Raw genomic sequence first — 57,269 nt, forward strand, 5'->3', positions numbered from 1 at the left:
AACGATGAATAGTGTCAAAAATCCTTATATAGCGAGTATTTGAGGAAGTTAAACTTCTGGCATCGTAGTCAAGACCTAATTAATATACTTCATATGTCAATTGAAATCAAACAAAATTTATGCATATCATGTTCTAGGAAATGAGATCTATTTATACATGTCATACATCCATTAATGTGAACTATGATTGATGCTTTAGGAATAGAGGTGTGTTACACTTGCAGCTGGGAAAAATTGATTTGACCTGAAAATAAATTTGGGATCCAATCGAAAAAATTAGATTAAAATCTGAAAATTTTGACTCGAACTTGAAAAATGATCAAACCCGAGAAACCGTTAAAAATTGTTATTGTTATTATTATTTGATTATCTTTGTATTACTATATTTTATCGTGATTTGGCTAGAGGTATAGTAAATAATTTTTTCGAAAAGAAATTATTTATTTTTAAAGTTGATGATAAAATAAGAAATTCCACCATTTTTTTGTTAACCCAGGAAAAAATAAAATGACAACCTGTTGGGTCAGTTCAAACCCGCCAGAATCCGAGAGTCATTTGACGTGAAACTGATCCAATTCAAAACTAATACGATTCGAAAATGACCCATTTAAAACTAATTCGACTTGATACCCGCCCATTTGACCGTATTCCCAGATCTAGTTACACTCATACTAGGCGTTTACACTCATACTAGGCGTTTAGAAGTAAAATAGTGACATATTCCTTTGTTCTGTTGAAATTGCCACATAACGCAAATTTATGTCGGATATAATTTTAAGAAAAAATGTTGAAATCTAGATGGGACGGAGGGAGTACACAACTGTTATACACTAGTAGTCTCCCTTTTCATGATAATGATTCTACTTTTTTTTTTTGTTTATCCACTTTAAAATATTTTACTTTAAAAAAGGAAATTAAAGTAAGGTTTTTGTGGGATATATCAGACATATATACTACATGTGAGATATTTTTAGTATCATCTTAAATTCAAATTTTTTATTATGTATTTTTTGTCAAGGTACCAATTTAATTATTAGAAGCTTAAGTTGAAGGTTTAAACCACAAGATTATGTTTTAAACTTTAGAAGTGATTTTTATAATTTTTCTATGATGCATATCTATTTAGAGACGTTAAAGTTTAAAATTTACTTTTAAAAGCGTATAAAAAAATTAGTGTAATTATTGTTAGTTTGTCATAATGAATAGTTATAGCTATAGATCATTATTTAAGTTAGTATATTTGTCTCAATATGGGTGCATGGAAGTAGGAAATAGATCCATTTTGTATGCACAAGTCATAATAAATATTCTTTCACTCATACAATGGTCTTCTTCATTTTTGTTTTAAGTTTTAGAAAATATAAATTGGTGCCTAATGGTGAATAGAAATCAATTAAGTAAAAAAGTTTTGTGTGGCTCAAATAAACATAAAACTATAAATAACTTTTAAATAGAAAAATAAGATTAATAAACAGACCTAATTAATAAGAAAATTAGAAACATATGCTAGAACAAATAAATTATATAAATCACAGAATGAGGTAAGCTATGAGTTTTTTTTTTTTTTTTTTTTGTAATCGACTAATATTACTTATCCATCTTTCCTTTCAAAATATTATAACATAATGATAATTTTAGTCTCATAATATCTTATATACTCTATTATGAAATATTGGTGAATATTGATTGCTCTTTTGTATTTATATATTCTAATTAAAGGTGTTAATTATTCATTATTCTAATATTTGATATATTATTATTGTTTGTAATTTTTGGAATTAAAGCTCTTACATTCTTGTTTTCATATTATTTGTGATTTTTTTTTGGAGGTGGTTGACGTACTTTGATTTAGACAATTTTTATTGGAATTTTGAATGTGTTTTTGGTTAAGAGAACTTGGATCAAATTTTGAAAAATAATTTTCATTATATAACTATTAATTTATTTTTTAAAAATAAAGAACTATTAATTATTTATTTTTTAGGAAAGACTATTACATTATTATAAAAGACAATAGTTAGGTACATTGAATATAGATGAGAACATTTTATTTTGAGAAACTTCATAATACTCATATATATATATATATATATATATATATATATATATATATATATATATATATATATATATATATATATATATATATATATATATATATATATAAAGAGAGAGAGTATATAAAAAAGATCATATAATCAATTATATAGTTATATTGTACTATATATAGTACTGTACAGGTACCATTGATCCCATAACTTACAATAACAGATTGTTCTCATAGATCATAATAAGATAATACAATTATACAAATGACATTTAAAATAACATATTAATGATCTGTTTGGCATTTATATATAGCGTAAAAATAGTGGAAATAAACTAGTATTAAATGGAGTATTATGATAGGTCTTAGGGTATAGGGTAGGGTGCCAATAACTAAAGTACTTTTAAACTAACGTATCATTTTTAATGTCCTATTACTTTTTTACCATTATCTATTCAATATTTAATATCTTTAATTTAATATAATTAATTTTATGAAATATAGATACTAATTTATTTTAATTTAATATAACTAATTTATGAAATATAGATACTAATTTATTTTATGTTGAGATGAATTAAATAAAATTTTATTTGACTATATTTTAACTTATATATTAAATATAAATTAGAAATTAAGAATAATTGATGAATGATATTCAAATAGCAGATTAGACATTTGAAAAGAAATAGAGTAAATAGTAATATATTCTCTCTTATCCTTTTCAATTTGCATCACTTTTTAGTTTAGTTTATTTTACTGATTTGATCCTTTTGTGATAATAGTCTTATTTTCTTTCTTTTCATCGCTTTTTTTGTCTTATTCTCTAATATGATTCTCTTTCTACTAAATTCCACTGCAAATAGCAACCGTAGAAATTATTACTTTGATTAGTACATAACTCAATTATTTATTTAATTAGAACTCATTATATTATTATTTATCTTAGTACTATTATAAATTCAAAACTACTAAAATAAAATTATATATATTTTTTCTAAAGAAGAAAAAAAAAATAAAAGCAACATTAATTAATACTCCTAAGTAAAAGCAAAATATGGGAATATCCCATATTCCCATGGTCCTGGAAACTATTCCCTGCCCACTTTGTATGTCATTGATGGTGACATATTAGCGACATGCATCGTCTTCGTGGCTTATTTAAACCTTTATGATTATGTAATATAGCAATTATTTCATAATTCATACTTCTATATATGAAGTAGTAAAAGTATATAAATATATAATTTCAATGAATAGGCTAAAAAAATTTAAAAAAAAAAAAAAAAAAAAAAAAGAAAAAAACTAAGGTTGTTACTGGTTAAGTGTTGAATAAATTAAGAGATTAAATTTATTTTTCAAAATGTAGTATGTATAATCGATTCTTTAAATAGTGATGTACTTTTTATTTAATGTGTTACTTACATGATTATGTCAATGGAAAATTTATAAATAAATGTGTATACTAATTAAAAATAAGTTTTGTACATTAAATAAGGATGAAATTATATTAAATCTAAAAGACGTTATATTATTAGTATTTTGGCGGAGAACAATTCCTTACATGTAAGAAGAGAAAGGGAATTACTTTAGATCGGCGGTTATAATCAAACCATTATAAAAAAGTTATGTAAAAAAATAGAGCGGCTCTTGTTAGAAACTATTTTTCGGTAAGACGACTTCAAATAAAGAGTTCATATACTTATAATATATATAAATGGACTATTTAATTCATATATGAGACTCATTTCTTGACGAGCCGTAAAAAAACCTTCAACAGTTGTTTTTGCATTGGAATCCCTAATTTTTGTTATCAAAGTCTAAACATTAATTAATCAAGAGCAATTACTTACCATTGATCACCTTGTGTAGTTTAAGATTGTTTTTCACGACATTAAATCTTCACCACAAAACCTACACATAAGAACACTATTTACTAATATATTAAATGAGATATATAGGGCGTTTTTATTAGTTTGAAAACAGTATAAAGGTAAAATGGACAAATAAAAAGTAATAATGAGTATATTTTATACATGCATAATATCGTTAAGACATTATTCAATTATAATATTTTTTTTGGTTTTCTAATGTTCTTTCCGTTAAAAAAATATTCCACTTTAGAGAGTGAAAAATTTAATTAAGGTTTTTGAGAAAAATATATCCATGTGAGATTTCATTAAATTTATTATTTTTTATAATTTTTCAATATTCATATTTAGAAGTATTAAGGCTTAAAATTTACTTTGAAAACTGTGAAAAAATAAATGAGAAAAAAAAAATAACATAGGAGTATAAATATATGGTGTATTTGTTGACAAAAGTGGTTTACCAAAACAATAATCATGTAATATATATGGTGTATTTGTTGATAGAATTGGTTTGCTTGAAACAATAATAGCATAACCAAATTGAAAAATTTTTAAATATCCTGAATAATCGATGGGAGATCCTAATTTTTTTTTTCATCTTTCACTAATTTTGCACCTCTTTTAGTTTGAGAAAATTTCATTCTAGTGTATATCTTCTTATCATTGCCGCCCACCAACAACTGCCTCAAGTCGCCACACTCCATCGCGTTGAGTTTTATTTATTTATTTATTTATTTATTGAAATCATAAAGTTAAATAATCAATAAACCTTTTTTTTTTAAGTTCAAATTTTTAAATTTTTAAACTTTTATTATTAATTTATCAAGCTAGAGTTGACATGTAAATTCAATTAATTGATATAGTTTGAACAACAATATAATTTATTTTCAAAGTCATGACTATTTTAAGAGTTAGGGTTTGGAATTTTAGTGGATTCGATAAATAAAAATTTGTCGATTTTGAAGACTATATTTATTAATATGCATTTATTGAAATTATTGCATTTTTACCGTTTGAACATGTAATAATTCGAATACTTTTGTATTACTCGTTGTGTTCATTGTAATTCTTTTATAATTCCTCTGTTCCTTAATGAAATTCCTACAAGGAATGTTTATGAGAATTAAGAAAAATAAAAGCTTTTAGATAGTAGATAAAGTATTATTTTATTAAATAATAATTTTGATGGAGGAAAACGTGAGGGTGTTAGAATCCTCTCCATTACTATTCTCTATTACACATTCTAAGATTTTGACACATATTTTAGAATAAAAAATAATATCTCAAAATTCCTTATATTTTCCTTCATTAAGCAATTCTAACCATTAGATTAAGCAATGGACTCTCCATTATATTTAAGCAATGGAGATTGGAGAGGATCTTAACTCGTTTTTTTAAAGTTAGTAGGAAACATATGGGGGTTATAAAGAATATAAAAATGTTAAAATGAATTTAATAAAAGATATGTTGAGACCATAAGTATTATTAAAATATTAAAATGAGGCCGAACAAGTTTTTTTTTTCAAAATTTATAATATAAATAGAAATATTTTTTATGAGAATAACAAATAAAATATTCTAAAATGGCAAATTACAACTTTTTTAAGGAACCAATAGAGTATATTATAATTTCTCTTTAAAATATTATTGTACTACTATAAATTACTTGATATGATATATTATGGACCCGTAAAATAACCCACCCCATTTCACATTTTTGTACTCATCTCTATATAAGATTATAAGTCACATCCTTATATTGTTGGTATATGGAAGAAACACTTAATCCATCCGTGTACCCTATAATTCAAAGAAAACTTTATTGCTTTAATAAAACTTAATTATGTCGTTTATTCTAAAATTTAAAAGTTTACTTTTTTTTTTTCAAATGTGTATTTTTCTAATCCCAATATAATCATTGCTCGGACTGTGGTTGGTTCCAATTACGCTCGGACCATCTCAAATCCGGACTCATATTTTTAAGTTTTTGTCGATCTAGACCCTGAACCAAATCTTTGATGTCTTAAAATTTTAGACTCAGATTCGAACATATTAGGTTTCATGGCTCCAGGTTTCTAATTAGGTCTTGATTCAGAGTAGGCTAGAAAATCGCACAAATAAGAGGAATAAGGAGTTAATGCTTTCTTTAGGTGGTGACAATCAAACCCCTGTTTCAAGATGATATAGAAGTCCTAAATTACTATATTAACCCATAATTTTCTGAGTCTTAATCTAAATTTTCATGCATTACGTATTTTACAGTTTTAAAGTTTAATTAAGTCTATTGCATTACGTATTTTAAAGTTTTAAAGTTTAATTAAGTCTATAATGAATTTAAACCTCGCCCTAGGTGAATACCAATTATTGGCATTGGAGTAACTGAATGGACATGAGTTACCCACAATTTTTTTGACAATTATTTAATGTTTGTTTAATAATGTGAATAACATGTCTTTAGGTATCAACCATAAGTTGATGTTTCGGTAAAGTTGATTCCTTGATAAGAAAATAGAGTTACACAATTTTAAATCTGATTTATCTTTCATTTCAAGTGGAATATTTTAACTTTCATTTAATTTAGTGTTAGTCTGACATTTTTATTTATTAATTAATCACTATCATTTACGTGGATGTACATGCACGATACACCTATAAATAGGCATACTAAGAACAATAGAGTTAAACCAATCAATAACATTTTCTCAATTAGCATACGATTAGCTAAAAATTATATTCCACTCCTCTAATCAAGGAATTAAAAATCAAAAGGAACCTTGAAATATTCATAAAATATATCTCTAAGTGCTAAAAAATGTTCACATTGTCTTCTTTTTGCCCTACTTTAGGATGGGAATATCCCATAGATCAAATAGTAAAAGACCAAACTTTTCCTTATAATTTGAACTTAGATTCTACATTTCTTGTTGATTTTTCAACATCATCTCAAGCACAAAACTATGGAGATCATGATCATCATCATCAATTTGATCATGATCATCATATTAAAAGAGCACAAAGTGATGAATCACCAAATGGTACAAGTTCAAATGATCATTATCAAAGCTCTTTATTAGCAAAGAAACTTAGTCATAATGCAAGTGAAAGAGTTAGAAGAAAGAAGATTAGCAATTTATATTCTTCACTTAGAGCTTTGCTTCCTACTAATCATCTAAAGGTACTAATTCCATTTTTTTAAAATTTTTTTTATATTATTTAGTAAAATAATGGCTTTTTTTTAACCATATTCTTGATTGAGCAATAAGTTTAAATTTTTTTTTTTGTAGTTCTATAGTGGTTCTTATGATAAATATAATGATCCTATCAAAAAATTTAATAAAATAAAAATTTACTAAGTTTTTAAATTGATTTTTAGATTATTGGTAATTTGAAAATGTTTGATTTGGAAAAAATTACGACGAATAATTCATCTCATATTAGAATTACTTTTTGAGATAATTGGTAACTTTTAAATAAATCTATTAGTAACAAAATATTTTATAAAATTTTAAAGTATTTTTGATTTTATTGGTAATTTTATAATTTACAAAGTTGCTTTCTATTTTAAAATATTTAATTCTATTTTATTTATTTTTCATTAGTAAAAAACTAAATTGCTCCAATCTCACGCACACACATTCGAATAATTAATGATAATGATATAGTGGCTACCTTTTGATTTCAGATTAGGATGATTTACATAGTAAATTGATTGATAAATCATTTGTATTTCTCATCTATATAATATTGTAAATAATAAATAAAATTAAAGATCAATTAAAAACTCCATCTTTATTATTACTACAATAAAGCTTGTATAATACATCTCTCCATAATGATGACATAGTGTTGTATACCTCTTTGTTTTAAAATTCATTACTAGCTAGTTACTAGATTAATAAGTACATGTGAATTTCTCCATTTTTTATTGATGAGGTATTTAAGTTTCCTAGACCATAAAGAGAATATACTCGTATATTCTCTACCATAACAAATAATCCAAAATTTCTTGTTAATTGTTACTAGGTGTTCAATGGGCGGATCCTCATTTTGAGCCCTTATCCAGCCTGTTTTTAGAAGGATTTTGTAAGGGTCAGGCTGAAAGCATGCTATACTATAATTAAAATAAAGCAGACTATAAAAGGGCTCAATAAGGGCTGAAAACGAGTATTTATAAATAGTATAATTAATGTATAATTTAAACATTATAAATGACAATGTCAATGAAATTATTAATATTTTTTCAATCTAACTATTATAAATGATAATTTAATTGTTATAAATTGATAAAGAGGGATTAAAATAAATTTAGTAGTAGAAATGGGTCGGGTTAGGCCGGCCCGGTCTTTATCCAGCCTATTGAACACTCCTACTAGTAACATTTAAAATCAAAAATGTAAAAAAAACAAAAGGAATGCAAATGTTTACGATTTATTATTATTATTATTATTATTATTATTGGATTTCACTCGTAATATAATCGAACGCCCTTAAATTTCGAGTCAAAGGTTTCACTATGTTGTAACCTTATCTTCTATGACAAGAGTACCCTCTTCTGACTTTTATCACAACTTCTTTAAATGTGATATGGTATTGAATATGTCGGTCATGATATGAATACCATGGATTTTAGATATTTATTTTTATGTTTTCTAATTAATCATCGTACCAATAATAATTATACTTAAAGCATAATTTAATTTTTTTTATTACAGAAAAAATTAAGCATTCCAGGGACAGTTGTAAAAGTGGTAGAATATATTCCTGAGCTCCAACAAGAAGTGGAGGATTTGATTCGTAAAAAGGAAGAGTTCTTATCAAAACTTTCCAAATTACAAGGAAATGCACGTGATTTTATTCTTGAAGAAAAACCTAAAAATTGCATTATCAATGAAACGACATCGTTTTCGATTAGTGCAAATAAATTGGGTGATAAAGATATAATGATTCAAATTTCATCATTTGAGACAATTAAATTATATGAAGCTCTTTTGCTCCTTGAACAAAATGGTTATTTTGTTGTTGATGTTTCTTCTTTTCAATCTTTTGGAGGAATTACATTTTACAATATACATTTATCGGTGAGTATCTTTGATATTAATTTAATTTTTTTTTATTTCGGCATAAATTAAAGTATTTTATAGGCAAAAACAGAGAAATTTAGTGGAAGATAAAACTTCAAATCAAAGAGCCATTAAAATAACCTATAATCTTCGATTTTTTCTATGCCCTTTTTAATTAAAGACTTATAGAATATAGATGTTGGATTATTAATGGGAGGGCCCTATTAGTAATTTGGTAATTTGTGAAAGGAAGAAGAACCTTGAGTCTTTCTAAGCAAATACCTCTTAGATTATACTAACTTAAAACTTAGATCTATTAGACTAGAAACAACAAAGTAAGTTGGAATAGAACTGTCTTTTAAGTATTTAAATATTAAAGTCAATACTTTTAAGTATTTAAGTAATAAACATGTATAGATGATTGACAGTTTGTTTTGAGAGTTGTGTTTAATTTTTGTTGGTTAGAAACAACCTAAAAATATAGATAACATAATCTCATTAGAACTCCAAAAAATAATTTTATATTAGTGAGGTGAAATTAAAAAGAAAAGGTTCCATAGTGACTCTAGAAAGGAATCATAATCAGTATATATTAATCAATAATAAAAAAGTAGGTAGTAATAAAACAATCTTTTATTCATTTAAATATTAAAGTCAATATTTTTATTGCAAGTCGCAATATATATATATATATAAACATCTATTTAAAGTTTTTTTTTTGTTCAAAGCAACCTAAAACCATAGTTGTTAGAGCTAGCAAAACCCAATTAGACACCATATGTGACACAACATTAACAACTTTAAAAACTTGATCCTTGATTAAGCATCAGGTAATGGAATATCTTATACTAATAATTTTAAGACTTTATATATAGGAGTATACTCTTTGTTGTTCATATAAACAATACCTCTACTTATAATTTTTTTAATTTTAAAAAGCGCTCACATAAAAAAAAAGACATATATGTTTATTTAATGCATAATTGCTAAGAAAATATTTTGGGTAAAATGTGACAGATGGAAGGAAGTTTCACCCAAAATGTCCAACAATTGAATGAAGCATTGCAATCCCTGATACAACAGCAGAAACAAAAGCAATTACAACAGCCTAAAATCCATTTTGATCTTTTGAACTTCTAAAGTTTTGTAATATTAAAACTTAAATGTAATCTTGAAATATAGGCAGAGTTATTAGTGAATGAAGATTAGCCATCCCTTATCTTCCAAATCAGTATGTGGCATTATATGTGTATACGTATAATCTATTTTTGTTCTATGCTTATGTCACAATGCAATATTCGATGATTTTGCTGTTAATATAATGTAGACTGAACATTTTATTACTAGATTTGTTATTTGTTCAAATTTTATAAAATTTGGCCCAACTCTCTAGACTCTAGAGAAGTTTACTTATCTAATTCTCCATTGTAACATTTTCTCGTATTTATCTTAAAATATCAATATGATACTTTTACTTATTTTTTATTATGTTCTGTAAATTTAAAATATAGATCAAAATATTCTATAGGCAATAAAAGATGGGAGATTCGATCATCTTATAAGTTGTGAGGAATGAACATCATCAAAAAAATTTTCTACCATTAGAAAAGCTTATAATTCTTTAAGTTAAGAAACAAAATAATGGAGTAGACTTTTTAAACCAAGAGGAATGTTCTAATTAATCTAGCTTTATCTCCATCTCAACAAAATGTCACCTACATTTAATCTCTCTCTCATATATATATATATATATATATATATATATATATATATATATATATATATATATATATATATATATATATATAATCACCTTTAATTTTATACTTTTCGCATTTTTTTTAGTATGTCTCGTTTATTTATCCATATTTCTTTTTACAAAAATATTCGCATTACTTTCTTAAATTTCATTTATACATTTCTACTCATAACCGCTTCTTTATCTTTGTGTTTTATAGCAACGCAAATTCTTGTGAGAGACGGTCTCTTTGAGAGACCTTCTCTAATTTCGCCAGTCCATTATATTTATTTTTAAAATATTGTAAATAAGCATTAAAAATAATATAAATAGACATTTGAGATATTGTAAGCAGACATTAAGAATATAATAAGTAAACATAAAGGATAATGTAAGTAGGCATTAAAAATACGGTAAATAAGCATTAAGTTTTAATGGGCCTGAAAGACGGTCTCTCAAGAGACTAGTTGTTATAGCAATTTCAAATGTATGGTCATCATTTTTTTAAGAGCTACTCTTGTAAGGGATTGTGTGTTAATGAGATCAAACAACTTCAAACAAGAAGTTGATATTTTCATAAAATGTATGAAATAAAATATTTAAACCATTTATAAAACACGTCTAAATAAGGTTTCTCATATAACAATTTGTGTTTTTTTTAATACACTTACTAGTGTAGCATATTGGCATAATTCTTCAAGTTTGGCCCATTTCGTTAAATTTTGGCCTGTTTCCTTACTCTACTTGCTGCCACAACCCGGGCCATTACGCTTGCAGCAACTACTTCCTAGTTTACATATTTTAAGCTTAAAGTAATCAAAAAAATTTCTTTAATCTAAATTTTTTACTTTAGTTAACACTAAGTGTCAATTCTATGAAATTTACTTTAGGATTTTTAATTTTTAGAGTTTTCTAATTTAAAATTCAAAAGTAAGAAATAAAATAAAAATCAAAAATCAAAAATATAAAAGCAGGTATCTAAAAGCAAACATTTTGTATAAATTTTAATTTAAGATGATTTGATCATGAGTCTGTTAAAAATGAGGCTGAATACTCACTTTTAATTTACATTGAAATAGCGTAGATTACGATAAGGAATTTATTAGAAACTATCCCTATCAAAAATGATTAATCATTAAATTAATTATGACACGAGCATTCGTAAGACAAGCACGAGCCATTCACACACATTATATATTACAATAATCAAAACTAAGTATTTATATATTAAATATTCATTTTATTAAATTAATAACACAAGATGACACGAGCTGTCTAATAGGAATTATATTTTCTATTCATTTTGACTTATACTTGTCACGCTTCAAATTAGTTATTTTTATATATGCTTATACATATTTAACATAAATTTATTACAACTTAATTATTATAACATAGATGTATAAATAGTAAACATAAACACCAAAATCCTATGTTTTTTCTATATCAAGAAACCAAATAATTAAGAAAAATGTTGGCAATGTCTAGTCTAATTTGCCCTAATTTTGGATGGGAGTATCCCTTAGAATTAGGGACATACCAAAACTTTGATACATTTGATTTAGATTATGTATTTCTTCCTAATAGTTGTGATTCAACTCAAGATTACCATGAAAATCAAAATGAATCGCCACAAAGTACAAATTCACACGGCAATACGAGTTCAATTAATCATTATGATAATGTAAATCGTAGTGAATCACTACAAGGTAATACGAGTTCAATTGATCGTTATGATAATGTAAATCATGGCGAATCGCTACAAGGTAATACGAGTTCAACGGATCAATTTGATGATCCAAAATTAGTGAAGAAGTTTAATCATAATGCAAGTGAAAGAGAAAGAAGAAAAAAGATTAATAGCATGTATGCGTCTCTACGTGCCTTGCTTCCTACAACCAATCAAAAGGTAATAATTTCTTAGTTTAATCTTTTCCTAGAAATAATATATTCTTTATGATATAAATAATTTAATTTTTTGTCAACCAAATAAATTCTTAATAATAAAAAGTTACTATAAAGATTTTCATTTTCCAAAACAAAATTCCTAAAATTAATTTTGAAAGGAAAATTTAGCCACAATAGCACTAATAACAAATTACCTTAAAGATTATTTTTGAATAAAATTACTTAGAATCAATTATAATTTTAAAATGTAAAATATAAAACCCATTTATTATTTTTAAATTAAATTTGCATTTACATTATTTGGAAAAAGTAACAACAGTAATTAATAAAATGACTTATATTTAATAATACGAAGAACAACACTTTAAATTAAATATTTGTATTAATTAGCGTTAAAAGTCAACTAGCGTCACAATAGAACTGCCCCTGACTATATTATAATGCTTCATTAAATATTTGTATTTTTATCTGATTGAAGTTATATTAAATTTGAAAATAACTTTTTTGTTATCACTAGCAAAAGTAAAGTTGTATATATTGGATTCGACAAATCCCGTCTAGACGAGTCATTTAATAAAATTGAATTAATCAAATAGTGTTGTATAATTTTAAATTTGTATTAATTTGCAAATAATTTTGATTATGATACAGAGAAAACCAAGCATTCCAACAACAGTTGCAAGGGTGCTAGAATATATACCTCAGCTACAAAATGAAGTGAAGAATTTAACTCAAAAAAAGGAACTTCTTTTATCAAAAATGGGAGCATTTCATGAAGAAAAATGTGAAATAAATCCTATTATTAATAATAAGGAAACATCATCTAATTGTTTAATATCTACAAATAAATTGGGAAATCAAGAAATGGTGATCCAAATATCAGCATTTGAGAGAACACCAATTTATGAAGCACTTCTTTTTCTTGAAAAGAATCATCATTTTGTCATTGATGTTAATTCTTTTCAATCCTTTGGAGGAAGGACATTCTACAATATACATTTATGGGTAAGTATATATATTTTTTGTCATTTTACATCGTCTCTAATTTAGCCGATCTCAATTGATAGGATTAAGACTCTTACATTATTATACGTGATGTCTAATATGGGTTTTGGCCTACTCTACTATAGAAGTTCATCCACCACTATGATGAATAAAATGAAAAAAAGTTCTATTAAAATTTTAATTTATTCTTTTTTTCGGTTATTTTGCCCTTTTTCTTTTGGTCCGAAAACTAAAAAGTTGAATATAAATAAATAATAGGTTAAAATAGTGTGGTATTTAGAAAAGAAAATGAAGATAAAGAGTTAAAGCACTAAGGTCATATTTAAGAATAAAAATAGGATAAATTCACTGAAACAGACAAAAATTAAAAATTGGACAAATTAAATGAGACCAAAAAGCATTAATTTTAGGTGTCAAAATATAAATTTTTTAGAAATGATTTATTCAAAATTGTGAATATTAGTCTACATGTTACTAAGTATAATTAGCAAAAATTAATGTGGTTACATTTTAATTTATTCAAGTATATACGTGTGTTCGACAAAAATATATAGTTTTAAATATGTGAGTCAATTTTAAAAAAATTTTAACAATATAGCATGTTAATATTTTTCATTTATTTAACTAAATTTAATTTCAACTAATTATATACGGGTTGTAATGCTCACATAACTAATTTTATTGTGTGTTGTGCGTTTGTATACTAGGTGGAAGGAAACTATACCGTGAACTTAGAAAAGTTGAAAGAGGTCCTCACATTCCATGGCGAATCTTGACCCAACTTTTTTTTTAATAGTTAATAGTATTGGTGGAGTAAAAATTAATAAACTTTTAAAAAGTTTTGTGTAATTATAAAAATTATGATATCTTTCTAATAATTTTGTACTTTAAACACTTAATATATATATATATATATATATATATATATATATATATATATATATATATATATATATATATATATATATATATATATATATATATATGTATAATATAATTTAATGTTGATGCCTCCAATTTTTCGAGATTCTGTATAGTCAAATATGTTGAATATACTTAAAATCTCCCCACTATAATTATATACTATTTTGCTTTTATACAACGAGATACAAGCACAAGCGCAAACAGAAACGCAGATGCATATAATCAAAACCAAAAAATGTTGAAAATTATGAGCTCTTTGTAATTGATGATTTAATAGTCATTTGGAGCTATATATTAGCTTGAACTACTTTATTGAGATGTCTAAACTTCATCACAATTTATGATAATAGTAAGCTACTATAAAAATATAAATTTCTTTTTTAGCCTCAATTCAATATAGATAATTGTGACAGCGTTTTCACTTAATTAGAAATTGTTAATACGATATATAAAACAAGAACCATCTACAAAACAACTAACAATCACCAGAATGTCATAAAGTGATTTTCATAGTAGGGTTTGCAAGGGTGGAGTTAGGCAATCTTTTATCCTTGTTAGTAATAATAAAAATATTATTTTTAATTGACTCTTAGTAGAAAACATTATCTGAACTTCACATAAATAAAACGTATATATTTGATGAATCATTTTGATATGGTTTACTATAATTTAATGAAAGCAAAGAACCATTTGCTTTGAATCAATTTAAATAATAAAGGATTGTAATTTGTAAAATAAAATAGTCATATTTAAGTCATAAATAAATAAATAAAACAATTAAAACCAAAGTGGGTAGTCACAAGTCACAACTCTCAACTCTCTTGTACCCTTCATTTGGACTACACTGCTTGCAATGTCTAATTTACGTTTGCCGTTGGTGGGCTTGTGATGATCTTGCTAATGAACGTCCATAATCCTGGGTGGTGTTCGTTAATATACAACGATATAAAACAATTTAAGTAGTAAATATCTTAAACTTTGAATTATATAAGTATATATTATTAATTATACTAGCATAAATTTTTAAATTGTCAAATCATACATTAAAATATATTATATTGTTATTTATGATTTTTTCTAATTTACTCTTTTAAATATATTATTTCCCTTGTTGACAAGCACTCTCAAGCATTCATTAGCTTTTACCTTCTGAAAAATGCCGGAGAAACTTAGGAGAATAGGGTGGGGTTACATCGATGTTAAATGTTATTAAGTAATAATTATACAAACTCTTTATTTTATCTCATATATCCGTGTTCAATCCTTAACATTCGGATATGAATATGTCATTTTGGGGCTTAACCATCAACTTAAGTTGATGGTTCAGGCCTAGGATATGTTCGCATGTTCTCCTCAGGGCCGGTTCTTAGCATATCTCGGGTAGTCGACCGCCTAGGGCACCTAAAAATAAGGGGCCTCAATATTAAATGGTGTTATTTAAGCTCTGTTTTGAGCAAAAAAATTTTAAGTGATTTGTTTGTAAACTTAATTATATTTGAAGTAGCTTAGAATATAATGTTATTATACATTTTGTCTTGATTTATTTTTCTTGAAGTGGAAAAATTTTAATTATCTTTTAATATAATGAAGGGCCCCATTTTGAAAGACATCATAAAAATAAATAGACCTTCCAAAATCTTTACTCCGCCCTTGGTTCTCCTTATACTTAACGCTAAATATTCAACTTTAAATAAGAAGGGGTTGAGATTAGATTTTGTGATATTTTGTCATGCTAGCTATTTTTCACATAACTTTATTTAAATATTTTTAATAATAATGATCTCCTTATTCTTTTCCCATTTTTTTAAAAAATATTTTCTAATGCTTAATAGTGTATGTTTTTCTCTATTAACGTAATTATTAAATCAAGTAATACATCTACTATTTAAAAGATCCAAATTTGCTTAATTACCGTGAACATTCTATATGGAAACATTAATGAGTAACAAAAGGAGTATAAAATAGAAGAGCAATAACCATAATGATACAAGTTGCATCATTGCCTATTCTATTTTATACTCCTTTTGTTACTTATTGATGTTTCCACATAAAATATTTACGCTAAATAAGAAAATTTGTATCTTCAACTCATCAGTTTCTTAATTTGCATCTAAATCTATCACATAATTAATTAATACCTAAACAAATAACTTACAACTAAACAATGGTTAATATTAAACAATAAAGTTTAGGGATTGGGAGGCACGAGTTCTACAATAAGCCAAGTAGGGTAAGTTGCTTATATTAGAGTCCATGCAACAGTATGGCACGAGCACTTTAATTGTTTAATTTAGTGGACTTAAATACTTAATTAGGATAATTAGTATTTAATAAATGAGCTACCTACAATGTATACTTCTACGTTGTTGAAATCATAGGTGTCCAAAAGAATCTTTTTCTTTTTAATTACTATATCATTATCTATAATATATCAAATTGTAATTTAGTTGATATATAATTATCATATTATATAGTTTGGATATTGATATATAAAATAATAAGTGATGAATGATTACATTTGTCCACAACTTTTGTGTTGGTAAGTACTAAAAAGTTATGATCAATATTTGTTTTTAAAAGTTGTGGTATAGGTTAGTGATCCTTTACAAGTAAAGGGAGCGGAAATTAATCATTTTTGTAGGTGGTGAGAAAAAAATAAATAAATTTTAACTACTAGACTAACTCATGATTTCATCTGAATGTTTACTCCTTTTAAAGCCATAGTTAATTTAATATAACTTGATCCTTGAGGCTAAAAGTGATATCTTATGAATTGACAAAGGCGAATTAAAGTCACAATTTTTCAAAAAAGAAGGGTCAAAAATTTTCATATAATTGGTATCACCGAAAAGAATTCAGGTGAATAAGAGAAAGTTTTTAATATCAAAGGATATTTGAACACTATATTAAGTTAACTTAAAGGTTGGCAGATATTGAAACTTAAATATAGAGTTAAATAACCTTTGTTGATTAAATTTTCATATCAGCATTACCAATTGTATTTCTCGTTAACCCTTCCTTTATATGTAGGAGATTTAAGGTACGGTGATGATCATGAGATTCTTCACTTGTATTTACCTCCATTTTAAATATGATTCATCATGTGATTATGAGCATCAAATATCCACCTACTTAATTATTGCTTAATTAGGATGTCTAAAAGATTATCATAGAATTAGAAAATCAACGAAAAAAACTTATTTTAAAATAATAGCTATTGTACGAACGAGCAAATTCATAACTTAAGTTTTTATCTCCTTCAGAACCTTCAGGACTTGTTTGCTCGAACAAGCTTAGTAAGGAGCACTTACTAATTAGCTCATTTGAGCAAACTTCACCTAATTCATTTTTTTATTTTAAATATTTTTTGTAAATTTTTAATTAAATTATAATTTATAATAAATTCAAAAATCAGTCAATTGGACATTATTCCAAGTTTAGGGAAAGACTAAAGACGTAAATTGTAGAAATATATTGACTCCTCTTATGGCTCTTTTCGTTATCTAAATTACTGTGGAGTGTTATTAATTATTTACTAATATATAATAAAAGAAAAATTTTTGATTAAGACTGATTCACTGTGAGTGGCTTAATATGGGCTGAACCTAAGGTTATTAGGATCGAGATTCTACCTAGGGTCGTTGCGGGGGTAGGATCGAAATCAGTAGAATCGGATTGTAGGATCGTGCGATCCTACGAATATGCATTAATGGGCTTTGGATTACTGATTAACAATCATAATTGTTATCTTTTTAAGTTATAACATGTAAGTAAAACCTTATCTCTTAAGTTTGTTTCAAAAAATACTTTTAATAATCATTTTTAAATAGCAAATTAAGAAAAACATGAATTTTATAAAAGTATTAATATAATTATTTTAAGTTTTTATTTACACGTAGTGAAATCTGTATTATATGAAAATATTTTACAATTCCAACTACCCATGTAGAATCGTATCGTTCGATCGTGGGATCGTAGAATCGTGTTATGATCTTACCACATAAACTCTTGAGCTAAGTAGGATCGCACGATTCTACCACATTAAGATCCTACCTACGATCCGGATCGGTCGCCTATTTGTAGATCGTAAGATCGTAGAATTGTAGATCAGAATCGGGATTCTGATAACTATGAATGACCCAAATTTTAATTTCTTAAAATAAAAAATGAAAAAAATTATTTTTATTTAGTTAACTGCTATAAAAATTTAATTTTATGTTGCTTGTATTCCATTTCACAGTGAAACGATCTCATACAAGACTTGATATAAAAAAATACTCTCTCCATATACATCAAAATCACCCAATAATTTTTGTTACGTATAGAAATTTTTAAACCGAATTTAAAGTCACCAATTTTTTCATTAGTAGTTCTTATTCTTACTTTTTTTCTTTTTAAAATTGTTCCTTGTGTTTCGACCTTTTCTACACCTCTTATCCCAATTAAATTATTATATTTTTCATATTAATATGAGAGTTTTAAAGATAAAATCAGTAACTATAATAATTTCAGTGACACAGAAAAAATATACTTCTAATATTTAATTATTTAAATGATTTTTTTGTTAAAATCTTTCTAGTTTGCTATCAAAAAAGTAATATATTTATTCATTAACTCATATGGTAATTGTAAAAGCTATCTATCTATTGCATTAATAATAAAACTCTAATCACAATTTTTTTAGTACAGGGTTAGTTGTTCGAGAAAAGGGGATATCTAAATGAAAATCAAACACGTCAACTTTTTTTGAGATAATAGTATTTACTTCAACCAAAACAAAGCTTAATTCTTCAAAACTCTTACATATTTCATCAAGACGTAGCAAATAAACTAAAAATACAAAGATAAATAAATACTATAATATTATTGTACATCTCATCATCATCATTATCATCATCATCAATCCAATATCCCGCTCAAAAATAGGGTCTGGGTGAGGGAAGGTGACAGACAATCCATACCCGTACTCCCTTGAGAGGGAATACTAGAGGAAAGCGGTCAAGTTTACCCGCAGAAGGTGAGAACCTTGCATAGAGAGGAATGTGACTAGCACTGTTGCTTGAAGATCAAAATTTACATGCACAAGAACCACAATAGTCAAAACAAAGGTTGGGATAAAATAATAGACCCGATGGGTAAAAAAGTATATAAAGGGGTAGGTTAGTAAACAGTTAGGCATCAAGGCAAGAAAAACAACTAAAGAAAATTTTACCTAGTCTAGAATGTGAATCTGGCGTCTCCAACTATTCCTAACCCTAGTCAGGTTCTCGGAGAGGTGCAGTTTACTCAAGTCGTCCTTAATTTGCTCAACCCACGTTTTCTTAGGTATTCCTCGACTCCTCTTACCCTCCACTATAATTGTTTCCATCCTTCTGACAGGAGCCTCTATTGGTTTTCTTTGTACATGCCCAACCCATCTTAGTCTATTTTCGCTCTGAACTCCTGATTTTTGATCTTATGCATCATCGTTTTACCGCACACCCATCTCAGCATTCGCATCTCTGCTACATCCATCTTTTATTTTGTTCGAGGATCTTCTTTACGGGCCCAACACTCTGACCCATACAATAATATAATGTTGGCCTAATGGCAACTTTGTAGAATTTACCTTTCAGTCTAGCAGGGAACTTCTTATCACATAACACTCCGGTGGCCGCTCGCCATTTAAGCCAACCCGCTCGTATACGGTGTGTTCCATCTCGATCAATCTCCCCATTACTCTGGATAACAGATCCTAAATACTTGAACTTGGTCGTCTTAGTAACTGCATCTCCTTCAATGGTCACCTCTTGGCTATCATCTTGCTATTTGCCACTGAAATTGCATCTCAAATATTCTGTTTTTGTACGACTAATACGGAACCCTTTACTTTCTAATACCGCCCTCCACATAATCACTGAATTAATAATGGTGGGCATGATCATTGAATTAATTAATTTCTTTCAACGTCTTGTATTTGACATCAATTTCATAATTAATATATATCCATAATTATAATTATATCAAATAATTAATCAAAAAGTCATAACATAAGATACCAAATTAAAATATACTAGAACTAGTAATTGTGTGAACAACCCTCGCCTCAAAGATGCGATAAGGACATTAGATGCTACGCCTTAAAAAATTAGGGGCACAAGCCTTCACAAGTTGGCACGATACCAAATTCATATAAATCAATTTATAACCATATCTATCCTTTAAATTGACAATATAATTGCTTCTTCAATGATGGTGCCACTTTTTAAAGACACAATTCTACACGAGCCAACCTTAAGTAATTTTTTATTTAATCTTTTTTTCTTTAAATCCTTATTATTATCCAAATTAATTAATTATTATATGTGAATATAAACCAACTGTTTAATCTCAACCGATTTTAAAAACAAAATCGTTGGTTAATTTCCTATCACTAAATTCGAAATTGTTGGCAATGTCTCCATTTTGCCCTACTTTAGGATGGGATTATCCTCTAGAATTGGAAACAAATCATGTATTTGATAATTTTGCATTATATTCGTCTTTTTTTCCTGATTTTTTATCATGTCAATTAGCTCAAGATTTTCAAGATAATAATCAAGAGTCTAATCATGATGCTAAACGAAGCGAATCGCCAAAAGGTACAAGTTCAATTGATCATTCGGATCATAGTCCAATATTAGCAAAGAAGCTTGATCATAATGCAAGTGAAAGAGATAGAAGAAAGAAGATTAATAGCATGTATGCTTCTTTGCGAAATTTGCTCCCTTCAATTGATCAAAGGGTATGTACTTAATGTAATCTCTCTATGTTCCTTAAACTTAAGACTATTAATTTAATAGATATTGATAGAGTATGCGATTATAACATCAGATTAAGCTACTAATTAATTTGGTCTCTTAATATGTTATTAGAGCCAACGTGATATAAAAATCACGGTTTTATATCTCATTCACCCCTCTTTGTAAACTGATATATTTAGTTAGCATCATGTTTGAATGGGGTATGCATTATGAGCCCTTATTCTAACCCAAAAGGCTTTTACATGAGTGACGTGCAGGGCTAGCCCTATAGGGCTATGAGGGGACTAGAAGAGCCGGTGTCCCGGGCTCATCCAAAAAATTAGAAAAAAGACATTTTAATATTTAATTGTTAAGGTTTATAATATTATATTTAGTAATTAGAGACACATAATTTCTGTTTCACCTCGGACTTTTCAAATCTCAGGGTCAGCCCTCGTATGTTATAGAATATGAAGTATAATTTATCTTAAGGACTACAATAAGTAGATTAAGTTTTTGGTTTTAAACTTTTGTTTTCTTGTAATTAAAAACCTTTAACTAATTATTTTTTATATTCTTAATAAAACTTTTATTACAGAAAAAATTAAGCATTCCAGCTACAGTTACACGTGTGCTCGAGTATATACCAGAGTTACAAAAGGAAGTAGAAAATCTAAATCATAAAAAGGAAGTAATGTTAAAAAAAATATCAGCACAAGGAAAATCTAGTGAATGCATGACAACGAAGGAAACGGCGTCGTATTCAGTTACTATAAATAAAGTTGATGAGAAAGAAATGGTGATCCAAATATCAGCATTAGAAAGAATATCAATATCTGAAGTTCTTCTATTGCTAGAAAAGAATGGTCATTTGATCTTTGACGTTTCTTGCTTTCTATCCTTTGGAGGAAGGACTTTCTACAATGTACATTTGTGGGCAAGTTTTTTCATTATTTTTTCCTTGTAATTTTTTTTATTTTTCTACTATATAATTCCTATGTCATCGTGAGACGTTCTCCATACACGGATAAAATAGTCTAATTAATACATTTTTTAAAATAAATATGGGCTATTTGTTTTGAATTCATCTCACTGAAAGATGGTCTCTACTCTAAAAGCGTAGCTTCACATTTTAAAAAATTTGATATGAATATTTTGACAATTTTATGAAATATTTTTAGATATTTTTAAAAATCATTTTATTAGACGTAAAAATTTGGAAATAAAAATTCCTCATTTGTCCATAGACTTACAAAAATATTAGACTTAGCTCGATCTAATACTTCTAAGTTCTAATAGATTACATAAAATATTAGGAGTATTTACACAACATATTTAGAGTCTATTTAATTTTTACTGATTCAATTGATTTTTATTGATTATAATTAATTTTTACTGATAAAAACTGATTTTTACTAATTAATTGACTTTTTCTGATTATTAAATTCTATTTTTACTGATTGGAACTAATTGTAAGTGATTTTTAGTTATAAACTATATAACTAAATTTTACTGATTAAACTGATTTTTATTGATTCTAAATTATTTTTATTTATTATAACTAATTTTTGTTGATTAAAATTATTTTTTACTGATGACTTTTTTTAAGGTGAACTAAACAAAACTTTAATCTATCAATTAATCTAGGGTTATGAATATCTAATATTGGAAAAAATTGAAAAACCTGTTTGACTGTTTGCTTTCTTTCACAACAAAATACTTGGTAAACAATAATATTAAAGTCTTAACGGTCAGTTTGGTAGATGATAATTAACGGTGGTAAGAAAAATGAAAATAAGTGTAATTTAGTTGAAAAATCTCTTGGCTAGCTTGATGGTGATGCTTGTCTAACTTCAATCATCTCGTTCTCTTCATAAAATTCATTTCAATGCATTATCATTAAGATTTGGTATTAGGTGGAAATGGAAATGGAAATTTGTAAACATAAAAATTCTTTTGTGATTAAAGTTTCATCACCATAGTAATGATATGGAACTTTTAATGAAATTTTACACTATAAATCATTCTCAGTACCACCATTTAATACCACTAACCAAACGAACCGTAATTTTAATAATATGGGATTGATTAATTAATTTTTTGCCCAACGATTAATTAACATTTGTGTAAACTCATTAAATTTATAAATAACAGTTATGGAGTATTTAATTTGATAACTTCATGCTGATCAAGTTTCATATGTGTATGTCATTGTAACAGATGAATGGGAGCCATAACGTAAATTGTGAAAAGCTGAATGAAGTGCTGCTGTCCATTCTCCAAAAACAGGATCAGATGCAAATTTATTCATAGTGTATAACAAAACACATATTAGAAAATCGGGTTTTATTTCGGATAAAGTATATATATTACCTTTCTCAAGCAAGATCTTGGGATAGATTTTTACTAATTCTCTTCTTTTTTTGGTCTATCCTATATTATTAACAAAAAAAATAACACACAAAATATATTGTACTTAGTTATTAATTAAATTTAACTGAAGTTTGATTATCTTCTTTTAAGACCTCAAAACTTCTTAAATTTTTTTATGCTGTATTTAGAAGCGATGATTTCATTTGAAAATCTACTATTGAAATATAAAATTTGAATTGAAAACTTGTTCTCAAATACAAAGGGTGTTTGGCTAATTAGTTTATTGAGCTATTTTAGCTTATTTGGATTTGAATAGAGGGTTAGGTGGTCAAACCAGCTAATGCTAGTGTTTGGTGAACTAGCTAGTTGAAACAACTTATTAATATGAATAAGCTGTTTTTGAACAAGCTGCTCATAGCAGCGGGTTCAAAATCAGCAAGTCAAACCAGTTAATAAAACCAGCTAGTCAAATCATCCATTATAATTAGCTATCAGCCAACAACTATCAACCGTTTGTCAAACACCCTTACAATCTTAGGAGAGTTCAAGACCCTGTCTCACTCTCTACGATTATTTTCAATTGAGTCTAACGATCGGTTTCGAGTGGGTTCAAAATCAAAACTTGTTTCTAATTATACATAATTGTACATCTATATTGATTTTATGGTTCGATTATAAAGTTGGAACATACATATGATATATCTACTATTAACTCTACTTTTAATGGTATTTTATACTTTTTAGTTTTTACAATCACTACAAACATTTCGTTCACCATAATGCCCCATTGCTACCTTACCAAACACTCATAATTTTTGTAAGTCATGTTAAGACCAATGGGATTCAACCTATACCACTTTTTCATTATTTATACATTACATAAGATTATTGTAAAGAAAAATAAATGGTTGTCATAAATCATAATGGAGAAAAGAATTAAAGCCTTAAGGAGTAAAACATTTTCCTCATTTTCTGAAGGATTTTACTTTATGAAATTAAGAGTGAAATATATTTCTCCCACAAAATAATAAAAATATCCCTCTTGTTTCTACATATATTTACATTTATTTTTCTCCTTTATAATACCTCAAATCCTTTTATTTTTGTACTTTATATTTCAATTTGAATTTATTTTAACTTATTAAGTTATTCTCATTCAATATTCCTTTAGCAAAACATAATTTTGACCTAGGAACTATTATGAATTTGTAAACACATTTAAAAGAAACATTATTGTAACTTGGGAATAATTTAACCCACAAAAATCTTTGAGGCTAATTAAATGACTATGCACTACTCCCCCACTCTTACAAAAAATAGCTAAATAAGACAAAGTCTAAGAAACATCGTAGTACTTGCTAGTAGGTATCTCAAATAGATCACTTCGATTCGAGTTCTTATTTGAGTCGTGTATAACAGCTTAGAAATTCCTTCGATCCAAATTTAACGTGTTTAGTTAATTGGCAAAAATAACAATCCTGATTTGATCAATTATAAATCGGGATGACCTGATTTTAACACATTTAACCCATTTACATTTTTTTTCATTTAATGGTTTTTTAATAATGATTATAATTTATATCTCATCTGTTAGACATTATTTTTAAACTTTTAGTTTTTGAGTTATTTGTTTTGCATTCACTACAAAAAAAAATAAAAATATTGATTGAATTAGTTCGGGTTATACTAATTGACATGTCTTGAAATTAAGTTGACTCATTTAATAAACAGATCAGGTTGAATCGACCTGTTTACTTAATGGGTCAAAACTCTCAATCCAAAATCGACTATTTAAATTAGGTTCAAATCAGATTAATAGGTTGGGTTAATTTGTGTTAGACCTACTTGTAGATGAATAAATCTCTACCTAATTGATGTTCAATACTGCAATCTATTTCAAGTGACATATTATTTCATGCTTTGATAATTAGTTAAAGTGACATCTTCGTCTAAGAGGCAAAGTCAAGAGACAAGCAACTACTATTATTTCATGCTTTGATAATTGAAATCATAATACCTTTCTTCCTTGGCTTTGTGGTTTGGACTAAATGCGAATCTTTCAAGTAATGAAAAATTTTGGAGTATGTAGACAAGGCCGACCCTATAAAGGATAATAGGAGCCAATACCTCAAACTCATTCAAAATTTTTTTAAAAAAATCGACCCTTTAAAAATGTTTATAAAACATTTTATTGGCATAACTTATTGATGTAAATAAATCTATTATATTTCTATTTTTTTTCTGCCCTATATATTCCTTTTAAATTTTATATTTCTCGTTACGAAATATAAAATACAAATTCCTTATGTAGTTATACAAAGTTATTTGATAAAAGAAAAAGTAACTGTAAGTCGTTTGCTTAACATCGTAACTAAAAATGAAAGGAAGAAAAAGCCAAAAAGAAAAGGAAAATGACAGGCACGGAAAAATGTTGATACCAAACAAAGGCTGTCATTCAAAATAGAAGAATGATGGGATGAGTCAAGAGTGATGAATGATATGAATTGTTAAAAGTGAGTGACCCAACAAAATCTCAGCCTCTCAGCTTTCATTATTAGTAAGACTTCATAATTATTTTTTCTTTGGTTAATTGAATGGAGTCTTTGTTCTACAAACACTCACTCATTAATAGTAAAAACATCATCATCACACCTTAAAGGCTTAAACTAATTACTAGGAGTATTAATATTTATTATTTTTAATTATTATAAAGCAAAAACTAACCAGCGCCTTCTTGTGCATTGATTAACAAGAATAATAATCTATTTGAATAAGTAAATTAGAAAACTAAATAAAAGATAATATAATATAATATATTTTAACGCGTGACTTAATGATAATGTTAAAATTTTATGCAATGTTACGTAATATAATTAACGGTTCATCAATAATTTTAAATACATTTTAATTTACTATATAAAATTAATTTTATTCCTACTTAAAAACACTCTGTCTAGAGGTGTCCGTTAACAAAATCCTTATTATGATTAATTATTGCTCCATCCTTTGAATAATTAATTGCCTTTAAAGTTGTGGCCACCTATTAAAGAGATGTCTCATCTTAAATAAAAAAATTAAAAAATTAAAAAATTAAAAAAACTAAAATAAATTCTAGAATTTCAGTTCATTAGTACAAAGGGAGTGATAGCTGTATTTATGTGATTATGATCAAGGAGTAAAAGAGTAGTTGTAAAATTATAAGTATACTTCCCTACTTTTTTTCTCGGTCCTTTGAAATAGCTATAGGCACAAAGATTAAGAATATTTGGAATTATTTAAATTTTTGTGAATGATATTTAAAAATAAAGAAAATGTGTGAATAATGAGAAGTTTCATAAATTATAAAAGAGATGAACTAAATTAAAAAATACGTGAATTTCAAAGAGACGAAGAGAAGAATACATTGTAGAGATTAGAAGTTAGACTTCGCATAAGGTATAGACCTCATTACTAGGCATCAATTTTAGTATGACATTTTCAATGAAAATGTCTATTATTGCCCATATGAATGTCTCACATTGCAACAAAAAAAAAAATAAAAAAATAAAATAAAAGCATATCACTTAGTAAGTTTGAGGAGTAATTTTTAATATGATGTAGTTTTAGCAGCGGACCTCCATTAAGTTTGTAAGTAAGTAAATTTTTCTTCTTTAGTTGAGTTGCTTATGCCCGATTTATAAATCTATGGTAATGGAGTTCAATTTGTTATTGCTGAGATATTCACATGTGAAAGAAAGTGTTGAAGTATTCATGATCGTTCACATGTAAGTGTTTTATATTAGAGAAAAATGATAGACTATACCACTTATAAACTTGAGGAGTGATTTCTAAATAAATTGATAAGCTATATTCCCTCTTCTCATCCTTATATGGATCACCCCCCGTGACCCGTCCATTTCATAAATCAATTACGCCTACTCTAAAATAAGTAGGCACTCATATTTTTTAAAACTTATATCTTTCTAAAAACACAAGTTAACTCCATCAAGCCATTTTTATATAGTTCGAACATAATTCTTGAATACAAGAATTAAATTATTATACAAATGATAATATTTGCAAGTTCATTCAATTAAAATTTTAGCTCTTCAAAACAAGCAACAATCAAATATTTTATCGGACTTTACGTAAAAAAATTGTTCATGCTTTTCTTTTCTAAATGAATTAGACTAATTCCTACCCAATTCATTTAATCTATCTACTAATTAAATTGATACCATAAACTTAGGTCTAAGAGTCAAATTCAAGTAGATTCATTTATTGATGAAGTTTCTCGAAATTCGAGGCAAAAAGCTAATAAGGCTCAGATTGTGTTTGACAAATAATTGTGAGTTGTTAGATGTTAATTGGTTCTTTTAATTTGTTTGACCCAGTTAATGCATTAATGTTTTTATTTGTTTTATCAAACAACAAATCAAAAATCAACCAAACAGCAGATAAAATTATTTGTGGTACGTATTTAATGTAGTGTGTTGTTTGCAAGTATAAAGTGAAACCAAATGAGGGAATGACTTGGTCGGTTGAACACTTGAACCATGAAATTGACAAATCGGGTTGAAAATTACTTGGGCTTACCGATTGACTGGTAGGGGGTTGTGGAAAGATTGAAAAAAATAAGATAAATAAACAATTTAATTCCGAATATAAGATTCGGGAAAACTTATGTCACAAAATAAGCTTCCGTACATCCAAGCCTAGCCTCGGGTAAGTCGCTGTTAGTAACAGCGAATGAGGAGAAAAAAAAAATTAAAAGCCCCTAAGTCGCTGTTAGTAACTTATGATTGTAGGAGTTGTGGGTGTAAATTTATGATTGTAGGAAGTAGTCGTAAACCAGGAGAAAGACCTTGGACGGTAAGGGTGTGTCCTGGTGTAAAGGGAAAACATAACCACCCGTTCTTGGTGTACAGAGATGGTCATGTAAGGGCGAGGATTAATGTAGATATTCGGGAGCACATACGACAGCTTAGTGCAACCGGAATGCAACCGGCCTTTATTATGAATTCTATTAGAGATAATTTTCCTAGTTTTTATGCTAGTATGAATCAGATATATAATATTAGGCAATCAATAAGGAGAGATGAAATGGAGGGCAGGACTCCCCTTCAACACTGTCTTCATATGGCCACAGAACATAATTATGTGGTCTGGACAGAGTTGGATAATGACGGGCACTTGAGCAGACTTTTAATTGCAAATCCTACTTCAATCCAAATGATACGTACGTGGCCGTATGTTGTGCTGATAGATACAACGTACAAAACGAACAAATCAAAGTGGCCACTATGTGAAGTCATCGGAATGACGCCAACAAATCACAACTTCTTGGTTGCGTTTTGTTTGATGCGAGATGAGGCGGCTGTGTCGTACTCGTGGGTGCTGCAGGGATTGAGAGATATTTTCGGCAGTGCTCAGACTCCTAGCGTCATTGTAACCGATCGTGACGAAGGTTTATCTGCAGCTATTCGTGACGTCTTCCCAGGTAAAAACGCTTTGTGAGTTCATTATTGTGGTTATATCTATTGATAATGTCTTAATTACGTTCACTGTTTTGTTTAATGTAGATGTACGTCATTTGTTATGCACCTGGCATATTGGCAACGATGTTGAGAACATGGTGGACAAGTTGTGCGGCGGCAAGAAAAATCAACAAGGGCAGTTATTTAGGAAAAGTAGATGGAACCCCTTGGTTAAAAGTGCTACAATCCGGGAATATGAAAAGAGATGGGAAGGGATCGTCAGTACGTGGTCGGTTAGGAACCGAAGGGTCGTTCGGTATTTGACTGGAACATGGATTCCACTTAGAGAGAAATTTGTGTGTGCGTGGACGAATGATTGTTTACACTTGGGTAACCATACTACCAGCAGAGTGGAAAGCCAACACTCGTCTTTTAAGTATTACCTTGGTAGCGGTAATAGCTCATTCGATACCCTTTTCAAAAGGGCGCACGCACAGATTACAAATCAACAAGCTAAAATCCGACAATCGCTACAGGAATCCATGACTTCTGTACCAAGAACGCTACGACAGTATTTCTTTAGACCTCTATATCGCCACGTGTCTCTCTATGCCTTGGAGCAGATCCAGAATGAGTTTAACCGCATGTTAGAACTGGGTGATTTTGCATTGAACAAATGCGGTTGTGTACTTCTAAAAACCCATGGATTGCCGTGTGCATGTTATTTACAAATAAAAATTGGATCACATGGTGCTTTGTACTTGGATGACATTCATGAATTCTGGAGTACTTTGAGGTACACAGAGGTAGGAGACGAACCCAATGAAGAAGTACGAAACGCGAACGCCAATGACAAAGAGTACTTTCAATCTCTGGTCGATGAAGTCCTTAAATCTGATCCCGCTTTTGTTCGCCGAATGGCTGAGGTACTTGAATATGAATTACACCCAGATGGTGCGGATATACCTGAGCCTTACGCTAGTCCACCGAGAAAGGGAAGACCAAGCACTAGTAAAACCATGAGAAGGAGAAAAAGTTCATTTGAATATAGCCGATCATCTTCTCGTGGTCGAGGGTCTAGATCTTCTTCCCGCGGGAGATCAAGTGGCAGATCTAGTGGCCGAGAGACGCAATCTTCAGTAGGAATTAAGTTCAGTTTCAACTTATCCGGTAATTGAATTAATTTTTAGTTTTTTTCATTAATTATTTGTTATTGTGGTTATATTAACTTAATTTACATTTATTGTAGATGATCCAGGAGGTCGTGATTTCTCACAGTTTCCATGGCTTGATTACATCCCATTCATGCTTCCTCCTTATTTGTTCGACTGGATTGATGTGTTAGGTGATGGTAACTGTGGATTTAGAGCAATTGCCGTCACAGAGCTGGGAGGCGAGGAAGCATGGCCTATTTTAAGACGTGCTATGAGTATGGAAATGCAAATGAACAGAGCGCAATACCTAACTTTGTATCTATCTCATGAGTCACTAGACGAGTCAATATTCAGAGTAGGTTCACACACCGATGGACCTGCTCCTTTCATGCACTGGTTCGATGCACCGATGGCTTTCTACTCTGCAGCAACGTTTCTTAACATTGCCATTGCTTTTTATGGTTCTGCTAACGGTGATTCATTAAACAACTGTTTGATTCTTCCTTTAAGAAAATCACAGGCCGCGAGAAGTGTAAATAAACTAATACATATACTTTGGGTTAATCGAAATCATTTTGTTCAACTTTTTATGAACGACGATTCATCCCCTCTGCCGCCGATCCACCCACGTTGGAAACAAGCAGCTGACAATTTCGCGAAAGATCTTGACACAAATTTCACTACGAGGATTATGCTGTGGAATAATCTACGCGGGGCACCCCCACCAACAAATAACACCGCTGACGATGCTGTAAATTTAGATACTCCATAGAATTTATACACGACATTCATTAAAAGTTGTATATAATCCATAATTATACTACAGTTTTTTTTTTTTAAAATTTTAATAGTACTAAACTTGAAATCGCTGTATTTTTTTATTTTTGAAGCAGCTTGTTTTTTAACATTCAAACAGTTATTTATTAGCAGATGAACTAACTATATAAACTTGTTAATATTTGATTATTCTTCCGATGTGGGACTGTTTTCTGGAACACATCAAAATAAATGAAACCAAAAATTAGCTCACGAATAGAGCACCGATGTAGGACTAAGTTATTGAAGAGGACAACTCGGTGAAGCATTTTTCAATAATCTGTCTGATTGTCCATTGTTGACACAGTTGGTGGTTTGTTATGCATTAACCATTGTTGACACAGCATCTTCACAACCTGGCATGAAAGTCTCATCTTTGTCGACTGCAACAAAGGCCCTGGTGCGCGTTTCATCCATGCTGCACTACCCATGACAGTATCCGACATACTTTCACCCCTCGATGTTCCTGTCGTAGTCCAATCATTGTTTGATCACGACAGAGCTGTGAACCATGACAGTCACACCAGCCCTTTGTTGACAGTTCAAGTAACAGAACTCCTAGATGGAGTTTTCATCGGATGCTCAATGAACCATTCCATAGGAGAAGGAACCTCGTACTGGGAGTTCTGGAACATGTGGTCCGAAATCCATAGAGCAAAACACGAGGAATTAGTCCCTTTGTCGCGTATGCCAAATCATAATCGATGATTCCCTAACGAACACCCACCACCAATTCTTCTCCCGTTCACTTCCCCAGATGAATTTGTTAGCCGGTTTGAAGCCCCAACACTCTGAGAAAGGTTATTTCATTTCACTTCCGAGTCTATAGCAAGACTTAAAGCACAAGCAAACGAAGAAAGCAGATTAGCACTCTGTTGGCGAGCCATAATTCGTGCACTCTGCAAACCACCGAATCAGGTCACAAAATGCAGATTAGCAGTCAATAATAGGAAGATTAATCGTGAGCTAACTTATGGATGAGATGCTAACTGCTTTCAAAGATGAGCCGACATCAGTCCCACATCGGTGCTCTATTCGTGAGCTAATTTTTGGTTTCATTTATTTTAATTTGTTCCAGAAAACAATCTCACATCGAAAGATTAATCAAACAATAACAAGTTTATATAGTTAGTTCATCTGCTATTAAACAATTGTTTGAAGGTTAAAAAACAAGCTATTCCAAAAACAAAATAATACAGCGACTTCAAGCAGTACTATTAAAATTTTTTTAAAAAAAAAAATTTTTTTTTTTTTTAAGTTGCTGTTAATAACAGCGACTTAGGGCCTTTTAATTTTTTTTTTTTCTCCTCATTCGCTGTTACTAACAGCGACTTACCCGAGGCTAGGCTTGGATGTACGGAAGCTTATTTTGGGACATAAGTTTTCCCGAATCTTATATTCGGAATTAAATTATTTATTTATCTTATTTTTTTCAATCTTTCCAAGATCTACGTACTAAGGTCAGAAGATAAACGTGCAAATAATACTTCATGTAAAAAATGGTACATGAATACATCTACCATTACATGTGTAATGGGCCCACAAGCTATACTCGTATACTTCTTATGTATGGGCCTGTGGGTTTCATACATATCAGGTCCTGTCACTACTTGGAATTAGTTGATATACATATATGGAAATAGACAAATTTTTATTAAGACCGTCTTATTGTAAGACGCCACAATATGAGCTGATTTAATTTTAATTTTTTTAAAAAAATAAAAAACAGTTTAAATGTAGTTTTAAATTTGTTTTTTAATATAAATGATTTAGACTGCTTGTCTGAGCCCGTCTCACGGTAAGATGGTTTTTATATAAGATTTGCTGGAAATAGTATGAATATATTTGCTCCATGAATTAATTTATATTTTTAATCTGAATAACTGCTTAATATTTTACAGTAAAAGTTTGAAAAACAAAATTGAGCCACGTTTATTAAAAAAATTTAATTTTCAAACTATAACAAAATTTATTTTGAACCTATTAAATCAAACCTAATTGTTTCAAAATTCAGTAAATAAATTAGATGTTGATCTAGTAGCTAAAACTTAAAAGTTTTTCTTTCTACTTTGTGATAGCAGAGATTAGATTCCAATAATAAAAGCTCGATTTTCATCACCTACAAAAAAATTAATTTTCCCCCTCGCTCCTCCGAAAATGTGAAACAAATAAGCAAATTTAACAAAAAAAAATTAAAAAAATGAGATTAGGGTAAACTTAATTCCAAAAATAAGCGTCTCTATGTCCGAGCTTGAGGCTAGGTTAGTTCGCAGTTGCTAACAGCGAACAAAAAAATTTGTCAAAAAAAAAGTCAAAATTATTTGTTTACAGTTAATAACTGCGAACAAAAGAGAGATAATGTTATAACATTAGAAGGGACAAAAAAATTAAAAACATGTTTGTTCGTAGTTACTAGCTGCGAACAAACATAATTTACATTTTTTTGTCTATTCTAACGGTATGACATTGTCTCCTTTTTGTTCGCAGTTAATAACTGCGAACAGACAATTTTGATTTTTTACCAAATTTTTGTTTCAATGTTAGTTACTGCAAACTAACCTTAGGCTATGACGTAAAAACGATTAGTTTTAGAATTAAATTTACCAGAAAATTTTTTTTTATTATTATTTTTTTTAAACTTCGCTTATTTGTTTCACATGTTCCGCCCTCCCCTCCATCCTCTTACCTTTGGAGAATTTTCCTTATCTGATATAAAAGAAAATCATCCTGATCGATTGTTTTTACACTCCCTTTGAACCAACGAACTTATTATAAGTACAAATTTAAATGGGTGTTTTTTAAGAGTTATGTGAAAATGTCCTTGACCGGAAGTTGAAAGAAATATATTAATAAGATAAAAAAATAAATTAAATATACGATAAAAACAAAAATTAACAGAGAAAATGAACCATAATAAAATAATTTTGTAGCAAATTATATGCAAGTGAAAAAGGATATAAGTATAGTGATCTGACACGTCTAAAATTAAATTTATTAAGCAAAATCAAATATGACTTAACCTGAACCTAAATAACTCGTATATGAAATTAAAAATCAATTAATCAAATATTTAAATATATACTCAACTGAATATCGGAATGTACACCTTTAATATAGTATTCCCTTCGTTCTCTAATGTTTTTTCCATTTGGAATATTCCACCTTGAGGAGAGAAATTTAATTAATGTTTTTGATAAATATTTAGAAGATAAAATATATCTATGTGAGATCTTGTTAGATTTGTTTTAATGTATTTTTTTTATTGTGTATTTTTTGTAAATTTTTTATTATGTATATTTAGAGATATTGAAATTTAAAATTTATATTGAAAACTGTGCAAAAAACAAATAAGAAGAACAAAAAGAAAGGGAGGGAGTTTAATATTTCTATATACAAAGTCTTGAAGTATGAGTCAACCAAAACCCACAACTTAAAACACATGCATTCGTCATAGGTTATTTGAATCAAGACATAATATAAATACTCCTAGCAGACAACAAACAATGAAAAGAAATCTTAGAAATAACAGATGACCAATAATCCTACATTAATACTACCTTCCTCGATACTACTTTTGCTCATATTTCTATTTAAATCGTCCATTTTACTTTACGATATTTCTATTTTAAATAATATTTTTATTATTTACTTTAATTTTTATTCGTACATTTTTTTAAAAATTTTTATCTATATTTATCATATCTATATAATTTAACATTTTTGCTACTTTTTTTATTTTTATGTCATCTTTTATTGTACATATTATTAATGTGATGGGACAGATAGAGTACCATACTAGATCTCCCACATTTCCACCAATAATTATTTATTCCAATTCCATCTAGACTTACAATAGATCTCCCATTTCCTTTCATATATATAAACCCGTCAAAAATATCTTCATAATTAAACACTGTGTTATTCTAATGATCATACATGATTATCATGCACAAAATCAAATCAAATTTCTGTGCAAGATCAAAATTATGTCAAAATTTTGTGTAGGAAATGGGTTTGGATTGTTCATGGGGATGCTAGTAATTTCATTGTTCTTGCTTATTTTGCCGCAGATTTTACCATCTAATCTGCCGCCGCCACCGTCGCTCCTACTCTTTGTTCCGGTGGTTATAATGGTGGTGTTGTTGCATTTGGCCTTTTGTTCATCTCCACAAGCTCCGGTTACTGTTGATGCTGCTTCACTTGAGTTTTAAGTCGGAAATTTAGGCTCAAGTCTGTCTAAATTATAGCAGAAGGATCTAGATTTTGGGACTGCACGCCTTCGTCGTGGGACTGATCATCTGATTAAAAATCCAATTAACAGTAAATTGTGTAACATATAACGATACAGAAAAATAATGGTACTCTATCAAATTCGTTCAGCATACCTGCAGAGATAAGTGTACCAATACTATACAATAATAGCTATTATCACTTTTTTGCACCTTTAAAATTGCTATTTTCTATTTATAGTGTCATTTGGTGAGAAAAAAATGTGAAAGTACCAATTTGAGAGAGTATACAATTTATTTTATACTTATTTTTTATTTTTATTTTGTTTTAGTTGGTTTTATTTTGTCTTAGAAAGTTTAAATTTTTAAAATATTGTAATTATACCCTTGTAGATTATGTAAATGTAGATCCGTCAAATAGCTAGTAGCTAATGAACTAATTGGTTGATAAGATGTTTTGCATCCTTTTTATTTCTTGAGTAATATACTTTAAATTGAAAATTGGATTTTGAATCAATTGAAATAAGTATTATTTTTTCATAAATAGATATAGAGTTCCATTATCACTTGATCTTTCTTTTCTTTGATCTCAACCCCTACCTAGTAATTTAAAATTTATAACTTATATTTAGATATTATAAATTAAATGTTCTACCTTTTTTTAGATTCTATGAAAATTACAGACAAAAAATAAATAAATAATATTTTTCAGTTTATTTAGCATATGAACCATATTCTCTTGGATAGATATTAAGTGTTTGATTGAGTTTTGAAATGTTTTAGGCCATTGTGCTGTCTTATTTTTTAATAATGAAATTATGATATTGTAAAATTAATATATTGATTTAATCCGACTATATAGTAAATGAACCATAAAGGATTAATATATATATTGGAAAAATATTTTTAATTTTTGTCAATGGAAACTTTGAGATTTTGTAAAGGAAAAAGGTTTGTATGCTTTTACGTTTGTGTTATTGTATTAGTGTGCCACAAACTAAGACCGATTTACGGAATATCAATGATACCATAAACCCAAAGAACTTTCCAAGCGTAACTAATACATTCACTCTTACATACCCATTATTAAGAGTGAATTATTTACCACTCTAGACTTGGATTGAAAAATAGTAAACAATAAATCAATAATATATGCTTAAGATTGTTAATTAGGAAGAAAATGATAACGAATGTTTGTAATTTTCTGAGCTAAAATGATCTTTTTATAAAAAAATTTCAATAGCTAAAAAATCATCAATACAATAACCTATAATCAACCCATTACAATATAAGATTAAACCACCATAAAAGAGAAATTATATATCCCTATGTAACTCCTAACTCAAAGGGGCACTAAACTATAAGAATCAAAGGGATTAAAGCAAAATTAAACACCCTAATTATAAAGTAATTAATTAAAATATTAGATAAATTAAAAGATCAAAACATCAACGGAGAAAGATCACATCTCACCACTTTGATCGCACTTTTCGATGTCAGCCCCGGCCAAAGCCTGAGCAAACAGCACAATGATCGCACCTCGCGACCCTTTCACTGTCCCTTCTTCCTACGTCTCACATATTATGGTTTAAATCCAAATCTCTTTATTTAATACTTTTTCTTATTCACTTTATATGTCTCATTTGGTTTTTCAACACTATTCATCAATCACTCTTTTTATGTGCTTTGTTTTTAATCTATGAGTTAAAACATAGTTATATGGGAAAGAAGACTTTATGCAGTTATTTAGTATATTAGACAGTTATTCATGTAAATATAACTGATACAATTAGTTTCCTAAATTAGAATAGTACACATGTATATAAAAGAAGAAGTTCTCCTTAATGAAAAATAAGAAACTGTAATCTTTCAAAAACATAATTCCAGTATTTTCAAATCTTCATGGTATCAAAGCCTTAGAGTTTAGATCCGGGAAGGTCTCATCATCTACTGTATCTTACCTGCAAATGACCGATTTTCCAGAAGAACAAACACAAAATACCCTAATATCCATGGAACAGTTGGAACAGATGTTTCAGATGTTTCAAAAACTCAACAAAACAAATAACCAAACAGAAAACCCAACCTCTGTCAAAATTTCAGAGAAACTCACATATCACAATTACACAAAATGGTGCAAACTAATGCACGTAGCCATTGGAGGTCGAGGGCGGCTCAGCCACATCACTGCCGCCCCTCCACCACCATCAGAACCCAATTACGCTCAATGGGAACAAAGAGATGCCATGGTCATATCATGGATAATTGAGAATATAGATGGAGAGATTGTCAATCAGTCCTGGACTATACGACAGCACAAAGTCTATGGCTAGGAATCGAAAGCCTTTTGGGATGTGGAAAGGATGAACTTCAGATCGTTGATCTTAGTTCCAAGGCAGCGACAATGAAACAAGATACTGACACTATAGAAGTTTATTATGGTAAACTTAACATGCTGTAGAAAGAGATTGACCGGTGAATGTCAAACCCAATGACATGCTCACAGGACATAACAGAGTTCAATAGATACATACAGAAACAGAGACTTTACCAATTCCTCACTGGGATTCATGATAGTCTTGACAAAGAAAGGAGAGAAATTCTCAACTGTGAACCCTTACCGACGGTGGAGACGGCCTATGCTACAATCAGACGGGAAATTGCACGCTGGAGGATTATGACCGGCGTCTCATCACTGGGAACAAATCCCTCAGAGATTGGATCAGGCTTGGCCACAAGAAACAAAACCTTCCAGAAAAGCCGAGAAGAAGATGACCGGAGAAAACTCCGATGTACCCACTGTGGTGGTTCAAGGTATACAAAGGAAGGATGCTTCAAGATTGTGGGATACCCTGAGTGGTGGGACGATCTACAGAAATGGAGGACTGCCACCGGCAAGCATTTTTCTATTCGAGTAAAAAAAGGACTAGATACGTAACATTAGAGTCAACTAAGTGTTTAGCTCGATGTTTAATAGGGTTAGGCAACAAGTCACAAGTCCTTGAGAGTAAAACAAGTCTTGAACTCAAACATTCTTGATCAATCAAACAAACAAAGTTTTTGACTTTGAAAATTTTGGCATAACACCCCATGATACACAATTAACTAGTTAGGTGATTAAATTTGTTGAGATATAATATACCCATTAACTTTTCAAACCTATGCACGCATGCCTTGATTTTTATAAATGCTCTAAAGAAACTAAGACCTTAGTTTCCCATAGAAGCCATTCTAAGACCCCCACATTCACATACGTGAATCAATAACCAAAAGGTATCCACAGGATTCATTAAGTGTTCCTTTTAATTATTTTTTTCGAATATAATTTATAAATAAAACTATAATGATGAATTAATTTAAGTTTCAAAATATTAACAATGTAGTTAATTATTATTTTTTTTACTCTATTTTCTCATAATTTCCATAGTACTCCTATAAAACAAACAAATATGACAAAGAGGGTACAAAGTAGAATTTATTAGGTACTAGTATAAGCTTTAATGGTAGCCACATAATGATAATGAAAGTAGTTGGGTTTGAAATGCATGCAAATGAGAAAAATGCAATGAATGTGGTACTAAAACACCTTATTCTTCACGCATAGGCTTTTATACGTTCCTTATTATAAGCAAATGCAACGACTCATTTGTATTGTGCTATGGAAATTGACCTATCTCATTTCGTCATCTTCTATTGATTATGACTATCCACGAGTGTTTTTCCCCATTTTATGTAGCATTTTATATCAATTAATCATTAACATTTTTGGTTTGATAGTTGAAGCTTAACTAATTAATTATTATTGAGGCTCCATCCACTCATTTGATTACGTATTTAATATATCATTTTATAATCGATTTTAAGAGTATGAATTCAAATCTTGTTAAGTTTGACTTTAACAAAATACTTTTGATTCATTTAGTAGTATTTAACTCTACTTTATAATTAGATTGTGGGTTCGAATTCTTTGCTTTACCAAAATCTGAGTTTGCCCTATTAAATCGGTGTAAGATGGTTCTTATCGATAAATGTGATACGTTAGAGGTTGACTTGTGACAATAGGAGTATAACTCATAGCAATGTATTTTGTGTCGGTGGTGGTTTTTGTCTTATTCTCCAAACTCATATTACTATTGTCTGAGTATATATTAGATGTGAGTTTTATTTATATATTGAGAGGTTTTACTCACATAAATGGATGGGTTATATTCTTCGTAAGTAAATGGAATATATCATCTCATCAATGTCACTGATTAAAACTTGACTAAGAAAGATTTAGGAATTCATTGATCTTATAAATCATAATTATAGTATTATTACAATCTATATATCTATCTATGTATATAAAAGCTAACAATATGTCATTGTATTAATTTTTAATGGCTCTCAACTAAATAAAGTTTAAGCAATTAAACAAAGAAAACTTATAGATAATTTTCTTAGTTATTGTTTATTGACTCAAAATATAATTAATTATTATTTTAACTCTATATATTCCAATAATTGGGTTAATTAACCTTAAACACTAGAGACGTTCTTTTCAACCAGTTGTTTTGTGGTATTTTTAAGTCAATGAGCAATAGTTAGAGGTATACAAGATTAACTATTCCAATGCTTAAAGATATACATAATCTAATAATAATTAGAAATATTTTAAATTAATAAGTAATAAATAATCAACAATATTATTTACAAATTTATTTTAATATAATTAACAAAAAGAGAAAGTATCTCTTAAAAGGAAAAACTTGATCCATAGAATAAGACAAAGATATCCTTCATATAAAAGATCAAAATTTGTATTTCTTTACCTTTAAAAACCCATTAATCATTGAAGTTGTAACCTTAACATTAACAACCCAATATAAATCCCATTTGCACACCTTAACCACATGCTACACATTACACACCCATTTCCTAATATATTTTCTTGGTGTAAAACCATTACCTAACACCAAACTTAATCCTATTGACAGATTGTTCGATTCTCCCCAGAAACCAGCAACGATGAAATGGAAATCAGTCACATTGCTGGTGGTTTTAACAGTAATATTGGCAGCAACACCAATCATTCTTCCGGAACTACCGCCGCCGCCACCATTTGTGCTTTTTCTTCCATTACTTGCTTTTTTGTTCTTCATGATCTATTTTTCACCCTCTAAACTCCCTCATATATCAACATAATGCTCTCTTATAAAGAATGTGATATTTGGGTTTTGCACCAAAATCAAGAAGGGGTGGAGAATCACTTAAAAATGGGTGGAAAAATCTCTTTTACAATAAAAGGCATTGATATTTAGTGTTATTGTGTTGTTGTAGTAAGGATAAAAGGGTAAAAAAGAATGACAAAAATAGAAATGAGACATTTTTAGTGAATTAGCCTAATAAGAAAATGTCTCATTCTCTATGAATAGGAGGGAATAGAAGGGAGTACTTTTTATTCTTTTTCCGTTTTATTTTTAGTTTAATTCAAATTTTCAACAACAACTTAATCATAATTCTAAAATATTGAAGTCGGCCATATAAATTAATATATATTTCAAATTTTTTCTTAATTAATTACTAGTCTTATTGCATGGATTAAATTGCAGATTACTGAAAGAGAAGAAATTCTTTGTGATTTTTTATATATATACATGTCTTTTTCTAATAATAATGTATTGATGCATGATGATTATGATTTAATTTGATATAATTAATTTTTGACTTTTTGTTTTTACTGATGGGGACTTATGAATGGAAGATACATTAACTGTATGGTTTTAATTATAGACTAAGACCTGGTACATGCATGCATCTTACTTATAATTAACTATATAACCTTTTTTATTATGATTTTATTTTAATTAATTAAGGAACGTCATTAGTCAAATCTTACTCACAGTCCATTGGTTGTGAAATACCAGTTATAAAGGAGTATATATAGTCCTTGTCAAGCTTGATATAAATATAAATGAAATAATGCTTTTAAGTGATCCTATATGGTTATAATTTACACAATTATATGGACTTAGATACAAAAATTAATATTTCATAATATGGTTATTATAGTGAGAGATTGTCTTTCAATAAGACACATTTATTACACTTTTAGCTATATATAGTTAAGTCGGTAATATACAAACATTTTGACTATATTAATTCTTGATAGCAATCGTCAAAAAAATTCGGGTAAACCCTTTAATAAAAAAAAATGTCAATTGTGTATAATTAACACTATTATGATGGTGATTTTTGGTCCTTGCATTAGGATAACGTACACTCCTCACTTTGAACAATGTTTACGTTATAAGTAAGAAAAATTCAAAACGCGGAGATACGAAGACATTAGAGTGAATCGGTAAAAACAAAAATGTAAATAATTTTAGCGAAATTCAGAATACTAGTATGTCAAGTGCGTTGGTCATTTATATTTGCATATATGTTGAATTAATTTGGTTGTTATTTTGTTGTGTTATTTTTTTTTCTGAAATAATTGCTACAATATGGTTATTGATGTTATTCATTGTTTAAATTTATTTTATATATTACGGCTAATATGTAAGAAATAATATAATCAAGTGGAATCTTATTTAAATCATATAATCAACTTTTTATAAGTTTTAGATTTGCATAGTTTAATATATAAATGATCAAAATAACACATTGAATTGGATTAAAAATATAATATAACTAGTATATTGGAACGGATCGAAGGAAGTATATTACACAATTTAGGGGGTAGTTGGCAAACGACTAATAGTTGGATGCAGTGGATGATTCAATTAGCTGATTTATTTACCAGCTGATTTTGAACATGCTACTATGAACAACTTGTTAAAAACCAGCTTATTCATAACAATAAGTCATTTCACCCAGGTAATTTCCCAAATACTAGCATTGTCTGGTTTGACCACCAAACTCTCTATTTATATCAAAATAAGTTAAAATTACCCGACAAATTACTTTCCTAAACACTTCCTTAATATTAATAAAATTTTAAATAAAAGGATCTAAACATGAAGTAATTTAGGTAATAATCATTTACCCAACAAGACATAGAGAGAAATACTTAGAAGTACTTCTTCCTTCCTCCGTTTCATATTAGTTGCAACATTAGAAAAAATAACCCTATTTATTTATCATTCTTAATTTGTGATTAGTTTTTAATCTATAAGTTAAAACATAATCATGTAAGATCTTGTTTGATTTGTCTCATTACAAATATTATTAATATTAAATTTTTATAATTTTTTATTATATATATAATTAAAAATATTAAAAATTAAATTGATATATTAAATTACGTAAAAAAATAAATATTACAAAAATAGTTGAACATAGGATATTGGCGGGCAATATTGGCGCAGAAAATGGCGTGATTTAGCAGATTTTGGGCTCTGGTCGAGATATTAAAGGCAGCATGTTTGACACTTGGTTTCTTCCTTTTTCACTTTGCACATTCCATATTAAAGGGGGTGTTTGGTTGTTAGGTTTTAACATTGATTTTTGGTTGGATTTTGTTGTGGGGGTCGGTTAAATAATTAAAAAGAAAATATTTGATTAAATGGATTTTAAGTCAAAATAAAAGACTATTTTAGTTAATTTTTTTTGGCTTTTAACTTGTTGACCCATTTTTCACTAATAAACACTCAATATTTGATATTTAAATTTATCAAATATCTTTATAAATAACTGACTTTTTCTACTAGCTTAAAAGCCTAAAAAATAGCCAATATATTTAGATGTTCAAATAAACCAACTATCAATAGCTAACAGCCAATTGTCAAACATCTTTAAGTCTAATATGACCAAATTCGAGTTTAGCTTTTCTCTTGTACTACAAGTTTACAACTTCCTTTTTCATTTTATGTTATCATTAAGTTTTTACCAAATTTTAAAGCCTGTATTTGCATTTAATAAAAAATTATATACGCATAATAATATCTAATTTCTGTAACAAAATATGTGATTTTGCAGTAAAGAGTATACTTTTTAAATACAGGTTGGGACTTTGAATCCTGACCTGTTGAATCTTGACCTGTTGTTTTTTTATTTGACCAAATTAAAAATGATACTTTTAAGTTTTTGCACTTTATAAATGCTATTTTTAAATTTCTTCGATTATTAATAATACCTTCGTGTTATTGAGTGTCTTACAACCGTAACCTTTTCTAATATTTTCTATCCAAAACTATTAATTTTTTCTTTTTCTTTTATTTTTTTTAATGTTTTAAATTGAAAAATAAAAGAAAAAGAAAAACAGTTAACGATTTTGGACGGAAAAATTTAGAAAATGTTACGGTTGTAAAACGCTCAATAACACAAGGATACCATAATATTAGAAAAAACTTAGAGGTACCATTAATAAAGTGCAAAAACTTATAAATACCATTGATAATTTCCCTAACTATAATCATTCTAACTTACTAAAATGGCTCAAGTAACAAAAAAATAAGTATTCATAGCTTAATTATTTAATATTCTATTGAGAAGTTTTATAATTATATAATTTGAATTTTTTTATATAATCAAAATCAATAAATAAAAAAAATCATTGAAATTGTTGGGGATCAGAAATTCGATATAGCCGATATATCCAAAATGCCCTTGGTTGATGGGTCAAAAGTACAAGTTAATATTGACCTTTAAAGTCAATGCAACAATGATCAAAGTCACATGCTCATCCTAATCATATATCACACGGCAGTTTTCCACTTTGATTTTAACTGAAGACACTTTCATGGGTAACCGCCTATTATTTCAGATAGCCGCTGCCACTATGTCACTTCGATGGTCACACTCTCCATAAGACAGCACTATAGAGATAACCAACCAGCAGTTACAATTCCAATACTGAAACTCCTATAAATAGATCATTCTTCTACAAAAATCAGGTTACGCAATTTTACTCTCATACTCATACTTACACTTACTACTTACCTTTTTCAGTTTGACTTAAGCATCAGAGGGCTTTCCGGGACATCAGCCCCCGGTTTAATCTTTCTTTGTGGTTGCAGGTACACCACTTGTGGCGGTCAAATCATTTTACTTTCTTTAATCTAAAGATATTTCTCTTTTAAAGTGCTTTTTACAAATTCAACGGTTTATTAGTAGAAACAGAAATGAAATCCAAAATAAGACTCCTAATAAAAATGCTATCAGAGCATAAAATTAGGAGAATACTTCTATAAGGGTGGAAATGACCGTAAAATGACTGAGATGGAGAAATGGAGGAGTTAGATTCTTCAGTCCACATATTGACTATTAGGGGTAAATATCAATAATTCCTAATCAATAATTAGACAAAAAAATAATAATAAAATAAATAAAATCATAAAAGGTAAATTAAAATCATAAAATTATCATTCTATCAAATCCTACCATATAAGGACTATTTATTAACTTTACAAATCACCGTTATTTACTACAACCTCTTCGGTAAATATTTATGTTTTTGGGATGGAGGATAAATAGTTTTTCCTTTTTTTCCTAAATAAGTGTAATAATCAACTTTTTAAAATGATTTCAAAAAAAAATCAACTTTTTAAAATTTACATTGACATCTTTAACTCTCAAATTATACTCCCTTCGTTCCTTAATAAAGTTAAAATATAATTAAAAACATAATTTTTTATATAATGGAGATATTATTTTATTGAATAATAAATTTGATGGAGGAAAAGTGAAGACCATAAACAATAAAAAATATTAAAAGAAAATTAGCAGAAAAAATATGAAGACCACAACTAATAAAAAATAAGTTTAAAGTTAGTGAGAAACATGTGGAGACCAAAAAGAAAAGAAAAATGTTAAAATGAAGTTAGTAGAAGATATCTGGGGATCATAAGCATTATTAAAATATTAAAATATCTAAAATTTATGATATAAATAGAAAGACTCCTTATAGAAACAACAAATAGAACACCTAAAATAACAAATAGAAACTTTTTTAAGAAACGGAGAGAGTAACAATTTTCTCTTATCGACATCTTTGCAACCTCCAAACTATTAACTCTTAAATTATAAAAAAAATCTCCATCAAATTAAAAGCAAAAACTTGGACTTATTAATTCCTTTATATATAATTATTTTGCTATTGTAACAATTATGTTGTTATAATGTTTTCCTAATGTATGTATTGATTGTTCAACTATATTTTTTTCTAGTTTATTGATCACTCAACTTTATTTTCTATGTTAGTATATCAATTATTTGACTAATTATCTTTTTAAAATTTATCAGCTATTTAACCCGTAAATTTAAATTCATGATTTCACCTCTATGTACATCTACGTCATCACCCATTGTTGCTCATATAGAAAATATAATTTGAACAACTCAAAAAAGCATATATAATTGTGAATCTATCAAAGATAGCGAAGTATATTCTTCCATACCACTAAGAACCCACCTGTTGAACTTAATCAACTACATTTTTGGCCGAAACAATTAATAATTAAAACAACACTTGAGCTAAATTTTTTGGTGGGTGATCATATTCAAGGCTAAGTTCTTTGCATCCATCCCAAATAGGAATTTATTTCTTAATTAATGCCAACTTGTCTCAATCAAATTGCTTGTAAAACAATAATCTATATTATTTAGGGAATCAAACAAATTTTAAGTGACCTTCACAATATAGGCAAAAAGAGAATGATCTTAATTCAAGGTGATAATAGTTGTAATTAAAAAATATGTTAGATTAGATTTGGATTATATCATTTAGCGAATTCAGAATACTAATATAGGATGAATAGAACATTCATTTTATATATGAGTACAAAATCAGTCTAGCTCTATTGCCATTAACCAAACAACCTAAGTCGTAGCTTGGGTAGACACAAACCCAAATTGCTTCTTGATTTATACTTCATTTGTCTTTTTTGATGTCGCAACAAGGCATTTGACACAAAGATTAAAGATAAGTGGCCAATGTGAATTATTTTAATTCTACTGATAAAATTTAAAGAGATGAAAATGTTTGGATGAGAATAAAGAAAGGTGAACGCATTCTCATTAATAAAAATTGTTACAAAATAATTTATTAGAGAAATAATTATTTATTAGATAAATTTTTCTTATAATAAGAGGATTTTATATAAGGGGAGTTAGTGGATGTTCGAAGCCTTAAATAGAGGGAATACATTACCTGAACTAGAAAAAAGCAAACAAGTTGGTTGGAAAAGGACTAGATATTTGTACGATCATTCATCATTCCCTTGGGAAAACGTTAAATTTACATGCAAGCAAAAGATACAATGAATGTTGAATAAAAAAAAGACCAAGCTAAGAGTCTAAATATTTAGCAGGTTGTTTCAGAATTTTCTGACTTGTGTGTTTGTTAAGTGGTAGCAGCTCCTAAAATCTAAGGGTGTGGAGTATTATTATTGTTGGTGTTCGTTTTTATTTTATCATTAACCCCTCTCCTAATAAAATTACGAATTTGCTTATAGACTTTAAAAAATTACGAATTTGCCATTAAACTTAATAACACTATTATCAACTAAATTAATAAAAAGATTATTAATAAAAAATTAAAAATTAATTAACAACTAAATTTTAATTAATATATTATTATTATATTAAAAAATAATTAAACATTCAAATAAATTATTTAAATTCAAAACTAATTATTATAATAACATTATCATAATATAATATTATATTAAAATAAAATAATTTATTACAACATTTATTTAAATAACAATAAATTAAAAAATAAATTAATTAAACAAAAAAATTTCATAATTCGAAATTAAAATTTTTTTTTATTAATTTTATTATATTATTATTGCTATTATTATTATTATTATTGTTGTTGTTGTTGTTATGTTGTTGTTGTTATTATTATTATTATTATTATTATTATTGTGATTGTTATTATTATTATTAAATTTTTATTTTTGTTTTAATTGTTATATTTAATTTTTTTTAAAATATTATTATTATTATTAGTATTATTAGTATAAATAATAAATTTTAAATCCAGTGGCAAATTTGTGATTTTTTAAAGTCTAGGGGCAAATTCGTATTTTTTTAAATTCTAAGGGCAAATTCGTAATTTCATTTAAGAGGGGGTGACGATAAAATGAAAAGGATGGCGAAGAATAAGAATTGGAAAATCTAATACTAGATCGTAATATCTGTGCAGATGATTTAAAATAGACTCGACGATTTATTTGATTTTATAATTGAATTAGATTTGATCTGATTTTAAAATAAATTTAAAATTAACCAAATTACCAAAATAAACACGTCTACTTTATCCTTTCATTCACCGTCATTTGTTTTTTTGGAGAAAATAAGTTAAAATAAAGATAGGAGTGAAGAATAAGAAAAAAAAATTAAAAAATGATAAAAATAATTAAGACAGAAAGAGAATTACTTTATAAATGAAATAAAAAAAAATAAAATTGAAATTTGAAAAAAGGACAAAAAAAATAGCAAAATTAGTGAGAGGATTAAAAGGGAAGATAGGGAAAATGCTGTAGAATGAAAGCCAAGACTAAATTTTGTCAGAAGTAATGACAGTATAATAATAAACCAGCATTATTTAGCTATGTTAGTCTGGACCCATCTGTAATACTAGTAATTAAGATTTCAGACCACAGATTCTAACCTGGTGGTCCAAATCTCTCTCGAGGACCCCCCCACCCTCCCTCCCCTCCCTTTAGTTTTAAAAGCATTTCTTTATTTACAGTAGGGCCTACCATATATAGTTACATTAACTAATTTTTTATTGAGAGTCAGTTCAAACTATTTTTTTTTATAAAAAGTTACTTTTAATATAAGTGTAAATTTAAATTTTATTTTATTTTTTTTATGTTTTTTAAATAGAGTGTTTGTATTGGTCCGTTTCACGGTGAAACGGTCTCATATAAGACTAAAATTATATTCAGTTGATAGGGTATTCTTCCTCGATTTTAAATTATGTGTAAGAGTAGGTTTTATACACTATTTATTCTTTCTATTAATTTTACTCCCTCCTATTCTCTTTACTTGTTTCATTTGGTTTTGACTTATTTGTCAATGTAATTTTTCAATCTTAAATTGAAGTATTTCTAATTGTGCTTGAGTAAAAATTCTAAAAAGTTTATTAATAAAGTTTACAGCAAGACGAATTAAATAAGATCCTATATGATTATGTTGTAACTTGTAGAATAAGAAAAAATCACATGATAAGAGTGATTGATGAACCTATCAATACATGGATTATTAATATACGCTTTTACTCAATGATTTTATTATTTTATCATATTGTTTCAATCATAATTTTGGCTAATGTTATTTTTCTGCAGATAGTTTAGATATTGAGGCTACGGTGTCAATGATAATCCTCTATATGCAAGGCTTTTACTTTTAGAGGGTAAAATTAACCGCAGTCTCTTGATACTCTATTTTAAAGTGGTATGAATATAGATTGTTCATCATCTTTTTTGATGGCTAAAGGAAAAAAAAAGTAAGATTATCTTTTGTTTATTTGTGAAGCACGTAAGAGAAATAAAAAAATGTCATTTTTGTTTAAAGATTAAGAATTATACCCCTTAAAATTTCTTCCTTCCAATTCTCTTCACATTAAAATTAATATCCAAACAAAGGACATAATTAATATCCATCTAAATTCCTTTTTTATTTCCCTTTATTTCTTATATCCAAACGAAGTGTTAACTATTGTGATTAATAAATTGCATGTTGTATCAACAAAATAGTAGCGTGGGTGTCAATTGTGGTATGCAACTACATAGTTTAAATGACTATGATCAAAGTTTTAGTTCGCTATATTTTAGTAAAATATATTATTTAAAAATTTATATTTTGATAAACTCTAAGGAAGGAATATCCGACTTTAATTCTATTCCTAGAATAAATTGCTCATTGATTTACCACATTTTAACACTCAAAAATAGATCGAGTTGGTTTTGTTTAGTGTGAGAGGGGACCAAAATTATTATTTAAAAAATACTATTGATTATATACCATATTTTGTTCTTTATAAGAACTTAAATTTTTTTGGGAGGCTGAGCCTCTTTGGGCCTCAATCAAAATTTGTCATTTTAATAAGTAAATAGATGTTTTACTATTGCAAATATGTGAATTTACATAGTTAATAAACAGTGATTGAAGTTGATAAACCTTTTTCAAATGACGATTTAGACTCTATTTTACACGAAAAACTTTTAAAAGGTAAAATATTATATTATTTTACGAGAATTGGAGTAATATTATATTTTTTCGTTCTTCTTCAATGAATAAAGATTCTCACATAAATGAATAAGTTTAGCTTTAAAAACGAAATGGATAATAGAATATTCTATTTTCTATAGGATAATATTTACAAATTACTCGATCAGTAATATTATATCTTATACCAAAAGCACTTGTGGGTCAATGAATAGAACATCTGCATGTTGAGTAGAAGATTTGGGGTTCGACCCTTACTAGGCGCAGGTATTAATTGGGGGGTTTTTTGATTGCGCGCATTCTCTTTATTCCCTCCTTGTGGGGAACATATATGGCTTGTCTGCATCTTTTAGGAAAAAAATACCCCCTACCCGGATCTTACTTTGTGCGAAATATTAAGAGTGTCTTTACCTTTACCTTTACTAATATTGTATCTTATAACAATAATAATTTATACTTCTTCCCTATTAGCGTTAGCGTCTCATTAATTTACTTATTGGATCGGTTTACCACTAATATTCCATGTTTTTCAATATAAAATACTATTTATAATTCATGCTTGTTTGAGTTCAACAAAATTTTCCAACTTTAAATTTAAGTTTAACAACTTTTTACATTATTTTCAAATTTTTGCAAATCAAAGGAACACTTGTACACACATGACATGGATAAGATCTAGACCTTATTTTCTATGGGACTTAAGCCAGACCTAAAGATAGAATGTAGTGGTATAAATATAATACTATAATATTATGTCAAAGTGACATGCACTCAAATTTTCTTTTTGTTGAAGTACATTGAATGGAAGGATGAAGCCATGGTTTTTGTTTTTATTTCTTAAATATTTATTATATTTTAATTGACACTATTTACAGTTTAAATTCATTTTATATATTACAATTAATATATAAAAAAGTATAACTAAATTAGCTCTTGTTAGAATCCTCTTATATCATACTCTTTATTTATTAACTTTTTAAAATTATTAAATTTATATAATCAATATTATAAATATTCAAAATAATACATTAAATACATTCAAAATTTAAATTATTATTTTATTGAAGAATTGCTTCATTTTTAAATTCATGACCTCCTCCAATTAGATGAGATGCATGCTCCTAATTGATTGTCTTCATCAACAATTTCAAAATCGAACTATCTTATGATTTTAATTTGAATTATACAAATATTAATGTAATTACTATTTTAATTTTCTCTAATTATTATGATTCGATACAAATTACACAAATGACAATGTAATAATACTTATTTTTCGTCAAATATTTATATTTTTAACTTATTAAATACAACCGTATTGATATATAATTTTGAAAGAAAACTCTTATAATTTTATAAATTCAAGTAGGATTAACACGTACATAATAGATCCGTTAGACCACTACTAATTATTCTTATACTGGTTACATGATAAACTTAGGAAAAGGGAAAGATTAATGAGAATTAAACTCATGATGCTGCTGAGGAAAATAATACATACTCAAACTTAGATAACACCTGATTCTCCAAAGTTTGATGGTACCAATACTTAATCCTTTAAGCTTATGATTAGAACATGGTTTGAACTCACAACCATCAATACACATGTAACTTATTCAGAGCATTGTTATGGCCATATATTAGTTATTGGTACTAAACGATGTATCATGAATAATTTGTAGTGTGAATTTACCATATTCTTCTCATGGTAATTAATGAAACTTTCTTCACTAAAAAGTTTTTTTCATAATTTTTCACCACCACATAATACCATTTTTTAAATGGATTGCATTGTAATGAATTTTATAAAGAAATTAAAATTGTTTAAAGAGAGCTAGTATGACTGACAAAACTATGAGAACCAAATTAGGGTTAGATTGATTAAATTTGTCAAAAAATATTTTTTCTATCAAAAGAACAATAACTTTTCATTAATATTTTCACTATTTAATACTGATTATGACAAGAAGTCGCTAATGGAAGAAATCACATCTTAATTTACTCATTGGTACGTCAAATTATATGATTTAATGACCTTGACCTTATGTATATATGTGAAGTATATATATAGCTTGCGCATAGTTCAATGCATTTTACATGCAAGTTAATTCTATTTGAAGACCACTTGTACATATAAAGGCAATAAAGTGAAAAATGTGAACAATAGAAAAATCCTCAAAGAAAAAAAATCTAATATGATTGGTTTCTACATCTAATTATCGTTATTATGCAATCCAAAGGAGAAGAACTAACACTATTTACAATCCCACATCAATCGAGTTATTTTTAATCTTTTGGGCATGTTCTTTAAGACTTCCATTTTTTTAGTTTTTGTTCAATTTATGTTTATTTAATTTATAAATTAGTTTAGCTCATTGTATCATTTTCTTTCATTAAATCACTCTATTTTGTTCGGTTATTTTTAAAAGTGTATTCGGCTGTGTATATATTAGTGATGTAAGCTAACACCATTTAAATAAAAAATGCAAAATTAATAGTAAAAGACTTAAGAAGAAAGCTAAATAATATAGTGTGAATTAGAGCATATACCACTTTTTCAGATATAACCCAAGTTCAATTAAAGATGTTTAAACCAAACATTTAAAACATTTAAGAGGGCCAAAACAAGCATTTGTGGCCCACAATAAGACAAAAATGTTAGTCCTATAAATACAATTTATAAAAGGAGAAATTTATATTTACATACACAAAGTTTGACCCTTTAGCTTCCCTTTGCCACATTCATTTCATTTTTCATAGTCATACAACCCCAATTCCCTCTTTCTATTCTCTTTGTCTCTCTAGAATTCTCTTCAATATCTTCAATTAAACTCACACAATTCCACAAGCTCATCAACAACCCAATATTCAATTCCACAAGGTGAAGTGAACCAAACTTGAAACAACCCATAAACATACCATTAAATAACCACATTTTTATTACAAAAACTCCGTAATTAAATAATTTCTCAATCTCTTCAAAAACCACCAAAAAAGCAAATTAATTTGCGAATTATATTACACTTATCAATACATTTCATTTTGAAATCACTATCACAACCGTGATTAAAACCGTATTTTATCACTTTATGAAGCAAGAAGTCAGGTTGCTCTCGGAAAAAGTGGTACATACTTCAATTGAATTGTAACCATAAATTACTCCTACAATCTTTTCCTTAATTAGGAAAAAGTCTTATATCTAATTATAGTAATAATCAAATGTGTAATTATTGTATAAGTAGAAGATCAGCGTTAATGGTGGGTGTTATGGTGGTTATAACGGCGTTGCTAGTAGTGCTTCCGCTAATTCTACCACCGCTTCCGCCACCGCCATTGATGATTCTGATAGTTCCAGTCTTACTATTGGCTCTTCTTTTCTCTTTACCTTTCTTTTCTTCTTACAAGCCATTTCCTCCTGACCCTTCCCTTGTTTTTTCCACTGTTTAGCAAATTTATTACTTATTTTATTTTTATTTTTATGAGTTTGATTTGTATAATCGTAAAATTTGTAAATTTTATTTTTAGGTAGATAGCTTCGTCTGCAGAATTTTGGGTACAACTAACAACTGTGATGATTTATTTTTATTTTTTTTGCTTTAAGAAAAAGGAAAAATGAGTTTGCATTATGTTGTACATCTTTCTTTATTTTGAGTAGATTTTTTAATAAAAAATATAAGCATACAATTAATTAACCTCTTCATTTTATGTCGTTGTAATATTCCACTTATAGGGACTATGAGCAAGGTATGGAGAAGGTATGAAGATGGCAATCTATACCAATAAAAGAGAATACGACGAAAGAGTCTCTCAGCTCACATTTGATCCTTAGAAAAAGCTCTTTTTGCAACTACTTGCAAGCTTGAATCTTACACTATAAATTTGACCTTTAATATTAGTTAATAATTAAATATAAATTAAAAAAATAATACATATATAAATAAAATAATAGTAAAAACTAGGTAAAAACGAGTCAAGGGTCGTTATATGAAAGGTAACAAGAACAGCAACAGGTGAGGAAAAATTAATATTAGTAATCTAAAATATAAATAAGACGCCTTTAAATATTCATATATCCATATTTGTTTGCATGCACATATGAGCCTTGAGCAAAGAGCAAGTCGTAGCACAATGAATAAAAAATGCATGCAAGTATACAAGTAATACAACTAGATACAACGGTGCAACACAGCTGCAAAGGTATAGACAGAAAAGCCAAGTTGATCATCATGATTTATCATTGAAAAGGTAGGTGTTTGGACCCTTAAATTAGCAAGACGAGGTGTAGAAGGTAATAGGAAAAATAGAATATTAAAGAAGCAATTAAAAGGTTGAAGTTTTGATGAACAAAATTTACACATAACAAATAAATGGTCTTTTGGACACCTTTCCTTAGGAATTATTATATTTCATTAACTAATCAATATTACATTGATGAAATACGACTTACAATGTTTAATCACACACTATCAAACTTAAATTTTGCACTTTTAATGGTGCACATTCATCTAATATAAGAAAACATTCTAGGACTCTAAAATCTTATTTTCCCTACATATTAGCCTTTTCTCTCATCATTCTAAATCTGATTTAGAGGCCATATATAGCCCCCCAAACGTTTAAAACAACCCTATAATCCAAAGGACAAACTTGCACACCAAACAAAACGCAAAATGCAAAACATAAAACTCGATTTAAGCCCTGCATTTGGGTGCTCAAACGAGCACCTATGGCCACATATTCATTGGATCCTGCTGCTACGTGCCTCGTTTAAGGCCCCTAACTCTTTATGCCTCATTTAAGGCATAGCTAATGTGACCTTTTTGCTTTGTCTAAGGCATTTTATATGTACCTCTGTCTTCTTGCTCTTTATTGCTCCATCACCATGACACATCAAAAATCCTCCCGCATTACTTTCTTAAAGCCGCAACATAAATGCAATTGATCCCTTGCACCCCATTAGGGTTGACTCTTTACATGAGCACCAAAAGCGACGACGCAAGGGCCGTTATTTTAAGGGACCTATCCTCCAATAATTGTGCAATATGAAGTATTTGTATGATATCAAGTATGTGTCATACAATAACAATTCCTCTTAATAACAAACTCGAAATAACTTAAAAGTCATTAGTTAATCAACAATGCTCAATGAAGCACACAACACAATGGCATTCCTCACAACCTTGTTGTAAGAGTCATGTCTTATATGTTCAAGCAGTGGACACTGCCCAAGAGTAGATTTATTTAAAATAGACTCGATAATTTAATATTTATTTGATTTTATAATCAAACTTAATTTTATCTGAGTTTACAAAAATATTTATATTTATATAAAAATAAAAATGAACACAAATTTAATTTCCAATTGACTCAATAATCCGAGCGAATAAGTCTTATCTAAGAAGTCAAGAGTATTACTCCTAACAAAGAGATTTTGAACCCTCAAACTAAGGAAACTATGCTCCCCACTCCTAATAAATATACGCAAATTTTTGCGAGAGACGGTCTCACTGAGAGACCATCTTCAAATAAGCCGATCCATTCTATATTTTTTAAAATATTATAAGTAGGCATTAAGAATGAAGTAAAGAGATATTTAAGATATCGAAAGTAGACATTAAAAATACGGTAAATAAGCATTAAGAATAACGTAAGTTGACATTACGAATATGATAAGTAAACATTAAAAATACGTTAAGTAAAAATTAAGACTTGAGATATGTCTCTTAATAGACTAGGTGATAAATATATACTCATAGTAAAGCTAATAATACTCCACATACCTAACCCACCTTTAAATGGACGAATACTTTGAAGAATGTAGTTCGATACATACAATATATACTTCCTCTCCTATCTTCATACAATTGATCCGATCCAAATTTTCAAACTGGCATAAAATATACACTAACTTTATTAATTCCTAAATAATACTCCCTCCTATTCAACTTAATTGTCCCATTTATTTTTAGCACTATTCACTTATCATTCTTAATTTGTATTTTACTCTTAATCTATAAGTTAAAACATAGTCATGTGGGATTTTGTTTGATTCGTCTCAATACAAGGATTATTAATATCAACTTTTTATAATTTTTAATTAAGAATAATTTGAGATATTAAGGATTAAAATGTTACCTCGACAAGTGTGAAAAACTAAATGGGACAATTCGGCTGAATAGGAGGGAATAATATAATACTTTAATAAAATTAAGTTACCAAATACTTTTTAAATATAAAATTAAAATCATATAAGAAGGGTACATACTTATAATAAGAAGGATCAGGAGAATTTTTTTAATCACTGTATACACAGAACATGATACTATGTTATAAATTAAGAATATTTTTCAAATTTATGATATAATATCTTTTCTGTGTAAGATAATAACTTGTACGATTAAAGGTTTTTCGCTCGATTGTGACCTTATATATATATATATATATATATATAGAGGGCCAAAGGGAAAGATAGACACATTACACATAGAGTGGGTGGCTCACATGACCAAATTTGTTTCCTTATGTGCAATAAAACAAGGTGTGGAGCGTGGCATTGTTATAATAAGTATTATAAGTATGATATCTGTGGGCTGAGCCTGATAAATAGGTATACTTTAGAAGTGTTAAAAACGCAATTTATAAATAAGTTGTAATCGAATTCAATTTAGTCTGACTTTAAAAATATATGTATAATTAAATAAAACCAATTAATTAGATATAAATTTCGATTATAAACTGACATAAAATTATATCGATGACTCGAACAAATTCCTCCGTAGGCTTAGCAAGTAAAATACTTCTAAGAAATATTGATATTGACTCGGAGTATAACAATAGAAAAGACAGAGCCGTAGAGGTTAGAGATACATACGTTTATAGTTATCCTACATTACATGTTCTCCTTTTTTAAGATTAAAACTCTGACATTATTATTATATAATTATCATGCACACTTGTGACAATATACTGAATATTGAATGTATAATTCATTGATGCATTGCATGTATCTCAATTTCTGGAAAAACCTTGCAAATTGCACGAATTTGGTAGCTGCCTAATAAATCAATAGGCCTTTTAAAAAGCCTGAAATGGAGTGCTAATCTTCACATTTTCAAAATTATTTGTATAGAGTATGGACCCTTTTTCTTCCTGGATATCGTCAAGTTGGTTCTTTAGTTATACCATTGTTGTGTATGTCCAAAAAGATCAATTTACTAATAAGGAACACTTAGAAGATTAGTAGGTACAAAATAACCAAGAGGTTAGAGGCTAGGACTACAAGACCTCATTGCCTTGGAAATTGAACTTTTTTATTGTATAGAGTAAAATCTTTATTCTTTAGTGATATTATTATACTTGCATGTTAATCTATTGAATTTTTATTTTTTTATAATATTATACTCATTTGTAATAGTATTTAATGTATAACTATTATTTATCCTTTTTATATGTTATTATCTTTTCATCATGTTTATTTTTTCCGTAAATAATTCAATTTTTCCTTCTCTCTAAAATTCTCTAATTTTTTCACTCAAACTTTCATTTCTTGCAATCGAATCTTTGGGATACAAAATTTAACTACGTAAACTATGTTTACATGTATTTTCTAATCAAATCTGTCACTTTTTCGTATTTAAAAAATTTGAAAGAAAACAAGTTACACAAAATGTGTAACTTAGCCTAAGACTTTTAATACATGATTAATAAATTTTCACTTTAATCTATTTTTTATCACAACATTATTAATAATTGTTCACAATTTCT

At 28.1% G+C, this 57,269-nt stretch overlaps 4 protein-coding genes across 4 annotated transcripts; all 4 read left to right on the plus strand.

Moving 5' to 3' along the window:
- Positions 1-6,730: 6,730 nt before the first annotated feature.
- On the plus strand, positions 6,731-10,208 carry LOC130827282 (transcription factor bHLH101-like). The gene is made up of 3 exons (XM_057692953.1): positions 6,731-7,093; positions 8,631-8,996; positions 9,996-10,208. The coding sequence occupies exons 1-3, from the start codon at positions 6,731-6,733 to the stop codon at positions 10,116-10,118; spliced, it is 852 nt and encodes a 283-aa protein (XP_057548936.1). The 3' UTR covers positions 10,119-10,208.
- Positions 10,209-12,187: 1,979 nt separating this feature from the next.
- On the plus strand, positions 12,188-14,405 carry LOC130811069 (transcription factor bHLH101-like). The gene is made up of 4 exons (XM_057677229.1): positions 12,188-12,425; positions 12,483-12,625; positions 13,276-13,629; positions 14,337-14,405. Exons 1-4 carry the CDS (start codon positions 12,188-12,190, stop codon positions 14,403-14,405), a joined length of 804 nt encoding a protein of 267 aa, XP_057533212.1.
- Positions 14,406-20,971: 6,566 nt separating this feature from the next.
- LOC130811079 (transcription factor bHLH101-like) lies at positions 20,972-23,627 on the plus strand (the record flags this gene model as incomplete). Its single annotated transcript, XM_057677241.1, has 3 exons — positions 20,972-21,316; positions 21,913-22,251; positions 23,535-23,627. Coding segments are annotated over 3 exons (777 nt in total), but the record flags the coding sequence as incomplete, so codon positions are not given.
- Positions 23,628-29,516: 5,889 nt separating this feature from the next.
- On the plus strand, positions 29,517-31,077 carry LOC130827293 (uncharacterized). The gene is made up of 2 exons (XM_057692964.1): positions 29,517-30,313; positions 30,393-31,077. Exons 1-2 carry the CDS (start codon positions 29,686-29,688, stop codon positions 31,067-31,069), a joined length of 1,305 nt encoding a protein of 434 aa, XP_057548947.1. The 5' UTR covers positions 29,517-29,685; the 3' UTR covers positions 31,070-31,077.
- The last annotated feature ends 26,192 nt before the right edge of the window (positions 31,078-57,269 follow it).

Source organism: Amaranthus tricolor, chromosome 1 (genome assembly GCF_026212465.1).
Source record: "Amaranthus tricolor cultivar Red isolate AtriRed21 chromosome 1, ASM2621246v1, whole genome shotgun sequence".
Classification (NCBI taxonomy): domain Eukaryota; kingdom Viridiplantae; phylum Streptophyta; class Magnoliopsida; order Caryophyllales; family Amaranthaceae; genus Amaranthus; species Amaranthus tricolor.

Excerpts from the sequence above, each read along its gene's own strand:
- LOC130827282 (XM_057692953.1), top strand. The coding sequence starts at position 6,731 with ATGTTCACATTGTCTTCTTTTTGCCCTACTTTAGGATGGGAATATCCC. Across the intron at positions 7,094-8,630 it reads TTCCTACTAATCATCTAAAG|AAAAAATTAAGCATTCCAGG; the intron begins GTACTAATTCCA and ends TTTTTATTACAG. Across the intron at positions 8,997-9,995 it reads TTTACAATATACATTTATCG|ATGGAAGGAAGTTTCACCCA; the intron begins GTGAGTATCTTT and ends AAAATGTGACAG.
- LOC130811069 (XM_057677229.1), top strand. The coding sequence starts at position 12,188 with ATGTTGGCAATGTCTAGTCTAATTTGCCCTAATTTTGGATGGGAGTAT. Across the intron at positions 12,626-13,275 it reads TTCCTACAACCAATCAAAAG|AGAAAACCAAGCATTCCAAC; the intron begins GTAATAATTTCT and ends ATTATGATACAG. Across the intron at positions 13,630-14,336 it reads TCTACAATATACATTTATGG|GTGGAAGGAAACTATACCGT; the intron begins GTAAGTATATAT and ends TTTGTATACTAG.
- LOC130827293 (XM_057692964.1), top strand. The coding sequence starts at position 29,686 with ATGACTTCTGTACCAAGAACGCTACGACAGTATTTCTTTAGACCTCTA. Across the intron at positions 30,314-30,392 it reads GTTCAGTTTCAACTTATCCG|ATGATCCAGGAGGTCGTGAT; the intron begins GTAATTGAATTA and ends CATTTATTGTAG.